Source organism: Castor canadensis, chromosome 7 (genome assembly GCF_047511655.1).
Source record: "Castor canadensis chromosome 7, mCasCan1.hap1v2, whole genome shotgun sequence".
NCBI lineage: Eukaryota > Metazoa > Chordata > Mammalia > Rodentia > Castoridae > Castor > Castor canadensis.
This window is the reverse complement of record NC_133392.1, coordinates 34,154,342-34,226,430: the sequence shown is the minus strand read 5'-3', so window position 1 is coordinate 34,226,430 and position 72,089 is coordinate 34,154,342. Positions and strand designations below refer to the sequence as shown.

Here is a 72,089-nt window from a genome sequence, read left to right as displayed (position 1 = left end):
ATCTGATAAGGGATCATTAACCAAAATACACAGAGAGCCAAAAATTCTAAACACCTAAAACTCAATGACCCTATGAAGGAATGGGTAAATGAACTGAACATATCTTTTTCAAAGGAAGAAGTCTAAATGGCTGCAAAACACATGAAAAAATGCTCACCATTCATGGCCATAAGGGAAATCCATATCAAAACCATTTCAGGATTCCATCTCACTACTGTTAGAATGGCTACCATCAGGAATACAAACAATAAATAAATGTTGTAGAGGATCCAGGGAAAAGAAATCCTCATACACTGCTGGTGGGAATGTAAATTAGTAAAATCACTATGAAAAACAGTATGGAGGCTCTTCAAAAATTAAAAATGAAACTGCCATATGATCCAACAATACCACTTCTAGGGATATACACAAAAGAATGTAAGTCAGGTTACACCAAAGTCACCTGCCACACCCATGTTTATTGCAGTGCTATTCACAATAGCCAAGTTATGGAAACAGCCAAGATGCCCCACTACTGACAAATGGATTAAGTCAATGTGATATTTATACACAATGGAGTTTTACTCAGTCATGAAGAAGAATGAAATCTTATCATTCACAAGTAAATGGGTGGAACTGGAGAACATAATCCTGAGACAGATTAGCCAGGCTCAGAAGACCAAAAATCATATGTTTTCCCTCATATGCAGACTTTAGACTTAGGGCAAAGGCAGCAATGTTTTTGGACTTGGATCACATGCTAAGGAGAAAGCAAATACAGGAAGAATGGGGATAGGCAGGCAACCCAAAACATGAAAGTGTTTGATGTCCCCTCTGCAGAGGAGCTAATACAGTAGCCTTAAATCAACAGAGGTCAATATGGGAAGGTGACCGGGAAGTAGTGAAGAGATCAGGTAGAGGTGTATCAATTCGGGTTGTAATACACTTGTGTATGGAAGCAATGCTAGGAATCTCTCTGGATAGCTGGCCTTATCTCAACTAGCAAAAACACTTTGTTTTTCTTATTGCTTATGTCTTCTTTTCAAAAAAATTGGAGAAAAAGGAAAAGCAGATTCTGCCTGGAAGTGAGGGGGTGAGGGTGAGGAAGGGGGTGAGTGGCAGGGGAGAGAAATGACCCAACCAAGTATGCACACATGAATATATGAATAAAGAAAAAATAAAGAAAATGTTGTATTTTATACAATGGAATTTTACTCAGCCATAAAGAAGAATGAAAATTTGTCATTTGCAGGTAAATGAATGGAACTGGAGAACATCATCATAAGTGAAATTAGCCAGGCTCAAATGGCAAAAAACTGCATGATTTTTCATGTGTAGAATATAAACCTAATAAAAGCACAGCAATATAATGAAAAATAGGTCACACTAAGGGGAGTTCACATATGGGAGGGATAGGGTAAAAGGAGAAAATTAAGAAGGTGAATATGGACAAGGTATTCTATACAACAATGAATATAAAAATTTTAAAACCATTGAAAACACCATCAGAGAGGGAAAAAGGTAGAATGAAGAAAAATAAATGAGATGAAACAATTTGGGTTAAAATACATATGTACATGGAAATAATTCCCTGTGTAGCTATCTTAAACAAGCATAAAAGTCAGGGTTTTTTTTTTCCTGAGAAATTGGAGAGCAGGAGGGTGAACAGGTCCTGCCCAGGTGCTGGGTGATATTGGTACACATGGAAGTAGGGAGGTGGTGGGAAAATAGTATAGGAGGTTAAATATGTTGTAAATACTGTGTACACATGTATGTAGACAGAAAAATGATACCTGTTCAAACCACTCCAAATACTGAGGCAGGATAAAGGATACTGGCGAAGGTGGTGAATTCAAGTATAATATATTGGATACATTGTAAGATCTTTTCTAAATCCCACAATGTCCCCCCATCAGTACATCAATAAAAATGTTTAAAAAGGTACAACTAAATAAAGAAAAAAAGAAAGTGAATGTGAGTGATGTACTTTCCTTTTTCATTTTTTGTTGTTGTTCTGGGTAGGGGTACATTGCAACATTTACAAATGTTCTTAAAATGTATCGAATATATCATATTAGAATTCACCCACTCCAGTGCTCTCCCCATCCTCCCTCACCTGATTCCTGGAACAGTTTCAACAGGTGTCATCTTTGCATTTACAACATGTACATGCATTCTTTGCACTCTATTCATCCACTTACACCTTTCTTTGCTACCTTTCCCTTCATACCTGTGCCAGGTGTCCCCCACTCCCATGCCCCACTCTCAGCAGAACCTGTTCTCTGTCTTCCTGTTCCATGAATTTTTAGATGAAAACACATAATGATAAATTGAGAAACATGACATTTTTGCTAGTTTGAAAAAAAGATAGCTACACAGGAAGTTTCCTTGTGTTGCTTCCATGCATATATGTCTTACAACCCCAATTGATACACCTCTTCCAGTTCTCTTCACTCTTCCAAAGTCCACTTCCCATGGTGGCTCTGGCCAGTTTAAAATTTCTATTTTCATCCCCATACAGTGAAGCAAATCAACCACATTCAAGTTTTTACTTTCCTTCCCTTGCCCTATCCGACCCTTGCATGGCCTTGCCTTAGTGTGACTCATGTTCCATAATACTGCTGCATTTTAGATCCAAAATCTGCATATGTGGGAGAACATGTGGCTTTTGGCGTTTTGCACCTGGTTAACTTCACTTAAGTTGATATTCTCTAATTCCATCCATTTACCTGAGAATGACAATATTTCATCCTTTGTGACTGAGTAAAATTCCCTTATTTAAATACCTCAGTTTCTTAATTTATTAATCAATGGGGCATCTTGCCAAGTGGGGCATCTTGGCTGTTTCTATAACTTAACTATTGTGAGTACTTGTTGCAATAAACATGGGTTTGCAGGTGTCTTTGTTGTAACCTGACTCATATACTTCTTTGTATCTCTAGGTATGGTACCACTGGATCACATGGCAGATCTATTTCTAGTTTTTTATAGAACCTCCATACTGTTTTCCATAGTAGTTGTACTATCTTACAGTCCCACCAACAGTGTTTGAGGGTTCCTTTTACCCACCTCCTCTTCAACATTTGTTGCTGTTGGTGTTCTTGACGGTAGCTATTCTAACAGCAGTGAGATGGAACCATAGTGTGGTTTTGATTTGTATTTTCTTTACAGCCAGGGATGGTAAGCATTTTTTCTTGTGTTTTTAAGCCACTTGGACTTCTTCCTTTGAAAAAGTTTTGTTCAGTTCAATTGCCAATTTTTTTATTAAGTCATTGATTTGTTTGTGAGTATAGACATTTTTATAATGTTGATTCTGCCAATCCATGAACATGGAAGATCATCCCATCTTCTGTAATATTATTTGATCTCTTTCTTCAGTAGCTTGTATTTCTCCTTGTGGAGGTCATTTATATCCTTTGTTAAGGTTATTCCTAGGTATTTGATTTTTTGAAGCTATTGTAAGTGGAATTTCCTATATTCTTTCTCAATCTGTTCATTGTTGGTATATAGAAAGACTACTGATTTTTGTACACTTGATCTTAGCCAAAAGGCCGAGAAACGATGGGAGACTACTGATTTTTGTAAATTGATTTTGTATCCTGATATGTTGCTGAAGCTGTTTATAGTATCTAAGAGTTTTTGATGGAGATTTTCAGATCTTTTAGATATAAGATCATGTCATCTGCAAATAGGGATAGATTAATTTCTTCTTTACCTATTTGTATTCCTTTTATTTCTCCTTTCTGCCTTATTGCTCTGGCTAGAAATCCTAAGACTATGTTGAATATGCATGGGGACAGTAACCAAACTTGTCTCATTCCTGACTTTTGGGGAAATTATTTCAGTTTTTCCCTGTTAAGTATGATGTTGACTACAGGTTTGTCATATATAACCGTTATTACATTGAGGTAGATTCCTTCCATTCCTAGTTTCATCAGCGCTTTTTAATCATGAAATGGTGTGGAATTTTATCAAAAATTTTCTGCATCTGTTGAAATGATTAAATGATTTTTGTCTTTGCTTCTGTTAATATGCTGTATTACATTTAATGATTAGCATATGTTAAACAATCATTGCATCCCTGCATGAAGCAGACTTTGATATGATGAATGATCTTTCTGATATGCTGTTGCATTTGCTTTGCCATTATTTTATTGAGGATTTTTGCATCAACGTTCATTAAGGATATTGGTATGTAGTTCTCTTTTTTGCATGTGTCCTTGTCCAGTTTTGGGATAAGTGTAATACTGGCTTCATAAAATGAGTTAGGCAGTGTTCCTTCCCTTTTATTTCATGAAAGAATTTAAAGAGTGTTGGTATCATGTCTTCTTTAAAGGTCTGGTAGAATTCAGTGGAGAATCCATCAGGTCCTTGACTTTTCTTCTTGAGGAGACTATTTATTGCTGCTTCAATTTCAGTGCATGTTATAGATGTGTTTAGGTAGTTATTATCCTCCTGTTTAAGTTTTTATGGTTAACATGTATATAGAAATTTGTCCATTTCTTCTAGATTTTAATTTATTTTAATATAGGTTTTCAAAGTAATCCCTAATGAGTCCCTGGATTTCCTTGGTGTTTGTTGTTATCTCCCCATTATTGTTTCTGATCTTATTCACTTGGGTTTTTTCTCTCCTCATTTTAGTCAGTTTTTCCAGGGGTTTGTCAATCTTGTTTGTTTTTTCAACAAACCAGCTTTTTGTTTGGTCAATTCTTTTTATGGTTTCTTTGGTATCTATTTCATTGATACCAACACTTATTTTTAATTATTTCTCTCCTTCTATTTGTTTGGGTTTACCTCATTCTTGTTTTCTAGGAGTTTGAGATAGAGCATTAGGTGGTTTATTTGAGATCTTTGTGTGTTTTTAACATATGCACTCATGGCTATGAACTGTCCTCTTAGTACTGCCTTTCCTTCTTAATACTGCCTAGTACACAGCTCTGCCGTGTCCCATAGGTTCTAGTAGGTTGTGTTATTCAGTATTTTCTGCTTCTGCCTTTGTTGTTGAGTTCTAATTTTATTGCATTTTTATCAGATAGTATGCAGGGGGTTTTTTTAGTTTTTTTCTATTTATTGAGACTTGTTTTGTGCCCTAAATCATGATCAACTTGGTAGAATGTCCTATGGACTGCTGGGAATAATGCATATTATGCTATTGAAGGATGGAATACTCTGAAACAACTGTCAGTTCCTTTAAATCTATGGTGTCATTTAGTTCCAGGATTTCTCTGTTGATTTTTTGTCTTGATGAGCTTCTCTTGTTGATATAGGAGTACTGAAGTTTCCCACTATCTCAGTCTTCTGTTCTGTATGTGACTTAAAGTCCTTTAGTGTATGTTTAATGAAGTTGGGTGCACTGTCATTGGCTGCATATATGTTGATAATTGTTATTTCCTCTTAATATATTGCTTCTTTTATTAGTAAGAAGTGACCTTCTTTGTCTCTTTTGACTAGTTTAAGTGTGAAGTCTACTTTATTTGATATCAGTACTGCTACTCTTTCCTGTTTCCAAGGACCATCACCTTGATAAATTTTCTTTCAGTCTTTCACCTCAAACCATTGTTTATTTCTGTCAATAAGGTGTGTCTCTTGTAAACAACAGATTGTGGAGCCTTCCTTTTTAATCCAGTTTTCCAAGAAGTGTCTTTTGATGGGGGAGTTGAGTCCATTTACATTCAGTTAGTATTGATAGGTATGTGGTGGTTCCTGCCATTTAGTTGTTTTTTGTTGTTCAAGGATTTGAGTGTGTGCAGCTGGAGAGTCAATGCTACTCTGTGACAACTTGTATGCTCTGCTCATGAGGTTTAACACTTCCCATTCTTTCATTGTTATGTTTGTTTTCATCTTCTGTGTGTAGAATTCCTTTCTGAATCTTCTGTAGTTGTGGTTTGGTTGTCATATATTGTTTTAGTTTCTGTTTATCATGGAAGACTTTTATTCCTCCATCAATTTTGAAAGATAGTTTGGCTGGGTAGAGTATTCTAGAACTGATGTTGTTTTCTTTCAGTGCTCAAAATACCTCACTCCATGCCCTTCTTACTTTTAGGGTTTCTGTTGAAAAATCTATGATTTTAATGGGTTTACCATTATATGTTATTTGATTTTTTTCTTTCTTAGAGCCTTCAATATCCATTCCTTGCTCCCTTTTTTTAATTCCAATTTTTATTAGGATGTAATTATTGTATGGGGAGAGAATTGTAGTGGCAATTCTGATTAATTCCATATTGTACATTATTTACATTGTTACCATAATATCTCCCTCTCATTCCCCTCTCCACCCCACTAAAAGCAATTGCAAGAGGTTTTTTACTTCTGTTTCATATAGGTATATGAAGTCCATCAACCATATACCCTCACCTTAATCTCTTTTCTTCACCTACCCTCTCCACACTCAAGATCACACACAAATACTGTGCCTATTTTAAATCCTGTTTTTTATACTTAACATATAAGTAGACATTCAAACAGTTGTCTCAATACATACCCTCTTCGGTTTTGCTTTACTCTGGTCTGTTCAATCCCTTTGAATACTCTCACTTATCCCTTTACCTTCCACACCCCATTTTTCAACAGCTTTCAATACACACCCTTATATCCTCTAATTTCCCATCTTATGATATGTGATATACTAATACTCTATCATTCTCATTTCCTTTCTTTCTTTCCTTGAGTTCCATAAAGTAATTCCACTGCTATAAGCATGTTCTACAACTAAGATTTTATATGATCATGCTTGTTTTTGTGTATATGTTTATCTTTGGATCTACCTTCTACGTTGGAGAGAAAACGTGTCTTTTGTGTTTCTGATTCTGGCTAATTCCCTTAACATGATGTCTTCCAATTGTATCCATTTGCCTTCAAACCACATGTCATCATTCCTTGTAGCTGAGTAATACTCCATTGTGTATATACCACAATTTCATGATATATTCATCAGTTGTAGGGCATATGGGTTGTTTCCAGAGCTTAGCTGTTGTGAATAGTGATGTGATGAACATCAGTGGACAGGCGTCTCTACTGTATCCTCTTTTATGTTCTTTCGGGAACATGTGCAAGAGCTGTATCACTGGATGATATGGCAGTTCTATCTCTGTTTTTTCCAGGAATCTCCATACTGTTTTTCATAGTGGTTATACTAATTTACATGCCCACCAGCAGTGTATAAGTGTTCCTGTTTCGCCACATCCTCACCTTATTACCCGTGATTATGGCTATTCTTACTGGGATGAGATGAAATTTAAGTGTTATTTTGATCTGACTTTCTTTTATAACCAGAGAAATTGAACACTTCATGAGTTTTCTGGCCATTTGTACCACTTCCTTTGATATTTCCCTATATAATTCATGTAGTCATTTCTTCATTGGGGTGTAGATTATTTGGTGTTTGAGTTTTTTGATTTCCCTATAGATTATGGATATCAGTCCTTTATTGGATGAGTAGCTACCAAAGATTTTCTCCTATTCTGTGTCCTATCTCTTGAGTCTGGTTGCTGTTTCTTTTGTGTTGCAGAAGCTCTTTAGTTTGATTCAGTCCCATTTGTTCATTCTTTCTTTTAGATGTTGAACATTTTCAGATGTGTTTAGAAAGTTGTTCCCTACATCTACCTGTTCCAGAGTATTTTCTACTGATTCTAGGAGTTGTTTCAAAATTTCAGGACTTATATTAAGGTCTTTGATCCACTTTGAGTTGATTTTGGTACAGGGTGTACAATAGGGATCTAGTTTCAGACTTCTACATGTTGATATCCAGTTCTCCCAGCAGCATTTGTTGAAGAGGCTATCTTTTCTCCATTATGTGTTTAGGGCTCCTTTGTCAAAGCTCAGTTGGCTAGAGATATATGGGTTTATGTCTGGATCTTCTATTTTGATCCATTGGTCTTCCAGACTGTTTTTGTGCCAATACCATCCTATTTTTTTATTTTTATGTCTCTGTAGTATAGTTTGAAGTTGGGTACAGTGATGCCTGCATTAGTGGACCTTTTGCTCAGAATTTCTTTGGATAGTCAAGGCCTTTTGTGTTTCCATACATATTTCAATATTTATTTTTCTATGTCTGCAAAAAATGCCATTGGAAATTTCATGGGATTGTGTTGAACATGTAGATTGCTTTTGGTAGTATGGTCATTTTCTCAGTGTTGTTTCTATCAATCCATGAGCATAGAAAATCTTTCCATCTGCTGATGTCTTCTTCAATTTTTCTTGTCAGTGGTTTATACTTTTCATTAAAAAGGTCTTTGGTTTCTTTTGCTAAATTTATTCCAAGGTACTTTATTATATTTGAGGCTACTGTAAATGGGATTGTTTCCCTGATTTGTTTCTCAGTATTTTTTTGTTAGTATCTCAGAAACCTATTGATTTCTGTATGTTAATTTTGTATCCTGGTACTGTGCTGAAAGAGTTTATGATTTCTAATAGTTTTTTGATAGAGTTTTTAGGATTTCTTAGATATTGGATCATGTAATCTGCAAACTGGGATAGTTTCAGTTCTTACTTACACATTAGAATCCCTATTATTTCTTTTGTCTTATTGCAAAATTCCTAATCTATATTGAATAGCAATGGAGAAAGTGGACAGCCCAATCTTGTTTCTGACTTTAAGGGGAATGGTTCAGTTATTCTTCATTTAGCATGTTGTTGTCTCTAGGTTTGTCATATATAGCCTTTTTTTATTGAGGAACATTCCTTCTATTCCTAGTTCCTTCAGAGCTTTAATCATGAAAGGGTGTTGGACTTTGTCAAAGGCTTTTTCTGTATCTATTGTGAGGATGATGTGGTTTTTATCCTTGCTTTTGTTTATATGTTGTATTACATTATGGATTTAAGTGTGTTGAACCATTCTTGCATCCCTGGAATGAAACTGACTTGTTTGTGTATATGATCTTTATAAAAAGCTGTTGAATTGAGTTTGCCAGTATTTTGTTGAGAATTTTTGCATCTAAATTCATTAGAAATATTGGTCTATAATTCTCTTTTCTGGCTGTGTCTTTATTGGGCTTTTGAAAGAGTATAATTCTTGCTTCATGCAACAAGTTTGGTAGTGTTCCTTCCCTTTCTGTTTCCTGGAAAAGTTTAAGGAAGAGTATTGGTGTTAGGTCTTCTTTAAAGCTTTTGCAAATTTCAGCCATGAATTCATCAGGTCCTGTGCTCTTCTTTGTAAGGAGACTTTTTATTAGTTCTCCATTGCATGTAATAAGAATATTAAGTTGCTTAATATCATCTTAGTTCAATTTTGGTTAGTTATATGTATTTAGTAATGTATCCAGTTCATCTACATTTTCCACCTTACTTGAATATAAATTTTCAAAGTACTTTGTAAAGTTTTTCTGAATTTCATTAGTATTTGTGCTTATGTCCCACTTCTCATCTCTGATTTTATTAATTTGGGTCTTTTTCCTACTCCATTATGTCATGTTGGCTAACAGTTTGAAAATCTTGTTAATCTTTTCAAATAACCAACTTTTCTTGTCATTGATTCTTTGTACAGTTTTTTGTCTCAATCTAATTGATCTCTGCTCTCATCTTTATTATTTGTCTGCATCTGCTGTTTTGGAGTTTAGTTTGTTTTTGCTTTTCTTGAAGCTTTATATGTATTAGGTTGTTTATTTGAGTGGTCTCTTTTGACATGGCATTTATAAATATAAATTTTCCACTTAGAACAGACATTTTTGTGCCCACAGATTCTGGTAGTTTGTATTTTCACTTTCATTGTATTCTAGGAACTTTTTTTATTTCTTCCTTATTTCTTCAGTCACCCACTGGTCTTTCTGCAGAGGGTTGTTCCTTCTCCATGTGTTTGAATCTTTTCTGTGATTATTTTGTTGTTGAGATCTAGGTTTGTTCCATTGTGATCTGACATGATGCATGGGATATTTCTATTTTCTTGAATTTTTTGAGACTTGCATTTTGTCCTAAAATATGATATATTTTGGAGAAAGTTCCATGAGCTTCAGAAAAGAATAAATATTGCCTGTTTGTTGAGTGGAATTCTCTGTAGATATTAAGCACGTCTATTTGGTGTAATGTGTGGGGTAGCTCTAAAGTTTTTTCTTGTTCTTTTCCTGAATGACCTAGCTACAGGTGACAGTGGCATATTCTGGTCACCCACTACCACTGTTTTAGTTTCTATCTATGCTTTTAGATCCATTAGAGTTTTTCTTAATGTAGCTGTTTACCCCTTTGCTTGCTGTATATATGTTAAGTACTGACAGATCTTCTTGATGAATTGTTCATTTCATTAATATGAAGTGACCTTCATTATATCCTCTGATTGAGTTTAGTCTGACGTGTTCTTGGTCAGATATTAGTATAGCTACTCCAGCCTGAATATGGGGTCCATTCACTTGGAAACCATTTTCCACCCTTTGACTTTAAGCCAGTCTTTACTTTTTTATAAGTGAGGTAAGTCTCTTGTAAGCAACATGTGGTTCGGTCTTCTTTTTTAACCTAGTTTGCTCTTCTAATGCTCTTTTGATTGGGACAATGAGGCCATTCACAATCAGTGTTAATATTAAGAGGTGCCTGTTGCTTCCAGTCATTTTTATTCCCTTGTTGTTTAGTTTTGCCTATTCCTTGTTCAGCAGTCTGCTTGCTCAAAAAGGTTAATTCTTTCTTGAATCTTCCTGTCTCACTCTACTTTCTTCTTCTATATGGAAAAGGCCTTTAAGTATCATCCAGGTTTTCACTTTTTAACAAAGAAATGTGGGATCTCCTGTGGTAGGGCATAGTAGGATGTGCTGGGCCTTTTCACACCTTAGTGAAGCAGGTCTCCTGGCCCACACAAAATGGCACATTACCTCTCAGTGGAGGAGCTGGTTTCCCACTCTTTGACAGGGCAGTAGGGAATCTCATGTAAGAGGGCTTTCTGGTGAGCAGACTTGCTCTGTAGGGAGGGAAGCCTCCTGGCACCAGCAAAAATCAAAGTGTGGAGCCTGGAGTTCACTTGCACATGTGGCATCAGCCTCCTGGCACTGAGAAATAAGTTGAGGATGCCCATGGGGCAGCAAATCCAGTGGGATTGAATTTTCTGTTTCCCATAAGGCAGCAGAGGCCCTGGGATCTACTTGTGCTGGGGTCTTGGTTTCCAGGAGACACAGCAGCTGATGCACTCATGGTATAACAAAGCCTGAAGGCAGCAAGAGTTCTAGAGCCTTCTTACTGGGCACAGGATTCCAGGAGTCCAGTACAGGAGTGGTGGAGGCACATAGGAATGAAGCCTGAGGGCAGTGGAGCTCTTGGATCTGCTTGCCTGAAGTGGGCTTCCAGAAGCACAGTACAATAATATTGCAGGCATGGGGGACCAAGCCTATGGACAGTGGGAACCCTGGGGCTTTCTTACTGCATGCAGTCTTCCAGAAGCACAATATACTATTGCTGCAAGCATGGGGGAAACAAGCCTGCTGTCTTGAGCCTTCTATTACCCATGGATCTATGGAGGACCTGGGTTCTGTTTACTCAAGGGTTCATGTGTCACTAGTGTTTCAGGATGAAGAGTAGCAGGTCATGTAGCAGGGGGTGCATGGAACTCCATGTTCCTATGTGTGTCAGGAAGCAAGACTTACCTCTGTTTCTGTGCAGAAACTTCAGGGGTATGGATCGGAAATAGGTAGTTCTTCCCATTCCTCCTGTGGTTTGTTGCTTCTCTATTTAAGGATGTGGGGAGGGCTTTGCTTCCTGGTTGTTATGGGACCATGTGGGTGTCTTCTGGGGTCTTCCTTCTTCCTGATAGTTAGTCACCACTGGAGTTTAGGGATTTCAGCAATCTACCATCTTGCTTGATGTCCATTTTTATCCTTTTCCATCATTTTCTACCTGTGTATTGCCAGATAAAGTCCATAAAAAGATTTAGCTTGTTATTGGTAGATACCAGAGCCCTTCTATGCAGAACACAAACCACATGCCCTACACTTATGTTCTATTGCATGACATCCAGAAATACATTGACATCATTCTCACCCACATGCTTCATTCAGTGACCTGTGATACTAAATTAAAAACCTACCTGATTCTAAAAATAAACTGATAACTTCTTTGATTTTTATCTTCCCAAATTCACAGTGCAATTCCAGTCTTCTACCAACGCAAGAAGAGTGGGGTGCAAAACCTTTGATGTGACATTTTGATAGACTTTGTGTTGCTTCCAGTTTTGGGATATAAATCTTTTTCAAAAGCATCAATATAAATGTGTTTTGACTATTTAAAAATCCTTTTACCATGGATGGAATTGGAGAACATCATTCTGAGTGAGGTTAGCCTGGCCCAAAAGACCAAAAATCGTATGTTCTCCCTCATATGTGGACATTAGATCAAGGGCAAACACAACAATGGGATTAGACTATGAGCACATGATAAAAGTGAGAGCACACAAGGGAGGGGTGAGGATAGGTAAGACACCTAAAAAACTAGCTAGCATTTGTTGCCCTTAATGCAGAGAAACTAAAGCAGATACCTTAAAAGCAACTGAGACCAATAGGAAAAGGGGAACAGGTACTAGAGAAAAGATTAGATCAAAAAGAATTAACCTAGAAGGTAACACCCACGCACAGGAAATCAATGTGAGTCAATGCCCTGTATTGCTATCCTTATCTCAACCAGCAAAAACCCTTGTCCTTTCCTGTTATTGCTTATATTCTCTCTACAACAAAATTAGAAATAAGGGCAAAATAGTTTCTGCTGGGTATTGAGGGGGGGGAGAGGGAGGGGGTGGAGTGGGTGGTAAGGGAGGGGTTGGGGGCAGGGGGGAGAAATGAACCAAGCCTTGTATGCACATATGAATAACAAAAGAAAAAGAAAAAAAATAAAAATAAAAATAAAAATCCTTTTACCAATCTCTAGGGGTTTACAGTTCCCAAAGAAAGTTAAATAGTTAGTTTACTAATTTTCTAAAAGACTTCTGAAATTTTTGTCAGGGTATGAGTAAAAATAAATAATTTTGAAAATAATTGATCTCATGTCCCACTTATTCTTTAAATTCCTGAATATGCCAATGTTCCTAAGTCATTGGGGCTGTTTTATTTTCTATGCAATGTTTTGTTTTCAATATAGTATCTTACATTTTATTAGATTTATTAGTGAACATTTTTGTGGTTATAAAATGCCCCCACCCTTTTTGTACCTGGTGTAAGGTAAGATAGTTTACTTAAGAAATCTGTTGAGGAGATCCAAGATGGTGACCAGAACACAGCCACAGACCTTCTGACCTCTGTGATCCAGGGACTTTGACAAGAAGCTGGAGACTTCCTTGAGTGAGGTAAAACACCAGGGAAAGCTGAAACAGCAGCACTCTGAACCCCTAGCCCCTGGGAGGCCTCTCCACCCCACCATATACTAAAAGAATAGCAGGCACTGCACACCAAGCCCTGCCCCAAAGGCCTGCAGAGAGACTGTCCCATACATCATGGGATCTCCAATCCTCCAGCCCTGCTCTTTTGCCCCACCAGGGCTATGCTACCCCAAACTCCCACCCCTCAGACCTGCATGATCTCCATGGGACAAGCCCTGAAGGCCAGGGATCCAGAGACATTTATGATCTCCCCCAGGCCACACTCCTTCCAGGACTGTACAGCCCTCCGTCTCACTGGGCTGCACTCCCCAGCCCTGCATGATCTCTGCTGTGCTGGCCAGGCTCCCAAGGCCTACACAGCTGTGCAGGAGCTCCGTCTTGCTGGGCCACGCTCCCCAGCCCTGTGTAATCTCTGCTTTGCTGGCCATGCCCCCAAAGCCTGCACAGCACTGCAAAATATTCACTCTACAAGTCTGTGACTCTAAGGCCTGCCAAGCTGGGGACCCACCCACACATGATCTCCATCTTCTCAATCGTGCCCCCTAAGCCTGTCAAGCCAGGGATCCATAGACACACAGGATCTCCACTCTGCTGGCCTGTGTCCTTCAAGCATGCCAAGCCCACACTCCAAAGGCCTGCTACTTCACCTCAGCTAAAGGCCACCACCCAAAGCCCCTTGGAACCCCACCCACTGTCCACTTGCCACAGGAAGTCTCCAAACCTACCTAAAAGACACACAGAAACAGGTGTAGATGCTAAAGAACTAGCATCAGAACAATTAAAACTGCAATTCTACAGCTCCAGAAGTGGTGATTTTTTTAATTTTTAATTTTTATTTTTTTCCCTTCTTTAAGGGATTTGCTGTCTGGTTTACTGTTTGATCATCCACCATCTCTACCACTTTTTTTCTCTTGTCCTCTCTACTCTATTCCTTTTATATTTCCATCTCTCTCTCTTTTTTATCCTTCTCTCTTGGTTTTGTTAGTATTAATATTGCTACCCAGCTAATACTAAACTACCCATAGTTCAGGGATAGAAATGTTACCTAGTGGAAATATGGGAAGAAGAAAAAGGGGAGGAAACTATTCCCCCCCCCAAAAAAAAGTACTGCAAGATTTAGAGCAAAATGAAGAAAATGGATACCCAGACCCAGACTCCAACAAAACAAAGATAAACTACACCAAGGAACCCAACGAAGCCCACAAGAACATCCTGAAAGAAGAATTCCTACAAGTAATTAATGAGAATTTCATAAAGATGTTACTAGACATGGTAAACCAAAACATACAGGAGGTACTCAAGAAATTCCAAGAGGACAAAAATAAAGAATATGAGAAAACACAAAAACAAATGAAATCATAGAAGCCCTAAATAAATGCCAAACTGAAACTGAGACCAGCACAGAGAGATAAACAAATTAAGGTCAAAATATGACAATATTAAAGAGGAAGTAACCTAAGATATGGAAAACCTCAGAAAAAAGAATGAAACAGAAATACAAAGTAAAATGGAAGGCCATTCCAGCAGAATAGAACAAACAGAAGACAGAATCTCAGAACTTGAAGATGAAATGGCAATTAAAGGAAAAACTGAAGAACTATTAGTTAATCAACTCAAGACCTGTGAAAAGAAAATGCAAGAACTCACTGACTCCATCAAAAGACAAAATCTGAGAATCATGGGCATTGAAGAAGGAGAAGAGGTGTGAGCAAATGGAATGTGTAATATATTCAACAAAATAATAACAGAAAACTTCCCAAATCTAGAAAAAACTATGCCCATTCAGGTACAGGAAGCCTCCAGAACACTGAACAGACTTGAACAAAATAGAACTACCCCATGACATATTATCACTAAAACAATAGGTACAGAGATTAGAGAAAGAATATTGAAGGCTGTAAGGGAGAAAAAACAAATAACATACAAAGGCAAACCCATCAAAATCACAGCAGACTTCTCAACAGAAACATTAAAAGCAAGAAGAGCACAGAGTGAAGTCTTCCAAGCACTGAATGAAAATAACTTCAACCCTAGGATACTCTACCCAGCAAAACTATCATTCAAAATAGATGGAACAATAAAAGTCTTCCATTATAAACAGAAACTAAAACAATATATGACCACCAAGCCACCACTACAAAAGATTCTTCAAGGAATTCTGCAAACAGAAAATGAAAGCAAACAAACCATGAAAGGGCAGGAAAAACTAAGCCAAGGAGAAGAAAAGGAAAGAAAGAAAAGAGTAACACTGATTCAGCTACACACAATATAACTCTTAATAAACAAAGACAACTACATGGCAGGGATCACCATGTATTTATCAATACTAACACTGAATGTTAACAGACTAAATTCTTCCATCAAAAGAAAACGATTGGCAAACTGAATTAAAAAGGAAGATCCAACATTCTGCTGCCTACAGGATACCCACCTCATCGACAGAAATAAGCTGAGAGTGAAAGGCTAGAAGAAGATTTGCCAAGCCAATGGTCCCCAAAAGCACACAGAGGTAGCAATAATTATGTTGGACAAAGTAAACTTTAAACCTACTTTGATTAAATGATATAAAGAAGGACACTCTATACTAATAAAAGGGGAAATACACCAAAAGGAAATAAAAATTTTCAACCTATATGCACCCAATGTCAATGCAAATAAATTCACCAATCATACTCTTAAGGGCTTAAAAGTATATACAGACCTCAACACAGTGGTAGTGGGAGATTTTAATACCCCCCTATCACCAATAGATATGTCATCCAAACAAAAAAGTCAATAAAGAAATCCTAGAAGGAAATCACACCATAGACCAAATGGACATAGCTGATGTCTACAGAATATTTCATCCAACTTCTGCACAATATGCATTCTTCTCAGCAGCCCACGGAACCTTTTCCAAAATTGATCATATCTTAGAGCACAAAGCAAGCCTAACCAAACATAAGAAAATAGAAATAGTCCCATGCATTCTGCCTGACCACAATGCATTAAAACTGGAAATGAACAACTAAAACAGCAGTAAAACACACACACAACTGGAAACTGAACAACACATTACTCAATGATGAATGGGTCACTAATGAAATAAAAAAGGAAATTAAAAGGCTCTTGGAAGTTAATGAAAATGAAAATACAACCTACTAGAACCTATGGGACACAGCAAAGGCAGTCCTAAGAGGAAAGTTTATAGCCACAAGTACATATATCAAAAGGACAAAAAGACCTCAAAGCAATGACCTAACACTACAGCTGAAACTCTTAGAAAAACAAGAACAAACAAACCACAAAACAAGCAGAAGGAAAGAAATAATTACGATAAGGGCTGAAATCAATGATATAGAAACAAAAAAAAGCCATACAAAGAATAATGAAACAAAAAGCTGGTTCTTTGAAAAAATAAATAAGATTGACAGACCCCTGGCAAACCTAACTAAAATGAGGAGAGAAAAAACCTGAATCAGTAAAATGAAAAATTCAAAAGAAGAGATAACAACAAACACCACGGAAATCCAGGAAATCACCAGAGACTACTTTGAGAGCCTATACTCTAATAAATTTGAAAATCTTGAAGAAATGGACAGATTTCTAGAAACTTACAACCATCCAAAACTGAACCAAGAGGACATTAATCACCTGAATAGATCTATAACACAAAAAGAAATTGAAGCTGCAATCAATAGCCTCTCAAAAAAGAAATGTCCAGGACCTGATGGACTCACTGCTGAATTCTATTAGACATTTAAAGAAGAACTAATATCAACCATCCTTAACTGTTCCATGAAATAGAATGGGAAGGAACACTGCCTAACTCATTTTATGAAGCCAATATTACTCTCATCTCAAAACCAGACAAACATACCTCCAAAAAAGAGAACTACAGGCTAATACCCTAATGAACATCTATGCAAAAATCCTCAGTAAAATAATGGCAAACCACATCCAACTACACATCAGAAAGATCATTCACCACGACCAAGTTGGCTTCATCTCAGAGATGCAGGGGTGGTTCAACATACGCAAAACTATAAATGTAATACAGTACATCAATAGAAGCAAAGACAAAAACCACTTGATCATCTCAATAGATGCAAAAAAAGCCTTTGACAAGACCCAACACCACTTCATGATAAAAGCTCTAAGAAAAATAGGAATAGAAGGAATGTACCTCAACACTGTAAAGGCTATATATGACAAATCTACAGCCAACATCATACTTAATGGTGAAAAACTGAAACCATTCTCCCTAAAATCAGGAACAAGACAAGGATACACACTCTCTCCACTCCTATTCAACATAGTACTGGAATTTCTAGACAGTGAAATTAGGCAAGAAGAAGAAATAAAAGGAATACAAATAGGTAAGGAAACTATCAAAATATCCCTATTTGCAGACAATATGACCCTATACCTTAAAGACCCAAAAAACTCTACCCAAAAACTCTTAGACACCATAAACAGTTACAGTAAGGTGGCAGGATACAAAATCAACCTACAAAAATCATTAGCTTTTCTGTACACCAACAATGAACAAACTGAGAAGGAACACATGGAAACAATTCCATTCACAATAGCCTCAAAAAAAATCAAATACTAAGGAGTAAATTTAACAAAGATGTGAATGACCTCTACAAGGAGAATTACAAACACCTGAAGAAAGAGATTGAGGAACACTACAGAAGATGGAAAGACCTCCAGTGTTCATGGATTGGTAGAATCAACATAGTAAAAATGGCTATACTACTGAAAGCAATCCACATGTTTAATGCAATTCCCATCAAAACCCCAAAGACTTTCATCACAGAGATTGAAAATTCTACCTGAAAGTTCATTTGGAAACACAAGACACCATGAATAGCCAAGGCAATCCTCAGCAAAAAGAGCAATGCTGAAGGTATGACAATACCTGACTTCAAAATATATTACAAAGAAATAGCAATAAAAATAGCACGGTAGTGGCACAAAAACAGACATGAAGACCAGTGGAATAGAATAGAGGACCCAGATATGAACCCACACAACTATACCTACCTCATTTTTGACAAAGGTGCCAAAAATATATGATGGAGAAAAGACAGCCTCTTCAACAAATGTTGCTGGGAAAAGTGGTTATCCATCTGCAAAAAACTGAAAGTAGATCCATGTCTATCACCCTGTACTAATACCAACTCAAAATGGATCAAGGACCTCTGAAGTTACTACAGGAAGGAGCAGAAAACACTCTGGAATAAATATGTACAGGCAAAGACTTCTTCAATTTAGCCCCAGCAGCCCAGCAACTAAGAGAAAGGATGAATAAATGGGACTTCATAAAATTAAAAACTTTCTGCACAACAAAAGATATGGTCTCTAAACTGAAAAGACCCCACACACACTGGGAGAAAGTATTTGCCAGCTACACATCAGACAAGGGACTGATAACCAGACTATACAGGGAATTTAAGAAACTACACTCTCCTAAAATCAATGAACCAATTAAGAAATGGGCAACTGAACTAAACAGAACTTTTTCAAAAGAAGAAATTCAAATGGCCAAAAAACACATGAAAAAATGCTCACCATCTCTGACCACAAAGGAAATGCAAATGAAAACCATACTAAGATTCCACCTCACCCCTGTTAAAATAACCATCATCAAAAACACTACCAAGAATTGTTGATGAGGATCTGGGACAAAAGGGACCCTAATCCACTGCTGGTCAGATTGCAAGCTGGTGCAACCACTCTGGAAAAAATTTTGGGGACTTCTTAAAAATCTAAACTTACACCTGCTATATGATCCAGCAATCCCACTTCTGGGGATATACCCAAAGGAATGCAACACAGATTACTCCAGAGGCACCTGCACACCCATGTTTATTGCAGCACTATTCACAAGAGCCAAGTTATGGAAAAAACCAAGATGCCCCACTACTGATGAATGGATTAAGAAAATGTGGTAGTTGTACACAATGGAATTTTACTCAGCCATGAAGAAAAATGAAATCTTATCATTTGCAGGTAAATGAGTGGAACTGGAGAACATCATTCTGAACGAGGTCAGCTAGGCTCAGAAGACCAAAAATCGTATGTTCTCCCTCATGCAGACTTTAGATCTAGGTCAAATGCAGCAATGTTGTTGGACTTGGATCACAAGAAAAGGGGAGATCACATATGGGAGATATAGGAATAAGTAGAAAACCCAAAACATGAAAGTGTTTGATGTCCCCACTCCAGAGGAACTAATACAGAAACCTTAAAATGACAGGTTATCACTAGCAGGGGATCAGGAACAAATGTAAAGATCAGTTAAAGTTGAATCAACATGAGTAGTAACACATGGGTACATGAGAGCAATAGTAGGAATTTTTCTGTATAGCTATCCTTAACTCAACTAGCAAAAACACTTTGTCTTTCTTATGCTTATGTCTTTTCTTCAACAAAATCGGTCACAAGGGCAGAATGGGACCAGCCTGAAACTGAGGGAGGGGGGAAGGGAGGAAGGGGGAGAAATGACCCAAACAATGTATGCACATGTGAATAAATGAACAAAAAAAAAAGAAAAAAATTAAAAGGCACATGACACACTGGGGAAAATATAATAAACATGTATTTTACAAAAGGTTGATGCATGTGAAGAGCTCAGAAGTCAAAAAGGGAAAGATAAGCATGCTCAGAAAAATAGGCAATTGACAACAAATAGGCAATTCACTGAAGAAAAATTGCAAATAGACAATAAACATGAGGAAACACTCAGTTTCACTGGAAAAAAAAGAATTCTGTTGAACTTAAATTTACACCCTTTAGAAATTTTCTACATATTGTTAATGGTGTATCTGTAGACTTATTTGGAAATTCAAGGTGCATTATCCTCCAGACTGGATTGAAAGGTTTTTTTTTATTATTGTCTATTCTCTCTGTCCTTAATTTCCTGTTATTACCGTATTTCACTTTTTAGGATTCCCAAGATAGTATTGAAAAGAATTTGTAATAGTAAGCATTATTATTTCACTTGTGATCTACAGGAAGTAATGGAGGTTTACTCACTAAGTGTCAAGAATGATGTCTTACGTGGTTTAGGTAAATGGCCTTTATCCAATTAGGTCAGTTCAACCTCTTGTCTTATTTTTAAAAAACACATGAAAAAATGCTCCCTGTCTCTAGCCATAAAGGAAATGCAAATCAAAACCACTCTCAGATTCCACCTCACCCCTGTTAGAATAGCCATCATCAAAAACACCACCCACAACAAGTGTTGCCAAGGATGTAGGAATAAGGAACCCTTGTACACTGGTGGTGGGAATGAAAGGTAGTGCATCTACTCTGGAAAAAATATGGAGGCTTTTTAAAAATCTAAACCTAGATCTGCCATATGATCCAGCAATCCCACTCCTGGGGATATACCCAAAGGTATGTGACACAGGTTGCTCCAGAGGCACCTGCACACCCATGTTTATTGCAGCACTATTCACAATCGTCAAGTTATGGCAACAGCCAAGATGCCCCAGTACAGATGAATGGATTAAGAAAATGTGGTACTTATACACAATAGAGTTTTACTCAGTCATGAAGAAGAATGAAACCTTATTATTTGCAAGTAAATGGATGGAACTGGAGAACATTATCCTGAGTGAGGTTACTCAGGCTCAGAAGACCAAGAATCGTATGTTCTCTTTCATATGCAGACTTTAGATCTAGGGCAAATACAGCAATGTTGTAGGTCTTGGGTCACGTGCTAAGGGGAGAGCACATACAGGAGGTATAGGAATAGGTAGGAAACCCAGAACATGAAAGTGTTTAATGTCCCCACTGCAGAGGAACTAATACAGAACCCTTAAACTGACAGAGATCAATATGGGAAAGGGATTGGGAAGTAGTGAAAAGGTCAGATAGAGATGAATCAACTTGGGATGTTCACATTTGTACATGGAAGCAATGCTAAGAATCTCTCTGTATAGCTATCCTTATCTGAACTAGCAAAAATGCTTTGTCTTTCTTATTATTGCTTATGTCTTCTCTTCAACAAAATTGGAGAAAAGGGCAGGAAAATTTCTGCCTGGAAGCGAGTATATAAAATGGATATTCTAATTACATGGAAACATTCACAAAAGAACATTTAACATTGCAAACGTATATCTCACAAATGTCTCAGCATCATTTGTCTTCATAGAAAAGCCAAGTATGCCTACAATGATATATGATTAGGTGCCATCTGGAAATTTAAAACCAAAATACAAAACTGGTTCCTCTATGTGTTATTATGGAAGTAATTTATTTAACATTCTTATACTAAAATTATAAATTGGCTCAACCATTCAATAATTTTTTCAGTATTTGCAAAATTAAATGTATATGTGTATAGGAATTTCATTTCTATGTATGTATGTACTATGCAAATGTAATTTATTGAGATGCAAAAAGTTGCATATAGGAATGTTAATAATAGGATTGTCCATAAAAGTCCTGAAATGGGAGCAAAATATGCCCACAAAAACAAATTATGGAATATTCATAAAAATAACTCTTCAGAAATTGTATCTGTTGTTATCTGCAAAAATATAAATGAATCTTACAAACATAAAGCAAAGCACTAAACAGGTATGTGTGTATGCATATATACATGTGTGTGTACTTAGATACATACGTGCGCTTAGGTATATATGTCATTTCACTTGTATGAAGATCACAACAGGCATACTACCTTTGGTATGATCCTAGTAAGATTTAGGGACAGAGTAGAGTAGGTGAGTAGAAGGAGTCAGAAAGGAACTTATGGATTTCATTTGATACTATTTTATTGAGCATTTTTTAATCATGTTCATCAGATATATTCACCTGTAGTTCTTCAGTTGTTTTGACATGTTATTAATTTATTTTGTAACCAGGATAATGGTGAGGTGTACAATAAGTTTGGAAATGTTCCACATTTTCAATCATTGGAAATTTGTTGAGACAAATTTTTTATTTTAAATTTTTATTATAATTGTATTGTATTGGGGGTTACATCGTGACATTTACAAAAGTGCTTAGCGTATATTCAGTTAAATTGATCTCCATCATTCTCCTTTATCCTCAAGTAATTTCAACAGGTCTCATTTTTCCATATTCATGCATTAGTACATAATATTCCCCACTATATTCACCATCCTGCATCCTTATATCCTCCTTCCTCCCACTGGTACCAACCCCCAGACAGGAGCTGTTTTACCTTTCAGTCCTCCATTATTGAAAAATATGTTTTTATTTCTTTAAGATATCTACACAGAGACTTTCATTATGACATTTCCATGTGTATATGTACTATATTCTGAATTGGTGCATCCCCTCCATGTTTTTCTCCTTTTCACCTTAGTGCCCCTCTTATAGTGATTTCGCCAAGTTTAAAAATTCTATGTTCATTCTTGTATAAAGAGTACATAAACCATATTTACCTTCCTTCTTTACTTGCTTCTTTCACCCTTCTCCTCCTGGTAGTGCCCTCCCTTAGCATGACCTGTTTTTCATTCTTGTCCTTCATTCCTCAGGCAAGTGGTCAAGAGATTTTTTTCCATGGTATTATACCTATATATATGCATTGTGCTTAAGTCAATGTAACCTCCCTAAACTACACTTCCTTCCTCCTTTCACCCTAGCCTGTGTTCTTTAACAGTTTTCAGAGAGTTTCCTTGTGTCTTGTTCCTAAAGAGATATGATGTATTTCATTATTATTTGCTATTTTTTTTCTTCTTTTCTTCCTTCCTTGGTCTTCCAATCCCACTGTTGGTACATGCTCTGTGTATATTTCTATGGATATATAATATTGCTTGTATTTGTACTGGGTTTATATTACACATATGAGAGAAAACTTGCAGCCTTTGTCTCTCTGAACCTGACTAACTTCACTTAAGATGATATTCTCCAGTATTCTCTGTTTACCTGCAAGTGACAAAATTTTTATTCTTTACAACTGAATAAAATATCATTGCATATTCATCTATTGTGGGACATCTTGGTAGTTTCCATGGCTTAGCTACTGTGAATAATGCTGCAATAAACATAAGAATACAGGTGTTTTCCTGTATTCCTTCAGGTATATCCCTAAGTGCGGTATTGCTGGATAATGGCAGTTCTATTTTTAGCTTTTTGAGGAGCCTCCATACTGTTTTCCATATCAGTTGTACTAACTTAAATTCCCATCAAAAGTGTATAAAGGTTTTATTTCCCCACATACTCACCACCATTTGTTATTGTTCATGTTCTTTTATTATTATTATTCATTTATTCACATATGCATACATTGTTTGGGTCATTTCTCCCCCCTGTCCCACAACCCACACTCTCCCCCTCTCCCCCCTTACTTCCAGGCAGAACCTATTCTGCGCTATTCTCCAGTTCCATTGAAGAGTAGAAATAAAGCAATAATAAGATTGCTAGTTGAGATAAGGACAGCTATACAGAGAGATTCCTGGCATTGCTTTCATGTACAAATGTGTTACAACCTAGGTTGATTCATCTCTAACTGATCATTACACTTGTTCCTGATCACCTTCTCATGTTGACCTCTGTCGCTATAAGGTTTCTGTATTAATTCCTCTGGAGTGGGGACATCAAATGCTTTCATATTTTGGGTTTTTTAACTAACCTCATACCTCCCATTGTCATGTAACCCAAGTCCTATAACATTGCTGTATTTGCACTAGATCTAAAGACCACATATGAGGGAGAACATGCAATTTTGGGTCTTCTGAGTCTGGCTAACCTCTCTCAGAATGATGTTCTCCAGTTCCATCCATTTACTTGCAAATGATAAGATTTCATTCTTCTTCATGGCTGAGTAAAATTCCATTGTGTATAAATACCTCACTTTCTTGATCCATTCATCAGTAGTGGAGAATTTTGGTTGTTTCCATAACTTGGCTATTGTGAATATCGTTGCAGTAAACATGGGTGTGCAGGTGCCTCTGAAGTAACCTGAGCCACATTCTTCGGGGTAAATTCTTAGGAGTGGGATTGCTGGATCATATGGCAGACCTGTTTCAATTTTTAAGAAGCCTCCAAATTTTTTCTAGAATGGTTGCACCAGCTTGCATTCCCACCAGCAGTGTATGAGTGTCCCTTTTTCCACACATCCTCACCAACACCTCTTGTTGGTGGTGTTTTTGATGATGGCTATTCTAACTGGGGTGAGGTGGAATCTTAACAGTGGTTTTGATTTGCATTTCCTTTATGGCTAGAGACAGGGAGCATTTTTTCATGTGTTTTTGGCAATTTGAATTTATTCTTTTGAGAAAGTTCTGTTTAGTTCAGTTGCCCATATCTTAACTGGTTCACTGATTTTGGGAGAGTTTAATTTCTAATGCTCCCTGTATATTCTGGTTATCAGGCCTTTGTCTGATGTATACCTGGCAAATATTTTCTCCCACTCTGTGGGTGGTCTCTTTAGTTTAGAGACTATTTCTTTGGTTGTGCAAAAGATTTTTAGTTTCATGAAGTTCCATTTGTCCATTATTTCTCTTAGTTGCTGAGCTGCTGGGGTTCTATTGAGGAAGTCCTTGCTTATACCTATTAGTTCCAGAGTGTTTCCTGATCCTTCCTGTACTAACTTCAGAGTTTTGGGTCTGATATTAAGGCCTTGATCCATTTTGAGTTGATACTAGTACAGGGTGATAGACATGGATCTAGTTTTAGTTTCTTGCAAAAGAATAACCACTTTTCGCAGCAACATTTGTTGAAAAGGCTGTCTTTTCTCCATCATATAATTTTGACCCCTTTGTCAAAAACAAGGTGGGTATAGTTGTGTGGATTCATATCTGGGTCCTCTATTCTGTTCCACTGGTCTTCCTGTCTGTTTTTGTGCCAGTACCATGCTGTTTTTATTGCTATTGCTTTGTAATATGGTTAGAAGTCGAGTATTGTGACACAGCCAGCATTGCTCTTTTTTGCTGAGTATTGTCTTGGCTATTCGTGGTCTCTTGTGTTTCTAAATGAACTTTAGAAACACAAATGTCTGTGGTGAAAGTCATTTGTATTTTGTTGGGAATTGCACTAAACATGCAGATTGCTATTGGTAGTATAGTCATTTTTACTATGTTAATTCTACCAATCCATGAGCATGGGAGATCTTTCCAGCTCTGTAGTCTTCCTCTGTCTCTTTCTTCAGGGGTTTGCAATTCTCCTTGTAGAGGTCATTCACATCTTTTGTTAAGTTTACTCCTAGGTATTTGATTTTTTGAGGCTCTTGTAAATGGAATTATTTCCACATATACCTTCTCAGTTTGTTCGTTGTTGGTGTATAGAAAAGCTAATGATTTTTGTAAGTTGATTTTGTACCCTGCCACCTTGCTATACCTGTTTTTGGTGTCTAAGAATTTTAGGGTTGAGTGCTTTGGGTCTTTAAGGTATAGTATCATATCATCTGCAACTAGAGATATTTTGACAGTTTCTTTACCTATTTGTATTCCTTTTATTTCTTCTTCTTGCCTAATTTCACTGGCTAGAAATTCCAGTACCACTTTTGTAGTGGTGGCTTGGTGGTCATATATTGTTTTAGTTTCTGCTTATCACGGAAGACTTTTATTGCTCCATCTATTTTGAATGATAGTTTTTCTAGGTAGAGTATCTTAGGGTTGAAGTTATTTTCATTTACTGCCCAGAAGACCTCACTCCATGCTCTTCTTGCTTTTAAGTTTTCCATGGAGATAACTGCTATGATTTTGATGGGTTTACCTTTGTATGTTATTTGTTTTTTCTTTCTTATAGCCTTCAATATTCTCTGTGCTTGTTGTTTTAACAATAATATGTCATGGGGTAGTTCTTTTTTGGTCAAGTTTGTTTGGTGTTCTGGTGGCTTCCTGTACCTGGATGGGCATAGTTTTCTCTAGATTTGGGAAATTTTCTGTTATTATTTTATTTTCACTTGCACCTCTTCTCCTTCTTCATTGCCCATGATCACAGGTTTGGTCTTTTGATGGAGTCAGTGAGTTCTTGCATATTCCTTTTACAGGTCTTGAGTTGTTTGACTAATAGTTCTTCAGTTTTTCCTTTAATTACCATTTCATCTTCAAGTTCTGAGATTCTGTCTTCTGTTTGTCATATTCTGCTGGAATGGCCTTCCATTTTGTTTTGTATTTCTGTTTCATTCTTTTTTCTGAGGTTTTCCATATCATGGGTCACTTCTTCTTTTTTTTATGTTTTAGAAAACCTGTGTATTTTTTTATTTATTTATTTTTCTTCTTTAATGTTGATAATTTTCATCCTTAATTCATTTATCTCTCTATTTATGGTGTTTTCTGTTTCATTTTCATGTTTATTAAGGGCTCCTATGAGTTCATTTATTTGTTTTTGAGTTTTCTCATATTCTTTATTTTTGTCCTCTTGGAATATCTTGAGTGCCTCTTATATGTTTTGGTTGACTATATCTAGTAACATCTCCATGAAATTCTCAGTGATTACTTGCAGGATTTCTTCTTTCAGTGTGTTCTTCTGGGCTTAGTTGGGTTCTTTGGCATAGTTTATCTTTGTTTTGTTGGAGTCTGGATCTGAGTATCTGTTTTCTTCTTTTCCCTCTGAATCCTGTACTAATTTATTTTGGGGGGAAGAATGATTTCCATCCCTTTTTCATCTTCCCATATTTCCACTTGGCAATGTTTCTGTCCCTGGACTATGTGTAATTTAGTGTTAGCTGAGTTACAATACTGAAACCAACAAAACCAAGGAAGAAGGGGGAAAAGGCAAAGAAAGAGAAATAGAAGAAAAAAAAGAAAAAAGAGAGAGAGAGAAAGAGAACCAAGGAAAACAGCATGGAGAGATGGTGGATGATCAAAGATCAAACCAGACAGCCAAACCTTTAAAGGAAGGCAAAAAAAAAAAAATCACCAGCTCAGGAACAGTTGAATTTCAGTCTTAGTAGTTCTGCTGTTACTTCTTTAGCATCTAGACCTGTCTGTGTCTCCTAGGCAGCATTGGAGACCTCTTGTGACCTGTGGCAGGTAGGTGGGCCCCACAGGCCTGTGGGAGGCCTGTCCTTGAGGAGATCTAGCGGGCCTTTGGAGTGTGGGCCTAGCATGCCTGAGGGTGTGGGCCCCACAGAGCAGCAATCATGCTGGCCTGTGGAGTGTGGGCCTGGCAGGTCTGAGGGGCATGGCCCTGGCAAAGTTTGTGCAGGCCTGTGGATCACTACCTTGGCTTGTCTGAGGGGTGCAGCAAGGCAGAGATTGTATGGCCCTGGGGAGTGCACGTCTGGCAGGCCTGAAGGGTGCAGTCCCAGCAGAGATCATGCAGGCTTGTGAAGCACAGGTCTGGTGGGTCTGAGCAGCATGGACCTGGAGGAGATCCAGTGGGTTTGTGGTGCACAGGCCTGGCAGGCCTGAGGAGTGTGGGCCCGCAGATATCATGTGGGCCTGTGGATTGCAGTCCTGGTGGGTCTGAGGAGCAGGGGGCCAGAGGAGCAGAGATCCTGCAGCCTATGGAGCAGTAGCTCCACGGGGCTATGGTGTGAGGCTTGTTGGGCAGCACTGGCTGTTCTGTTAATAAATCATGGTGTAAGAAGCCTTCCACAAGTTAAGGGTTCAGAGTGCCGAAGTTTTGGCTCTCCCTTGTGCTTTACCTCAGCCAAGCAAGTCTCCAGCAGCTCAGCAAAGTCCCTGGTTCATGGAGCTCATGCAGTCTGTGGCTGTGTCCCAGTCTCCATTTTGGATCTCTCCTCTTCATGTTCTTGATGGTAGTCATTCTAAAAGGAATGGGGTGAAATCTTAACATGGTTTGAATTTCCATTTCCTTTATGGCCAGGGATGGTGAGCCATCCCTTCATGTGTTTTTTGGCTATTTGGACTTCTTTCTTCTTCATTGTGTTATTGATTTAGGGGCAGTTTAGTTTTTGTGAGCTCCCTATATATCTTGGTTGTGAATTTCTTGTCAGATAGATTACTAGTAAAGATTTTCTCCCATTGTTTTCTTCTTTTTGTGCTGGGAGCATACACCACAGTTCTTACAATATATCATACTTGAATTCACCACCTCCATCATTCTCCTTACCTCTCCCCCCATTTCTGGAATAGTTTCAACTGGTCTATTTTCCTCCTACAAACATGGTATACAGTATTTGCATCATACTAACCCTCCTATACCCTTTCCCCACATCCTCCCCATTCCCAATGGTACCACCAACCCCACCCCCCCTCCCCCAGGCAGGACCTGTTCTGTCCTCCTGTTCTCTGAGGTTTTAAAGCATAAAAAAGGACATTTTTGTTTAAAATAGCTATACAGGGAGTCTCCTTATGACATTTCCATGTATATATGCATTATAACCCAAACTGATTCATTTCCTCTATTTTTCTCCTTTCTATCTTAATCCCATACTTATGGTGATTTCAACATGTTTAAAATTCAATATCCCTTCTTATATAGGAAGTATGTCAACCATATTCATCTTAATTTCCTTCTTTTGTCATACCTCTCTCATAGGAGACCTTCCATAATATTGCTTGTATTTGTATTGTGTATATATTTCATGAACTAGAGAAAACATGACTAACTAAAATTTCATTGTATGTAAATAACACAGTTTCATAGTCCATTCATAAGAAATGGGAAATCTTGTCTATTTCCATAGCTTAGCTATTGCGAATAATGCTGCAATAAACATGGGCATGTAGGTGACTTTATTGTAACCTGACTCATATTCCTTTGGGTATATCCATAGGAGTGGTATTGCTGTATCATATGGCATTTCTATTTTTAGGTATTTGAGGAAAACACAGTTTTCCATTGTGATTGTACTAATTGACATTCCTATCAACAGCAAATATATGAGGGTTACTTTTTCCCACATCCTCTCCACCATTTGTTTTTGTTTGTGTTCTTAATTATAGCCATTCTAACAGGAGTGAAATACAATCTTCACATGGTTTGGATTTGCATTTCTTTTATATCCATGGATGTTGAGCATTTCTTCATGAGTTTTTTGGCCATTTGGACTTCTTCCTTTGAAAAAGCTCTGTTCATTTTGTTGCACCATTTCTTCATTGGGTCAATGATTTGGGGGGAGTTTTGTTTTTTGAGCTCCCTATATATTCTCATTGCTAATCCCTAGCTGCCAATGGTTTTCTCACCATCCTGTGGGCTGCCTCTTCAATCTGGTGACCATTTCTTTTGTTGTGTAGAAGCTTTTTAGTTTCATTAATCTCACTTGTCAGTCATTTCTCTTATTTCCGAGCCATTGGTATCCTGTTTAGGAAGTTATTGCCTATACCTATAAATTCCAGTGTACTCCCTACTCTTTCTTGCACTAGCTTCAAAGCTTCTGTTCTTTTAATAAAGTCCTTAATCCACTTTGAGTTGGTATTTGTACAGAGTGAAAGACAGGGATATAGTTTCAGTTTTCTGTATGCATATGTCCTGTTTTCCTGGCAACATTTACTGAAAAGGCTGTCTTTTCTCCACTGTATGTTTTGGAACATCTGTCAAAAATCAGATGGGCATAGTTGCATGAATTCATATCTGGGTCTTATATTCTGTTCCATTGGTTTTCATGTCTGTTTTTGTGCTAGTAGTATGCTGTTTTTATTACTATGGCTCTATAGTATTGTTTGAAGTTGGGAATTGTGATTCCTCCAAACAAATTATTATTACTTCTTCATTAAATTTTTTCAGATTTCAACAAATAACCCATTTGGTCATGGATTTTTATTTCTTAGATGTTTTATTACAATCTAAGAAATTTTGCAACTCCTTTTTGGCCTACTTTTTTATGTCTTCAAAGTTCAGTTTTCATGGTTATATGTTCAGAAATAGATCCAATTGCTCTCCAAAGATCATTTGCATTTCTGTCATACATGTTGCCATGTCATATTTTTCTACCTGTACTTTCATTTTTTTGGGCATTATAGTATTCTCTCTTTTTCCTTAGTTTACCTAATAGTTTGTTTTTTAATTTTTAGTTTTTATTAGCACATATTAATGGTACAAAGTAATGAATTTCATTTTGACATTTCCATACATGCATATGATGTACTTTTATCACTTCACTTATTACCCTTTCTTATCTGACCTCCCAACAGCCCCTTTATTCTTATACAACCCTAAATGCCAATTTTATTTGCATGTGTTTTATCCACTAAATTTCATATGATAGAGTAAAGGAATACTTGTCTTTGTGAGACATCGAGGGTTTTTTGTTGTTGTTGTTTAACATAATGATATCAAGTTGCATCATTTTCCTACAAATGACATGATTTTGTTCTGCTCTGTGGCTGAATAAAAACCATTCTGTGCGTATGTCAAATTTTCCTTATCCCTCATCAGCTTATGGGCATTTATACTAATTTAATGACTTGGATTTTGTGAGCACTCCAGCAAAAATACTCTGTATGATGGTATTTCTATAGCAACTAACATCAATTCTTTGTGGGGGAACCCAGAAATGATATAGCTGGATTATATTAAAGTTCTATTTTTAATTTTTGAGGAAGCTCCATACTATTTCTGTAACAGGTACACTAAATGACATACCCACCAACAGTGTGTAAGGGTTCCTTTCTGCCACACCCAAGCAACCTCCCAACTTTTGTTGTTTTTTTCTTTATTTATCATATCCATTCTGGGATGAGATGGAATCTGAATGTAGTTTTGATTTGCATTTCTCTGATGGATAAAGATGTGAAATTTTTCATGTATTTTCTGGTCAATTATTCATCATTTTAAAACTTTCTGTTTCATTCATTTCACCTTTTATTGATGGATTCACTCATTCTTTCATGTCTGATAATTGAATTCTCTCTGGATTCTGAATATTCATTTTCCCAAAAAAGTCATATGAGTAGTCAGCAAATGTATTCTTCCATTCCTTAGCTCATCTCTTCACTCTGTAAGTTGTTTCTTTGGCTGTGCAGAAATTTTTAAATTTGATACAATCCCATTTGCTATTAACTCTGAGCTACTGAAGGCACCTTATGTTGACTTATAGCAATTTTGAAGATTCAGATATTATGTTAACATCTTGATGCAAGGTTTTTGTGTTTCACTTTTCAAAAGTAACTCTTGTTTCATTGAGCATTTGAATACTCAAGCTCTATTATCATTTATTTCTGATCTGATATTGCTATTTCTTTACTTCTCTTAATTTTGGGTTCAATTTGCTCTGTCTTTACTAAGCCCTTAGGGTGAATTGTTATTTATTGCAAATCTTTTGCTATTGTTGTAGATGTTTAAAGCTATAAACATTTAAGCACTACATTTGCCATTCACTTAGGTTTTGCTATGCTGCCATTCTCTACTTCTGTATAAAAGAAAGGACAAGGCATGAGCTTCATGTGATGAAAAGAGAGAGTAGAACATTCATCTCATCAGAAATAAAGTGACTGATCTAAAGAAAGCCATCAAGTTGATTTTATCCAAATTAATACACTGAGGTTCTATACTCTTTAGAGTTTCACTGCGTTAGTTTAGAGTTCAGACCTGTGGGAATCATGAAGAACCCTACTCTTTCTTTTTGTTGCTAAATGACATCTCAGAGCCTTTTAGCCTCTCAGATCCTGATTTCAAATCAGCAGTCACTTCAAGGGTAAAACTACATCAAACATCAGGCTTTCAAATATGAATTTACCTATTATTCTACTACATTTTTCTTCACAAAGCCTTATATTTGACACTTATAGATGATCACAATGCACAATCGAGTGCAAGAACATGTGTGTGTGCGTATGTGTAGTAAGTGCTAGAAATAGGGACAGAGAGACAAGAAAGGTAAAGACACAGGTATAGAAGATATTTGTAGAAATTTCTGGTCATTTCACTTACATACTAATTTTAGATGATAATTTCTACATGAAAATCTATGAAAGGAAATGAAAACTAGTAAATCTATAAAATAATTCAATCTTCAGTGTTTATAAGGATTGGCTAAATAGTCCTTAAAATTACTTACAACAGAAAAGTAAACACATATTTAATGCACTATTTGTCACTATTTCTGAAAAATGAAACTTCTTATACACTACAATACAGTTACTCCACAACTAGGAGACCATCCTGAACAAGATGACTGAAACATATATGCACATAGTAGCATTTATATTTTAACAGTTCAAAAATAATCTAATTATCATTGAATAGGGAAATATATATAAATATATAAATGCAAAAATAATTTTGAAAAGCATAGAATACTTTAAAAGGCTTATAAAATATCTATGGAAAATTATTATACAAAGATCACCTCCAAATCACCTTGTACACACACATACATAGACTTCTATTCTGTGTATGTGTGATAAAAAATAAGCATACATACATACATATTTCCCTCTCTTTTTCTTAATATGTCTATGTCTGTGTATGTCTGCAAGTGTGGGTGTATTTCAACACTGAATTGGAAAAAGAAGGATAAGTTATTCCTGCAAAAACTTACCAATTACTATATCTCTGTAGTATAGTTTGTACACATGTATGTAAATGGAAAAATGATATCTGTTGAACCTATTACAAGAATGGTGGGGGAGGGGAGGATAAAGAAGAATTCTTGATGAGGTGAATTCAAGTAGATATATTGTAAGAACTTTAGTAAATGTCACAATGTACTCCCACTCAGCACAACAAGAAAAAAAAATTTACCAATTCTGATTTACTTCATTAATCTCTCTGGCTATTATAATCGTCCCTTGTATGTGTGCTTTTTTGCATAAGATGAGTTACATAGGAATAAGATGAGTCAATTTCACATCACATTTTAAGCATACTTTTTAAAAACAGAATAATTTCTGATTGATAATTTTTGCTCATCAAAATATTAAATTTATAATGTGCTTGCACTTTGTTATATGTTACACATGAAGATACAGCTTATGATCTCAGAATGGTATTTTTAAAGCAACTTTATTGAAGATGAAGCAGTAAGATTTTAGTCAAGAAGGCAAATCTGCACTAGATCTTAAAAGATGGGGAAAATTAGAAGAGGCAGAGCCCAGGGATGGCATTTCTGCTTCTCAGGAAAGGGTGCAGAATGGCTGGCACACAGGCCAGAGACTATCTGCTTGCTCAGTTGAGGCTGCAGGGTCTCATTCAGCAGTCTGAGACCCTACCATTTTTTTAGACTGGAATAAAAGAGATCTCAAAGAAGGGGGGTATAGTGCCAAAAACAGTTAGAGATGGGGTGATGTCAAGGTCCTTTGGATCAACCAGAGGCTTCAACATAAAATGCTGCAAAATATTGGTCAGGACTAGAAACAGCTCCATTCGGGCCAAGCCCTCTCCAATACAAACTCTTTTTCCTAAAAATGACATACAAACTGATTAGTCATTTAATTCTGATTATAAGTTAGCACACATAGAGATTTAAATAAATATAGAATTAATAAATATATTAATGAATGACTAACTAACCACTTTGCCTCTGTGTTTGCACATAGCTAGTTTCTTTCCTTTCCTCAGAATAAATTTCAGTGTGCATGCTATATGAAAAAATCTTTTCTGTCCAATGACATTTACACTGCTGTACTGAAGCTTTATAGGAACAAATTTCTGTAAACACACACATACACACACACACACACACACACACACACAAGCACACACATGCACGTGCTCACCCCTTCCAACGGACATGACTCACAAAGTGACACAGATCTCATTAGATTATTTTTCCTAACCAGTATCCAAAGGGATCAATCTCAATCTTCTCACACATCTGTTTAAAAATTATTCCAGAGCCTACCATATAAAATATATGTTATAAACTTGGCCACAAAGAATTCTTAAAACTTAATTTCTTCTTGCTTCTTCTATCTAGTTCCCCCACACGCATCACATTACCAATTATTCACCAATCCCCAAACAAGTTGGAACCTTCAAGCTTTATCTCAGATTTCAGGCACTACTCTAAATAGAATAGTCCTCTTCTCTACTCTGCCTGTTATTCTCCTTATCCTTTCATATTCAGCTCAGATGCAACTTATTCTATGTATAATTTTTTTATATGCTCAGGTATAAAATTCACTTCCTGCTAATAAAGTACATTTCACATGAAGTTTAAATTATTCTTCAGCTTCATTACTGGAATGTAACTTCTGTAGGTAAGGCCTTAGCTCTTGTAATGAGATTTACATTGCTAGGACAAAGCAGGCCTGCATGACATGTAAAATGATTAGAAATCTCATGTGATAGTAGACTCCAAAACAGAGAAACAATGTTGAGTAGGATGACACAAGAGACATTGACACTATCCCTGAGCATTGCACATAATTTTGAAACCACAACACCAAAGTCTGTTCCGTTGTCTTAGATATTCCAGAACAAATCTCTTTTTTCTGTCCCTTTTTCAGTTACTGCTGCAGAAGAGAACTTTTGCCCTCCACTCTTTGCCCTGTTTTTTCCTTTAAAGCCTGCCAAATATTCTTTATCTCTCTCTTCAGACACAACCTGGTTTTATTTGTACCTTAAGCCTACCTATTCCTAGCAAACAGACTTCTGTGAGCTTCACTGACTGCAGAGCTAGTGCCTTTCAGGCTTCTGAATGAACTCAGAGAATTAGGTAATAGAAAAATAGAGTATTTATTGCTTCAATTCATTATGTCAGGTCACAGCTTGGGCACTGGCTGTATACCTCCACTGATGCTGGCATTTCCAGTTGAGGCATCCAGTGTCCCTCAGCTAAGGTTTATTGGGATTCCAGTATCACTCCTCTTCCCCTGCACCTTCAATCCCAGAGTGGTTACATTTTCTCGCTGATACTTTTCCCCAGTAATTTTCCACATGTCTTTACTTCCCTTGTCCTTTGCTCACCCCTGAAAACAGTCTGTTCATTTAAGTCTTCATTAACCTTTTTGAGGGTGAAACCTATTTTTTCCAATACCCTTAAAACTGAAGAAAGATACTTTCTGCAATAAAATTTCCTTTATCTTCTAATTAAACTGTCCCTACCCCAAAAAGACCAGACATAAGATTTTGTCTCTCTGAACTGCGGCATCAGCCTACAGCTTGGTATTCATAACACTTCAGTCTCATTGTCTTTTAATTTGTCTTTCTATCTCTCAGAAGGAAATTTTGCTTCATACCATGTTTGTATCTTGTAATCTGACATGGATTTTTAAAATGCCAAATGAGATGCTCAATAAGTTTAAGTGAACCAACTTTTCAAAGTATCAAGATAGTTGAGAAAACCCTTGGTTCTAGGAGAAACTCATGAGAATCTTAGTTCAATATCAAGAAGCAGAATTAAGAGGTGGAACATACAATCTAAAAAGAAATACCTGGACTTGACGTTGTGGTTGTGCATCTGTCCACAGAAATGGCAATTTACCCAACACAGTAAAATCTCCAAACAAAACTCCTACCATCTCATTTGATCCCTAGTGCCCAGGTGCAAACAAAGCCTGCTTGCCTGCTGAAAAAGGCATGAAGTAGTCACTCTTCTTAAAGTTGCCATTCGCATCCAGAAAGTGGCTGGGGTCAAACTTCTCAGGGTTGGGAAACTCTTTTTCATCATATAGGACAGAAGTCAGAGATGTTAATATATTTGTGCCCTGAAAGAAATGAAACAGATAAACCAGATTATAAAGGAGTTCATAGAATTGAAAAAAAAATTAAGCATACTTCAGCAATTACTTTTTTATGTAGATGAGGAGCTGAGGCACAAAAAGGAGAATTTATTTGCTCAGTGTCATACAGAACATACTAATGCCCATCTAACAAGCCTTAACTCACATGAAACCCAGTTCAGGGCATTGTTCATTGAAAGCAAGGGTTTGTTCACCCTGTTTGAAGTCTGACACTAGCACTTACTTTGTATGTAATCAAGGAAGCTCCCTGTAGTGCATTGCTGTTAACTAATAAAATATCATTTTAGTGTTGTCTAAGAGTTCTGGTGTCACTGAATACCCAGTTCATTCCTTTTAATAGTAGGAGGCATTTTAAATTATTCAACAGCTCATAGGTCATATCCTGAAAAACCCATCTCTTACCATGAAAAGATGGGGTAAAGGTCCCCTTTTATTGTACTTCAAGTGAATTACAGAATTCTGGTGAAAAGGAGAGAACATTTCCAAATTTAGGTTTTTCCTAAACTCAGAGGTATAATGTAATATAGGGAGTAAGTTAAGAATCAATGAAATCTTCCTCTCTGTTAAATAAAGCTCAGGGAAGTTAAATACATTTCAGAGTTTCATTTTCATCATTATGATAATGTAAACATATTTGCATTAGATTATTATAAATTTTAAATGAAATAATACAAGAAATACATTTTTTGATGCTAGGGATTTAAGCCAGGAACTTGTGCATGGGAAATACCAGCCCTACAACCAAGCTATAGCTTCACACATTTTGCACAGACATTATCTACATGCTAATGTTCTCAGTGGAGAGTGGCTTGTTACTATTCTGATGGTAATGAAATCATTAACAATACTTTAGAATCTACATTGTCTTCACACTTTTACTATTTGGCAAAGACAAACTTAAAATTCAGATCTTCCTGGATGCTTGCTGAAACAATGGATGGCCCTCCAATTCTATGATGTAGTTATCATCACACAAAATCCATAGGTCAAGTCCAACAAATGCCATTTCCTTGTGCACATATGAACGAGAAACTGAGGTTTCAGTTCCCCCTGAGCCTCTCCCTTTGTAGCACAGTTACACCTGAGATTCATTAGCTGACCTGGGTGAACTCAGAGCATGCCTACTGTGAGGTACAGGAAGACACTATGGTCAGCCCCACAGCAGCTTCCATATAAAGTTAATTTCTACCAAAACACTTCTCCAGGCTGGTCTACCAAAGATTCTGGCTGTGGTAGTGCAATTATTTTGGAGATATCTTAACAACTAAACAAATATAAACCTGGTAACAAGAATAAGCAAAATCCTGAATTGTGACACTTTATGGCACAGAAATTAGACCTTATTTTTACCTTGGATTTCTCGTATTTTCCTCTCACAATGAAAAGTAACATTCATTTTCAGCTTAGGAATGAGACATCAATATTTAGAACCTACAATTGTGAGAGAAGGTGTAGGAGCATAAGAACCTAAAGTTGGGCATATCTTAGAAGTGTACAAGAGTGCTCTCTCCAAGCCCATGGCTATGGTTGGGTAGCATGCATGTTGAAGGAAACCCCATGAGACCCATTACAACAAACGGGAGTTGGGAACTAAAGATACATAGGGAAGCTGTGCTATGACACTGGGTACTGAAGATCCAACTCACCCAGGGCAGAGAAAACTTTCAGCACCTCAGATATTATTTGTTGACCCCAAAATTCCCAGAGGGTTGAACTAAACAAACCTCCCTAAACTAAGTATCATGCCAAACACTGAATGCAAGATTGAATCTAAGGTGGAATAAAAATGAATACAACAACACTAACAAAATGAAAAACATCTGTCATTAGTTTAACTGCTTGCCCAAATAAAAGTAAATACCCTTAAAGAAAGCAGCAGAACAGATTCCCCATAAGGCATCATTCAAAATGTTCACCATACAAAAAATAACAGTAGACACAGGATAGAAGGAAATGTAACCAATAAACAAAATGGAAACAGTCCATATGATAAACTACTTGCTAGCATTAAGGATACATAACTATTATTAATATAATCAAGTACTTAAAAGAATAATTTAAATACATATAAACTATAAAAACAGAACTCTTAAAAGTGAAAAAACCATAAAATAAAATTAATAAATTGAATTAATAGCCTTAGGGACTACAAAAGAAATGTTTAATAAGATTAGTAAACTGGAGACATATTAATGGGGCAATAGCTGAAACTCCAAAAAGGAGACCTCAGATATGAACATTCATACAGGTTTGGGGATATAGCTCAAGGGTAGAGCACTTGCCTAGCATATGCAAGGCCTTGGGTTTTATCCACAGCACTGCAAGGAAACAAAAAATTTTAACAAAAGAAACAAAGACAGCAAAATATATATGCATATACAATTAATGGACTGTGGCTGAAAACATAAAGGTCTACAATACAGAAGACTCTTAAGATAAGATACTGGTATTAAGTGAATTTTTCATGGCTTCATCTTGAGAGCAGGCATCAGACAGAAAACCACTGACTGAATAGATTATGACTATAAACCTCAGTCTCCCTGGCTTGAAAAACAAGCGCAAAGATTCCTTATACTGCCCACATAGAAGCAGAAAAGAAACAGTATAAATTTCACAAAAGAAAGGGCCAGAGAAGGAGAGCCTTGATTTCTCCATATGAGCGCTACAATATCTCTGGACAGCTCTTGAATTAGACCACTGTAAACCAAATGCAAAGAGAGAGAAAAAATTTACAGTCAAGTAGGTAATATAAAGAAATTTTCAGAGAAAGAAAAGCTTTACCTATGTCTCAAGCAAATTTAAATGCAACAAATCCAAGACAAAATTATTGTTTTAGAGAGACACTTTTAAAGGTGAGATGAAAGGGACCCATGCCAAGTAAAACCATTTACTAATGATAAAAGGAGAGTTCATTTTTCCACAATAAGAGGCATTAAAATGAGTTGTGTGGATATTGCTACGTAATTTATAGGAAGGGAATTGAGGAGTTTCCTTCTAATGTTCTGATTATCTCTACCAGGCAGAAGGCCAGGGCACCTGAGAGAAAGAAGATGGTGGAGAACAGGAACTTTGAAGAGGGTTCAGGACTAGAATAATCATTGTGGCACACAAGGTAGCAGGTTGAGTTGGGTTTAAAAGAAGAAATATTGTGCAACATTTAGAACACATTTGGGCTTGGTAGAAATGATGCCAAAATATTGAGTCTTGGCAAATATAATTAAAACCTCCTGCTGAGATTATTGGTCTTTCTGGAAGGGATCAGTAGCCCAAGGCAAGCAAGAGATAGGAGACTATTGGTTAGGACTGTTAGAGGGAGGCTTCAAGATAGCAAGGAGATAGGAATATAGGATACTGGCTAATTGCTAAGAGTAAAAGCACATAACATGGAAAGAAGAGAAGAGGACATCAGATTGTACCAGTGAATAGGCAGAGTATAAAGCTATCAGTGCTCTGAAAAGTCTGTGGAAGACTAAGTACTATTATTTGTTGAGTCAACAAACAAGAAAGTATGTAAGATTGGCTAGAAAGTGAGATGCCTAGAGGCCTAAGTTATGATTGTGCCATATCTATAGGTAAAGATTCCTAAAGATGAGTATAGATGAAATACTCCTCACCTTTGGAATAAAATATCCTCTGAACCAAATGTCCTTAGTCACTGCATGGGGCAAATTTGTTGGAACCAGGTCAACAAATCTCTGGATCTCATGCACCACAGCGTCCGTGTAGGGCATGCGGCTCCTGTCCTGCATGCAAGGCCTCCGGTTTTTGCCAATCACACGTTCAATCTCCTCCTGGATTCTAGCTGACAAGGCAGAAATGAGAATTTATGTGAAATGAATAAGAAGTATCTTTTACACAATGTCTTAATCATCATCACATTGTAATGCTACACGGGGAAATTGGAAAATTATTTGTTGCTTTCTGCATAAGGGTGAAAAAAGATAGGCCTCCCTTATGTCTGCTCTTCAGACACTTAAGTTATATGTACTTGTAAAATACAAGTACTTTGTATACTTTTTATACTATGAAATCCATTTCTAAAGTTTAATTTTCTACTTTGTGAATTTTTGCTTCATAGATTCAAAGATCTAGAATCTTGAAAAATCACTGAAGAACATGTGAATTTACTATTTCCTTTATGATGGTTTGTGCTATAAATATGTAAATCCTGAGAAGATAAGAAGTACTCAGTGAAGTGTATGACTAATAAACAAAACAATGGAATAGATATTTAGTTGATTCGCTACAGGGTAAAAAGTGGAAGGTAACATTTTTGTACTTGATATGCTACATAATTCATTATATTGCTTTATAATTCCTCTAAATTATTCTAGGTGTTTGGTTTTATTTTGTGTTGTTTACAAAGAAACCAGTGAAAGAAGTGAATATATTTCCTAAGGACACTAAGATAAAGCAGTTACTTTCCCATATTATTCCCCTGGAAGAGAAATGGGAGCAAAACAATGGAGAGCTAGTCGAGGAGGGTGAGGTCACAGAGCTACTTACTGCTTAAGTAAGAATTTAAAGCCAATACTATTTGAATCTATCACCCATTTTCCAAAAAAAAAGGATGCCTTGTTATCTAGTTAGTACACAATGAGAGCTAGGAATGGAGCACAGGAAAATTCTGTAACTTCACAGTATAAGAAGAAACAAGAGCTGAGTATAAGTGCACACTGTGGTAATCCCAGCACACAGGATACTGAGGTAGAAGGATCAGAAGTTGAGTTCAGTCCATGCTACATAGGAGATGCTGTAAAGGAGGAAGTCAAGGACCAGGAGGAGAAGGGGAAAGAGAAAATAAGAAGAATTTCTCATGTTGAAGCTGAGCTTCTTCTAAAAGAGAATGATCATAAAAAGTGATCAAGCACTGTAAACAGCTTTAGCAAAGTAGCAGGATACAAAATTAATTTACAAAATCAGAAGCTTTTCTATATACCAACAATGAACAGATTGAGAAAGAGTATAGGAAAACAATTCCCTTTACAATAGCCTCTAAATCAAACACCTAGGAAAAAAAAACAAAGGATGTGAAGACCTCTACAAGGAAAACTACAAACCATTTAAGAAAGAAATCAAAGAAGACTATAGAAGATGGAAAGATCTCCCATGCCCATGGATTGGTAGAATTAACATAGTAAAAATGGCTATATTACCAAAAGCAATCTACATGTTCAATGCAATTCTTATCAAAATCCCAGTGACATTCATCACAGAGATTGAAGAATCTACCCTAAAGTTCATTTGGAAACACAACAAAACACGAATATCTAAGACAATACTGAGCAAAAAAGAGCAAAGCTGGAGGTATCACAATACCTAACTTCAAACTATACTACAGGGACATAGCAATAAAAATAGCATGTTATTGACACAAAAACAGGTAAGAATTTTGGTGGAACAGACTAGAGGACCCAAATATGAATCCAAGCAGCGACATCCACCTAATTTTTGATAAAGGCACCCAAAACATAGGATGGAGAAAAGACAGCCTCTTTAACAAATGTTGCTGGAAAAACTGGATATGTGCCTGCAGAAAACTGAAACTAGATCCATGTTTGTCACCCTGTACAAGTATGAACTCAATGTCTATTAAGGACCTTAATATTAGACTTGAAACCTTGAAGCTAGTACAGGAAAATGCAGGGAATACACTGGAAGCAATAGGAATAAGCAATGACTTCTTCAGTAGAACTCAAGAGGCTCAGCAACTAAGAGAAAGGATGGACAAATGGGACTACAGGAAATTAAGAAGCTTCTGCACAACAAAAGAAATGGTTCTTAAATTGAAGAGGCTGCCCACAGAATAAGAGAAAGTGTTTGCCAGCTATAAATCAGACAAGGGACTGATAACCAAGATATACATGGAGCTCAAAACATTAAACTCCCGAAATATCAATGACCCAGTGAAGAAACAGGCAAATGAACTGAACAGAGATTTTCCAAAGGAAGATGTCCAAATTGCTAAAAAACACAAGAAAAATTGCTCACCATCCCTGGCCAGAAAGGAATTGCAAATCAAATCCATACTAAGATTCTACTTCACTCCTGTTAGAATAGCTACCATCAAGAACACAAAACACAACAAACGGTGGTGAGGATGTGGGAAAAAGGAACCCTCAAATACTGCTGGTAGGAATGTAAGCTAGGACAACCACTATGGAAAATGGTATTGAGACTCCTTAAAAAACTAAAATTAGATCTTCCATATGATCCAGCAATACCATTCCTAGGGATATACCTGAAGGAATGTGAGTCAGCTTGCATCTGCATGGGTAAGCTTTGCAGGGTATGCAAAGCCCCTGCATACCCATGTTTATTGCAGCACTATTCACAATAGCTAAGTTATGGAAACTACCAAGATGCCCCACCACTGACAAATGGATTAAGAAAATGTGGTATTTATACACAATTGAATCCTACTCACCTACTCAGGCACAAACTAGAATGAAATTTTCTCATTTGCAGGTAAATGGCTGGAATTGGAGATCATCATCTTAAGTGAAATTAGCCAGTCTCAGAAGGCCAAAAGCTGCATGTTCTCTCTCATATGTGGAGAACACATATACCCAAAACAAATGTAGTAATACTATGAGATGAAGGTCACACTAAGGGGAGGTCATGTGCAGGAGGGATAGAGCAAGGGAAGGAAACTAAAGTTGAATGTGGTTGATATGCTGTCTGTACTGGAATGAATATAGAAATCTTAAATTAGCTGGGGCCATCATGGAAAGGGGACTAGGGAGGAGTGAAGAAGACTAGAAGAGGTGAACAAAATGGGGTTGTAATACATGTATGCATGGAAACATCACAAAGAAACTCCCTGTGCAACTATCTTTATCTCAAACTAGCAAAAAGTCACATCTTTTTCTTTTTTATCTTTTATCTTTTTTCTTCCACAAAATTGGAGAACAGGAGGGAAGAACAAGTCCTGCAAGGGAGACAGGATGGCATCAAAAAGAGGGAGGAAGTGATGGGGAAAGGAGATAGGAGGATGAATATGGAGCAGATAATGTGTACACATGTATGTAAATGTGTAAGTGATACCTGCTGTTAACTGTCCCAGGACTCAGTGGAAGGGATGAATTCAAATGTAATGTATTTATAAATGTGACAATGTCCTCCCACTCAACACAACAATAAAGAAAAAAGTGATCAGGAACTACTTATTAAGTCAGAATATTTAGTAAAATGGCACAGTATATGATGACATGGGAAAGAAGAATAGTATAATGAATACAGATGCAGTGCAAAAAAATACAGAAAGAAAATTATAGTGAAAGTAGTGAGATATGACACCAGAAAAGTTTGTGAAATGTTTAAAGATTGTAAAATATTATATAAAGTTTGTGCTCATAATCAATATGGACTTATAAGAGTTAATGATGTTATTTTGCTAAGTGTGTGTCAAACATTTCACAATGTGTATTATCAAAAGCACTTAAAAGCTATGTTGTTAAGTAATACTGTTCACAGGAATCTTCCAACTATAGTCAGATGGCAGAAAGACCTTAAAGTAGAAATTTTGCAGTTTATATCATAGATATTAGTCTTAGGAAGTATACCCTTTGAAAATGTATTAAAATGCCTCAAATTACAAAACATGATTTAAAAGTGAAAGTAATGACCTCAGAAGAAGACTACGATTTTAGAAAATGGTGGGAAAAAATGTTGCATTTACATGAGATATTATGTTGGGCAGAAATTTAGGTACTGCAAACTTGCATTCAGCATCAAGAGGCTGAGTCAGGATGATTGTGAGTTTCAGGACAGCCCAGCCTACATAGTAAATTAATTACTAGCCTGAGCTACAAAGAAAGACCCTGTCTCACAACTAGGGACTAAGAATGCAGCTAATGGTAGAACACTTGCTATCAGGCACAAGATCCTGGGTTTAATCCCTAGCAACAACAACAAAGTGGACGTAATAGAAAAAGATTTTATGTGTGGGATATAATTCTTTTCTGTTGGAGACCTAGTCATTTTAATACAGGAATATAAGTTTCTCAATTACATCCTCACATTGCTAATGCAACTGAATAGAAACAGATTTGAGAAGAAAAGGAAGTATAGCTCAGTAATAGAGTATCTGCTTAGCATTCATGAAGCCCTGGGTTCAAGCCTCATCTCCACAAAAAAAAACCTAAAAACCTTTTGACAGTTATGTATTTATCTGGACAGAGAAGGTACATAGAGAAAGAAGGAGCATATTTCTGTTCACATCCTAAAACAAGTGTTACTGCATCTGTCCCAACTCAAAATAAGGATATTTTACTATGGCAGGGAACATAATGACCACTGCCTTTACAACCGCTGCTGTTCTTCAAATATTTCATTCTCTTATTTTTATTTTTACTTTGAGCTAATTTAAGAAGAATTCATCCAATGGTAGGCAAATGTAATAATGATGGAAAAAGAATTTTCTATGTTGTCTGGGCAGGTAATGTGTAGAATTATTATTTGTGTTTTGTGCCAATTTCTACATGGACTTTTCACCTATCCATCATCATGATCATACCAGAGATCTCTGGGTGCTTCAACAAGAGCAAAAGTCCATATCTTAGTGTGGTACTTGTTGTCTCTATTCCAGCATTTAATATATCAAAAATGGTAATGGCCATGTTTTCCATAGTAAATTCAGACTGTTTAATGTGTTTTTCCTGGAAACAGTGGGTGAGAAATACTTGATTTTAAAAAAGCCTCACAGATACCTAAAAGAAATAAATATAGTAACAGAATTTGGTAAAAATGCCAAACATTGCAGAATACTGTAGCAGAATGTAAAGTAGATGACTATTAGAGTCCTTCACAATGAAAACATACACTAAGAGTTAAAGTATCCAAGTTCTTTCTGATTCCATACCTTCTCACACACTGGAACAAGTCAGATCCTCTGTAGTGTTTTGCAAACATAAATTATATTTAGTTATTATAAATTATATATTATACATTATATTATAAATGAAGTAATATATTTACTTTAATATAGTAAATTGCATTATGTATTTATTATTAATTATATTGTGATACTCACTGTCAACCTAGGATTGATCAAATTTCTCATTTGATCATCCATTATGACACATCCCCAAACTGCTTCACTATTCTCTTTTTTTTTAACATCCAATATAATTTATTCTAGTAATAAATTAACAGTTATAAAAATGTTAGGTGTACTATTCTCAACCTCATCAGTCATAACACTCACCACTGTACCTCAAATAAAATGAAGATCAAAATTTCTACACATTTAATCACCATATTCCCCAAAACCAATTTATCCTGCTTTTAATCACAGCCAGAATTTCCTCAAAACAAACCTCAACTGTGAAAGCATCCTAGATCCTCCACAAAGTGAGCCTCTGCAGATTATTATCCATTCCCGTGCCCACTAACTTACTATATCTTCCATTCACGGAGGTTATTTTATGTGCAATGACATATTATCTTCAGTCTTGAAAGGGTGTGTATGTGCTTCAATTTGCCCCAAATAAAGAACAATCTTTAACATGATAAATGCAAAACCTCTTGCTCAGGAAGAAGAATTTGGATGGATTGAGTTCCAGACCAGCCCAGGCTAAAAATTAGTGAAATTCCTTATCAACTTATAAAAGCCAAATATGATTGCACAAATTTATCATCCCAGCTATGGAGAAAGCATAAATAGGAGGATCTAAGCTCAGGCTGGCAAACATAAATGCAAGACTGTATTCAAAAAATACCCAAAGCGAAAAAACACTGCGGTATGCTTTATGTGGCAAAATACCAAATTCTGTGGCAAACACAAGGTACTGAATTCAAATTGCAACACTGACAGAAAATTATACACATATACATATATATATAATAAACAAGGTACTGAATTCAAATTTGAATTCAAATTGCAACACTGACAGAAAATTATACACATATACATATATATATAATATATACTTGCTCATATTAGACCACTAATTACTTAATAATATCTCAGACATTCACTATATATTTATGCAAACAATGAATATACACATGAATGTAAAGGCAAAAATGATACCTATTGAAACTACTCCTGGAACTGGGGGAGGAGAGATAAAGAACAGTAGAGGGGGTAAATTCACATAAGATATATTTCATACATTGTAAGAACCTGTGAAATGCCACTGTACCCCCACCAGGCACAACAATAAAGGAAGAAAACAATTAGAAGAATTTTAAAAAGCAATGACTATATTGTAAGAAAAAAACATGTGTAAATAACCTGGTTTCACCATGAAAAACAATCTATGACTAACATTATCCACAACATACAGTAGTAAGTCAGGGTCTAGCTATACCTTTTCCATTCTAATCAGGAAATGGTCAATAAAGTCTCTAGGGTTATTGGGGTCCAGAGATTCTTGATGTTCTTTTATTTTCTCCAAAATAAACTTTTGTTGGTCAGCAGTGTTTTTAAACAACACATTATGACTTCCTGGGAGATAATGTAAAACAGGAAATACATTGCAGAGCTGAAAGAGGAAAGAATTTTTATGAACTTATTTGCCAAACATTTAAAAACACTTTGTAGGTATCAGAAACTTTGCTATATGCTGAGTAAAGATGGAAAAGTCACCTCCTGAGCTAATACTTACTTAGAGTTTGAAGGCCAGGGCACTGCTGAAATGATCTGAGTCACCATTTGTACAGTTAATAAAGCAACTTCAGGGCCACTTACACTGGTTCCCCGAACACAGCTCTCTAAAGAAATTATCCTACTGTTACCTGTTTTCTAATGAGAACATTGCAGTTCAGAACAGCTAGTCTACTATTTTAATAGTGATACCAATGCTACAGCCAGTGTTCTGGCCACTTTCCCTAGACATGTATCTCCAGGGAATCAACTAAAAAAGTTCTCAGGGCTGCTACTCTTACCGTCTTAAAGAAACAGTACATCATTATGTATAAGGAAGTTCAAGCAACTTATCATAATGTGTCAAAGAATTTGCTGCCCTGAGGGATATACACATTGACCTGACTCACTGGTCTTGTAGGTCCTAGTGTTCAATAACCTTGCTTCAGACAGAACACCAAACAAGATACTTGTGCCAGTGGCTTGAATAAAATTAGATACAGAATCAGGAACCTTTATTCTAGTCTAACTAACTGTCTTGCTAAACTACTTTGGAAAACTGTGTTTAATACCTCTGAGGCTCAGTATCGTGTTCCCTAAAAAGAGGGAAAATTTGCTTTTTCTCCAGAGTCCTTCCCAGGTTGAACACATCATGACCTCACAACATACACTGTTAGTTGTCAGTGATTTACAACATGAGTTAATAACATCTATCTATCTATCTTAACTATCATTTCACAACCCTCCTTCCTCCACATAAAACTTCTTACATACACACTGATTCCCTAAAATCATCTCTTTTTGTTTTTCAAGGATGATAGCTTCTAGCCATTTTCTCCTGGTGCCAGCACTTGAATAAACTTAATTTCGAGATGAGACCAACTCTTATCTTCCAAGTGCTAGCTTTAGAGCAGTGAGTAGATAGAGTTGTGTCCTGAAACAATTTCACATTTAAGTAGAACTGGCCTTACCTGTATCCAAGGAGTGCTTACAATTCTGGCATTTTCATGAATGTACGCAATCAATCTGTGGAATTTCTTATCATCATAGTCAAAACGATTCTGGAAAATGATTGATGAGATAATATTGCAGGGAACACAGGCCAAAAGGAAGCTAGGATCACAGGGAGATCCTACAGAACAATGGAAGTTTGAAGTTAATACACAATTCTCACACAAATCTTAAATTTACTATTTACAATAATTAGGAAGGTGAGGTATTAGCAATGTCTTTATATCTATAAACACTACAAGGCTTAAAAGTTTGCTATATTTTTCCAAACAAAAGTATCTAATTTACTGTAGGTCACTTGTTCATTTTCCTTTGAATTATGTGCTATGTGAATTATATTTCAAATCTACTAATTCACAAGAGGAAACATGAATAGAGGCATTTAAACATGTTTTATTGTGTGCAATTTAACTCTCAGAATAGACAATTCTTCATAGAAATCTTAGCAACCTAATTTTTAAAAAATGAAAAAAACTGAGGAAACCAGAAAATGCATTTATCAGAACACAGTTGAAATGATCAATTTCATTTTTCTAATAGAAGAGAAGGATAGTAAGAGAAAGTGAAGTCATGCTCAGATATTTGAAAAATATACTGTGGTTTTAGGAGTTGTCTTCGTTTGTGAAATAAAGAACACTAGTCTACGTTTGGATGCTTGGATACTTGCAGCTTTTCAGCTTTACTCTTTGTTCTTCCCCTTCTATCCACCTGTGGGAAAGAAGTAAAAACCCAAGTGCTAAACTGAGCACTGTGGATTAGTAATCCTATCTACTTGGGAGGCACTGATCTGGAGGATCCTGACTTAAGGCCACCTGATTCACAACAGCTCAGCTCAACCAATTAAGCCTGACCTTGATGGTGTGCATCTGTCATCCCAGATCCTCAGGAAGCATAAATGGGAGGATCCTGCTCCAGGCTGTCCCAGACATAAATGTGAGACCATATTCAAAAATACCTCAACAAAAAGGGCTGTGGGTATGGATTAAGTGGTAGAGCTCCAAACTATAAAGTGCAAGTCCCTGAGTTCAAACCCTAGTACCACCAAAAATAAATATATAATTAAAAATTTCAAAAGTACAAATATACTCCTTTGTTTGTCACAAGCAGGAAGTTTACTCACGCAATCCCTGGACTGCACAGGAGACCCTTATCCTGGCCCAACCCACTTACCACCACAAGAACCTCAAGACAAAACGTTGCCCTGCTTTTCCACCCCATTTTTGGACTGGTTTGGGAGTCAGCCTACTTTACAGTAAGTATCATTGCATGAGTTAAAACTTTTCACATCCTAGTAGTTTGTGTGGAATCATTATTCTTGACCTTTGCACCCTTATTTTTAGTGGTAACAGCAAAACTATTGAATTAACAGCCAAGGCAATATTGAGCAAAAACAGCAATTCTAGAGGTGTCCCAATACTCAACTTCAAACTACACTACAGAGTCAAAGCAATAAAAAACAGAATGGACTGGCACAAAAACAGACATGAAGACCTGTGGAATAAAATATGAATCCACACAGCTATGCCTAACCTGATTTTTTACAAAGGCACTCCATACATACAATGGAGAAAAGACAGCCTCTTCAAAATTTGGCCAGAAAACTGGACGTCTGCATGCAGAAAAGTGTAACTAGATGCATGTCTTTAAGCCTGATAAGTATCAATTAAAAATGGATTAAGGACCTTAACATAAGACCTAAAATGTTGAAGCTAGTGCAGGAAAGGCCAAAGAACACACTGGAACAAATAGGCACAGGCAGTAACTTATAAATAGAATTACAGAGGCTCAGCAACTAAGAGAAAGGATTAACAAATAGGACTAGATGAAAATGAAAAGCTTCTACACAACAAAAGAAACGGTCACCAGATTGAAGAGGCATTCCACAGTATGGCAGGAAAATCTTTGTCAACTGTGCATCTGACAAGGGATTAATAACCAGAATATTCAAGGAGCTCAAAAACTAAACTCCCCAAAAATCAATGAGCCAAATGAAGAAATCATCTGACTAACTGAAAAAATATTTTCAAAGGAAGAAGTCCAAATGGCCAAAAAAACATATGAATAAATGTTCAACATCTCTGGCCATAAAGGAAATGCAAATAAAAAACCAAGTTAAGACTCCATCTCATTCCTGTTGGAATACCTATCATCAAGAACACAACATCAAAAAATGTTGGAGCGAATATGGGGAAAAAGGAACCCTCATATACTGTTGTTAGAAATGCAAATTAGTACAACCACTGTGGATAACATTATGGAGGCTCCTAACCAAACTAAAAAATATAAATGCCATATGGTCCAGAAATACCACTCCCAGGGATATACCCCAAAAAATGTAAGTCAGGTTATAGGCAAGGCACCTACCCACCCATTTTTATTGCAGCATTATTCCCAATAACTAAGCTATGGAAACAGACAAGATACTCCACTACTGATAAATGGATTAAGAAAATGTGGTATTTATATGCAATGGAATTTTATTCCGTCATAAAGAAGAATGAAATTTTGTTGATTGCAGGTAAATGGGTAAAACAGGAGAACTACATCTTAAGTAAAGTTAACCAGGTTCAGAAAGTCAAAGGTTCCATGTATTCTCTCATATGTGAAATACAGGCCAAATACAAAGCAAGTAATATTATACAAAACAGATCATGCTAAGGGGGTGTCACTAACAAGAGAGAGGGTAAAAGAAGGGAGTTAAGAAAGTGAATATGGTTGATGTGTTTTCTATACAGGAATGAATATAGAATTTTTAACCCTGATAAAATTGAAAAGAGAAAAACAGAGGAGATGAAACAATTTGGGTTATAATGTCACAAGGAAACTCCCTGAATAGATACCTTAAGTAAACAAAGATGTAATTTTTTCACAAACTCACAGAACAGGAAGACAGACTGGGTCCTCCTGTTTGTACTAGTGGAGGGGGGAGGAAGTGGGGAAAGGGTGTAGGAGGGTGAATATGGTGCAAATACTGTGTATATATGTATGTAAATGGAAAAATGAGACCAGTTGAAGCTCTTCCAGGAACAAGGGTAGGAGGGGATAAAGGAAAATGAAGGAGGGGGTGAGTTCAACCATGATATATTGTAAGAACTTCGGTAAATGTGATAATGCACCCCCAATACAACAATAATGTTACAAAATGAAATTAAAAAGCAACAGTAAAATAATTCTGTCAATGTGTAATAGACAATGAAATGGGCATTCCTAACTATGTGAGGACCTCACAGCAAGGAGGAATGAAGCAGAGTGCCAGTGAAAACAGGTTAGGAACCTGAGAGAAGGTCATAGTCCTTATGTGTAAGTTGAGCAAGGTAACCACAAGGTCTGCTTATATAAATTAAGTTTACAAAGTCACTTACACATAATATGTTTGATCCCCAACAGACATCCCTTTACAAATTTTTTCCAGAATTTTGTTCTAAGAAAGTAATCTGAGATATGTCATGATTTGATGGGTTTCATTTTTATATTAATGCCATTAAAGATTGAAAATACACCCATCTGGTCAAACACAGAGCACTAGTTATGGTCTATGTTACATCAAAAATAATGGAATGTAATACTCTTCTGTTAATACAGTTCTTGAAAAACTTTCAAAAGTTAAATACATGAAGATAATATGTTATATTTAAAAATAAGTTTGCAGAACAATATAGAGAAAAATTTATCTCTATATCTGCCAAATCTTGGACCTATATTCCTTTGCAATATGGACAGGCCAAATAATGTTCTGTAATATTCTTGCTCCATGTCTAGAATTCATTCATTCTAAGGAAGAAAACAGATTAAGCAAACATTTGTAATAATTGCATTTTATGTTAATAGCTAAAATATGGAAAACGCTATATGGATAACTAAATAATATTTGCTACAAAAACACAATGGCAATTCACCATAGAGAATAAAGTAATACTAATAATTTTCTTTAAATATTTAAACATTGATGTTCTGAAACTACACATATCTTACAATTCTGATCTTAGGCCCTTCTAACTGATCTCCTGTCCAATCTTTCTCCTACCCCACCATCAGGCTACATGTGCACACAAACATCCACACATTGAAAATTATGTTTGTTAGCTCCCCACCTTCACACCACACTTTTCCATATGAAGCAAATTACACCCTACACATTGGAAGAATTTTGTGGCTTCTTTATTGATTCTCAACAATTTGTTTCTTTTCCAAGTCTTAGTTTTGCCTAAGACTGGCTGAATACTAACATCTAAGTCTTCTTTTCTTCCTATGTACCAACTAGTAACATTTTCTGGCTCCTCTTGCAATTAGGTGTTGCCATGTTACAGAGGCAGGTCCAAAGGAATATGAGAGAAGTTTTCTTCATCTCTTCTTTCCCTGATCTTTTCTCCATCCACTACCACAGATTATGGTTCATCTCTTGCATGATACTGACAGGCAAATGGTGAAGACATAAAACACCTGTCAACCTGGCTCCTGAAAAGACTGTTATGCAACCACTTCACACTTTTACAAATATTATGGGAACAAAAATAAATATCTGTTGTACTTTGGACTCCATAGCCTGTCTTTAAATCTATTTGTAGTGTCATTTAGTACACCATAAATATTACTATTACTTATGCAAGTAAAATGCACCATTGGTTTTTTTTAATGCATCCACCAAACACAAGGCTTCCTCTTGAATCCGGTCTTCTATAGTTTTCTTCCCCATCCCCAAGTTTCTCAAAACCATGAGACAGAAACGCCGGATTTGCTTCCATCTTTCTCCACTGCTAAAAACAACACCTATAAGGACAAGAAAAAACAAAGGAATATCCTCTATTGTCATGATTTCAGCTGAACACATTCAAGGAGAAATGACCCAAACAATGTATGCACATGCAAATAAATGAATAATAAAAAAAAATTTTTTAAGCTCAAAAACAAAAGAAGTGATACTAACATTTAATCAGGGACATAAAAATATAATTGTTTCAGTTTTAGGATTTCCCACTGAGCCCCACCTCTATTTACTACTGATACTCTTGAATTTCTTTATTACAAAGCTTTAAATAACCAATTAGCTCCACAAAACCTCAGAGTAATTCTGTGAAACTAGTGCCATCCAACCCATTTCACTTACAAGGTTGTTGAAGATCATCCTTGGAGTGATGATCATCAAGTGATCGTCATTTGAATCAAAATGCTAGCTCTATTATCACACAGTTAATATACAGGTGAGTCCAAGCCATAATTTAATTTTTTATGTTTCACTTTCCTGATTATTTCAAATTTTAGAATGATCATCAGAGGGAGGCAATTCTCATGAGAAAGTAGGGGTGGTGATATAGGTAAGTGCTAGAAAGATAGCTTATTATGTACAAAGCCCTAGGTTCAAAACTCAGCACCACAAAAACTAAAGGGGAGGAGAAAAAGAGAGAGACAGGGAGTCTGAGAGGGAGGAATCCTGGAGAGAAACAGTAGAGTGGGGAGAGAGGATAAAGAGGGGAGAAATAAAGAGGGGGAGAGAGTATAAATAGGAAAAGGAGGGAGGAAGAGAGTGAGAGGGAGAGAAGAGGAGCGGGGAAGAGATAAGTTCTACATTGGAAAAAATCTTATGACAATATATTCTTCAAGTAAAGGATATATTTATTCTGTTATTGAAAAATAGCTCATCATATTTTTATACCTACCTCTTCCATGAAACATAGGAAGGCATTACTTGGAAGTCTACTTTCTAGAATTTAGTGATCTGCCAGAAAAATGGAGCTCTTAAAGCCAGCTGCAAAATAAACAGTTCATATACAATGGTCCTCAACTTAAAAAGTAGTTCAACTTCTGAAGATTTTGTTTCTTTGCAACAGTGCAAAAGGGTTACATATTCAATAGAACCATAAGACAAAGTTTGAATTTTCATCCTTTCCTAGGCTGACCAATAATGCAATCTTCTCTCCTAATCCTGGGCAGCTCCTGTGAGTCAAGGCTCTCAGTCACCCAAGAAATCATGAGGTAAGTAATCAGCATTTTATTTATTTTTTTTTTTATTATTTATATGTGCATACAAGGCTTGGGTCATTTCTCCCCCCCTGCCCCCACCCCCTCCCTCACCACCCACTCCGCCCCCTCCCTCCCCCCCCCACCCCCTCCATACCCAGCAGAAACTATTTTGCCCTTATTTCTACTTTAGTTGTAGAAAGACTATAAGCCATAATAGGAAGGAACAAGTGTTTTTGCTGGTTGAGATAAGGATAGCTATACAGGGCATTGACTCACATTGATTTCCCGTACATGTGAGTAATCAGCATTTTAAAATGTGCTGTTTTTCTAGGTTATTAATTTTGTTTGGTTACATGTATTATATTCATTTTTGATTTAGGATATTTTCAGTTTTGCTGTTGTAATGGGGATGTAAATCAAGGAGCACCTGCACTTAATTCTAAAAATCTTTTCTAACATCATTCAATGTATAATCACTGTGTTTCTCCTTGATCCTCTTTTCAGATGATACCTGTACTTTATGTTTTATATTCTGTTGGCTTCTAGTATTTCTTAGGCATGTGTAAAGAAATAGAAGATTGAAGGCAAGTCTGGAAATATTCCAAATATATATTGGTTCCCATACTACACAAGCTTCTTATATAGTCTCTTGGATCCAAGTTACAGGCCACCAGGCAAATTATTAAATAAATAATTTAATAAATACTTTATTCTCCCTTTGCTGTTTTCTCAGTCTCTTCCTTATTATCTTAACAAGATATAATTTAATTTTTAATGCCTTATTTTTGGTGGTATTGGGGTTTGAACTTAGGGTGGCATGCTTGCTAAACATGTGCACTGCCACTTGAGCCACAAGTCCAGCTCTTCCATGCTATAGTTATTTTCCAGGTAGAGTCTCACGTTTTTACCCTCAGCAGGCCTAATACCTCAATCTTACACCTATACTTCCTACAAAGCTGGGATGACACTGTGCACCCGCACACCCAGCTTATTGAGTGGGATGATGTCTCTGTAACTGCTTCCTGAGTAGGTAGGAGTGAGCCATCATGCACATCCTCTAAAATGAAAGTGTAGTAATCACAGATTCACAGAGCATTAGTGATTTCAAAGTCTACTTTCACTGTATTTAATGTTTCATGGAGGCAGGGGGTCATAATCACATTCATATATCTTAAATACAGGTAAATGATTGATCCCTATAGAAGAAGTATTCACTAGTGATTACTAGAGGTTAGGAATGGACGAGGGAAGGGTAGAAAAAGAAAGTCTCCATCTGTCCAGTGCACACTTTATGTGTGCATTGAAATATACTAAGTCCATTAATATGCATAACTAATGCATGTTAATTAAAATTTAACACAATTTTAAAAATTATTTTTGAGTTCATTTTGGAATTGTGAAAAGTGTTTTATAAGCATCTTTCTAAATGTTGCAATTTCTCAACTCTTTGCTTATTGGAGTCTTTGTAATTTAAAATTTCATGGACATTCCCCCAACAAGAACCATACCTAGTCCTTGGCAGATTTTATCAATCACTGGGAAACTCCCTCTACCAGAAAACTCCTCTGCTTGGTCTATCAGGGCTTCCTTCACTGCTTCATATCCATGCAACACCACAGTGGGCTTCATGCCAAAATACAGAGTGAACACAGGACCATACTCTTGTGCTAGCTGGACAAGGAACAGGAGATTCAAGAAAAGAGAGGGCTTCAAAACCAAAATGTTCATAAGTAAGGGAAATGTGTTTTAATTTAATCTTCCTGGAGAGACATTTTCATATTCATTCACCCATTATAAAAGAATTGAACTTTTAGACTCCAAAATTTAATAAGGAAATACATAAAATGGATAATTCTCATTATATTATTTGTTATGTTGCTATTATTGTTATTCATATGCAGATCCTACTATGTGACAATCACTATATTATGCTGTTATCCATACTATTTCATTAACATTTCTGGTCAAGCATATAATTTCTTCAACTTTTTCTTCCTGCCTGCTCTTACAATAAATGATGTATTTCTCTTTCTCTTTAAGCGAAGTCCCTCCCAGTTACCCTATGTGTGGACTAATAATCATCCTTCATTACCCTCCTCATCATCTTTTCAACACTAACATGCTCTAAGTATTAATAATATATGAGAACATGGCAACCTGGTCATATATACCTGTTCCCCAGATTGTAAGTTCTATATCCCAAGGGTCCTTTTAAATTTTCCCTCACTATTAAAATACCCTACAAGCACCTAACAGAGTGCTTAATGCAAACTAACCATTTAATTACTGTTGAGTGCATTATGTACTCAAGTAACCTTTGAAATAATATTATTATTTACATCTTAAAGAACTGGAAATTATAGCTTCGAGATATTGACAGCATGTCCAAAGCTATAAATAGGCAAATGGATAACCTGAGCTGCTGACACCATCTCTTTTACCTATAGTTCAAGGCACAGGAAGCAGAAACTTCCAGGGGCAGTACTCTGGCAACTAGCTGGTTCAGGGAGAAGGCAGATTTCTGATCATTCTACAGGCTTCAGAGAGCTACCACTGTATAAATACTTTGGTGTACAGAAGTTATCTAATTCAGTATATCTGTATAATAGAAAATGTCAAAATTACTGAAACATTAGCTATGTCTTCTTTTTGTGAGTGTGGTTTTGTGATGGAATCCAGGGTCTTTTACATGCTAGGCAAGAGCTCTAACTCTGAGTTACATGTCCAGCCTAGTCATGTAATTGACTTGAAATCAGCAGGTGTTTTAGAAAAATTTGCTACTGAGGCTCAGTCAGTAGCTTGTTTAAAACGAAGAACGGTTTCATTTCCAAGATAGTTCATCAAAGAATAATTACTAAAAGAAAGGGACCTACATCAAAATGTGAACAAAGAAGTCTTGTTTTGACAATTGTTTTGACAAAAATTGTATATCTCATGGATTTCATCTCCTTATAGCTCTCTGTATAACAAGGACTTAGGGTTAGGATTGCTAAAAATATACAAATAAAATCTCTTCAATCTTCACTTGGGCCTGCAGATTCGAATAGATTAAAAAAGGATAAAATTTGATATCTCTGCCTTTAATTTCTGTCTCCTTTACCTTAAACTTGGAGTGAGATTCCTGCTCAACTCTGCACATCAGCATGGTGAAAAACAAAGGTAACCAAGGTGTTCTCAAGATTTACAGACACATTCACACCTTCCTATTCCATACCCTCTAGAGTAGCAATTAGATATATTTAATCATTGTCCTATACCTTCCAGGAGCAGTGGTGCCTTGTAAGTATGATGAAGACAGCCTTTAAACAGGAGCAACAATCTCATAGGAACCAAATCACCCCCTTTCCAGGATATAGGACTGATAGACAAGACACGTGTGAAGCAAACAGAAACTACACCTGAGCAGTAGCAACCTCATGGGTAACAACTCCAGGCAATTTCCTTCTCACCACATGAAGATTTACCTCCTGCTCACAAGCAGTAATCACCTCCTTGCCACTAAGAAGACTCTGTGTTCTAGTCAAACGCCTTCAAATCTTGCCCTTGCCTTTCCCCCTCTATAAACTTCTAGACTGCCACTGTCACCCAAACACAACCCTTAGATCTCTTTTTCCTTGAAAACACTGAAATTAAAATACATTTTCCTGTTTCCCATTGACTTTGCCTGTTTTTCCTTTGGGATTAGTGGACAAACCTAGCCAGTTAAGACCCCAAATTCAGGCTTCTGCTCTCAAATTCTAATATATTCTAAAATCACTTCTGAGTGGCCATTAAATCCATCTGGAGCCAGTTATTGCATACAACTGAAAGAAATTTATCATACTTACCATGCTTAGGGATTTGTTGATATTCTTAGAATTTAACTGTAGAATATTTCCAACAATTGGGAAAGGAGTTGGGCCAGGTGGGAGCTGCCCTTTGACATAGCTTTGGTTCCACAGAGAAAGAAGAATCAAACAAGAAAGACCAATCCCCAGGAAGATAAAGAGATCCATTGATACACTTTGTGTAAGTGCAATTGAAAGCTTTGACTTCAAGGATTCTATAAATACTGTGCCCTCTGATCACCAAACAAGTACAAAGTCTTTGAACTTTGGTTAAACTCTGTTTATCTTTGATACACTTTGGTCTGTTGGTAGATATTAAAAGAAATAGAATACCTTTGCTTCTGATAAGTTCCTATTAAACTTAACCATAAAGGTGATATTTTAACAGTAAAGTTGAGAAGTATCAAATATTCAGAGGACTAGCAGCAGCTCATGTACCTGATAAATGATGAAAAAGAATATCCCTTCTTCCAAAATCCATCATGACATAAGTGGACAAGGAAGCATTCTCTTAGTTACTTTTCCCATAAGATGCCAGGGATGATTCCACGCATCTTCTCACCTTAGGGGAGAAAAAAACAGCCTTTTCTTACAGAATTTGGAGATACCTTAATTCTCTAGGCAGAGCCCTATTCTATTAGGTATAAACAATAATACTCCCAAGGGGATGAAGTGTTAGTAGACAATTGATGGAATCTACCACATCAAGGAAATAAACTGCTTAAACACAACAGAAGAAAGATCCTTGCCTGTGCAGCCTTGTTAGCTACCTTATAATCAGTTCCAAATTAGTGTCCTATATATAGCTCCAGCATGCATTTATTTTCTCCTGTGGGGAGAAAATACTCGTACATTAGATATGAAAATTATTTGAAAGTGTTACAAACTCACAGACATGGATAATATTTAAAGACTAAAATTATTTTAATATTTTATTTTTCATTAATATGTATTAATTGAACATATTAATGGGATTCAGGATAATATTTCAACACATGCATATAGCAGTCACTGATCAAATCTAACCTCCCTTTATCCACTACCTACTCCCATCCCTTTCCAAACTCTAGTAATTGCTCTTTTACAATCAAGTCAACTTTTTGTTGTTGTTTACTTCCACATAGGAGGGAAAAAATGTGATAATCATCTTTCTTCATCTGCCTTACTCCACTGAGGATAATGTCCTCCAAATCTATCCACTTTGCTACACAGGTTGGAATTTCATTGTATATTATGAATAATATTCCATTGTGTATTTTGACCACATTTTCTTTATCTACTCATCTTTGATTAACAGTTAAGCTGATATTACATCTTAGCTGTTATGAATAGTGTTACAATAAACAAAGAATGCAGGCATCCTTTTAATTTGTTTATTCTATTTCATTTTGATATATAAGCGGAGGTGGGTTAGCTATAGCATATGATATATTTTTATTATTATTTTTGGTGAAGCTAATACTGCTTTCCATTGTGACTATACTAATTTACATCCCCAACAAAGAACTATAAAGGCTTATTTTATTTCATACCATCACAAGCATTTTAAGGAAATATAATGGTAAAACAAAAATCTACCTTAAGACTGAAAAACTTAGCTAAGCACAGTGGTTCATTTTAGAAATCCCAGCAATGTGGGAGGTAGAGTTCAGGAGGATAATGGTTCAAGGCCAGCCTAAGCAAAAACTTAATGAGACCTTGTCTCAACCAATAAGCCTGGCCTGCTAGTACACACTTATCATTGCAGCTATGTGGACACCTATAGGAAGGCATATTTGGTGGAGGCTGACTCAGTGATAGAGAACCTACAAAGTAAGTGTGAGGTTCTTAGTTAAACTCTAGAATCACCAAAAGTTTAATAATTATAATGATGATGATAGTAAATATTATAATAATAGTAGAGCATAGAAATAAGGAAAAAAAACTTTCCTAAACTGATGAAAACTCCAAAGGACTTTGCAAAGTTGTAAAGAATATTAAAGTAAAAAAAAACACATTCCTACATTTTTGAGAATCTTTTTAAATTATAAAACATCCAAAAGAGAATGAAATCACAAACAGTGAATTAGAATCTGATTAAAATAAAGCTTCACATATTCAATGTTTTTAAAGAGAGACTACAGGGAATAGAGATTTTATTAGTTCACTGAATAATGATTTTCCACAAAATACATAAGAAAACTAGAATTCAGAAATGAAGTAGAAGTATAGGCTTTTTAGACATGTGAAAAATCAAACTTTTATAACTTGTAAACAATTTCTGAAATATTTACTTGGGGAAAAGAACAACAAAATAAAAACATATCCAATAACAGGCAGACTGTGGAGCACAAAAATAATGTGCAAAAGACATAACCTTGTGAGTTTAAAAAATATAACATTGTAACAATATAATTTAAGTAATTTTTCATGAGAAAAAGAATTAAAATTCCAGATGTATTCAACAAAATGCATAAGCTGGGAAAACTGATGTCAGAATTATAAGAGCTTCATTTCAAACTCTCATACTAAAGCTGTAGATACTTGTTTTCACTTTGATTTTATATTTTTAACATTTTGATTAGCTCACATTACTAGAACAAATTGGTTTCATTGTAACATTTCCATGTATATTTACAATATACCTCAGTTATGTTCACCCCAACTATGGTCCTCCCTTTTTTCTCCCTTCTACTGAAAATGACTTGATTTTATAGACAGACACAAATGATTACAATATAGAACTTTTTAGCCTAAATCATAAGGTATACAACATAAATACCTATGCCCTTTAGTGGAGGATGGAAAAAATGAAATTAAGGAAATCTGACCAATCCAGCTTGGAACAATATGAAATATGAGTTCTATTAATTACCAGATAAAGGTCATCACTTTCATGATTAAAATGTTTCATTTCCTGCAAATATTGTACAGACATTTTAGAGAGTACTTCCTGAATATACTGCCCAAGACTCAGGATATACCAAGTAAATACAAAGAGTAAAAGTGAGTTCTGGGTATCAACAACTAAACTCAAAAACAGTGACAAAAATTACAACATTATTGGACATGGACAAAATTCTAGACCTTACTATGGAGATAGCAAGCATACTAACTGTGTATAAATCAAAGTAAACTTTGGAAATATTTCAGTAGCTTAATTCACAACATAGTTACAACTATATGCCAAAATATGTAAATAATGCCACAAGATTGAATGAAGAAATATCGTATTGGGTCTTCTGGGCAAGTTTTTTTTATTCATTTACTCACATGTGCATACAATGTTTGGGCCATTTCTCCCCTCTAATCCTGCCACCTCCCTTTCCACCCCAAAGCCGCTGGCTTCCAGGAAAAACCTTTTCTGCCCTTTTCTCCAATTTTGTTGAAGACATAAGCAATAATAAGAAAGACAAAGTATTTTTGCTAGTTGAATAAGGATGGCTAAACAGAGAGATTCCTAACATTGCTTCCATGCACAAGTGTGTTACAACCCAAATTCATTCATCTCTACCTGACCTTTTCACTAGTTCCTGATCCCCCTCCCATATTGACCTCTGTCGCTTTAAGGTTTCTGTATTAGCTCCTCTGCAGGGAGGACATCAAACACTTTCATGTTTTGGGTTTCCTACCTATCCCTGTACCTCCCATATGTGCTCTCCCCTTAGCATGTGACCCAAGTCCTACAACATTGCTGTATTTGCCCTAGATCTAAAGTCTGCAAATGAGGGAGAACATACGATTTTTGGTCTTCTGAGCCTAACTAACCTCTCTCAGGATGATGTTCTCCAGTTCCATCCATTTACTTGACAATGATGAGATTGCATTCTTCTTCATGGCTGACTAAAACACCGTTGTGCACAAGTATCACATTTTCTTAACTCATTAGTCAGTAGTGGGGCATCTTGGCTGTTTCCATAACTTGGCTATTGTGAATAGTGCTGCAATAAACATGGGTGTGCAGGTGCCTCTGAAGTAACCTGTGTCTCATTCCTTTGGGTATATTCCCAGGAGTGGGATTTCTGGATCACATGGCAGATCTATGTTTAGATTTTTAAGAAGCCTCCACATTTTTTTCCAGAGTGGCTGCACTAGCTTGAATTCCCACCAGCAGTGTACAAGGGTTCCTTTTCCTCCACATCCTCACTAACTCCTCTTGTAGATGGTGTTTTTGATGATAGCTATTTTAACAGGGATGAGGTGGAATCTTAGTGTGGTTTTGATTTCCATTTCCTTTATGGCTAGAGATGGCGAGCATTTTTTCATGTGTTTTTGGCCATTTGAATTTCTTCTTTCGAGAAAGTTCTGTTTAGTTCAGTTGCTCATTTCTTTATTGTTTCATTGACTTTGGGAGAGTTTAGTTTTTTGAGTTCCCTGTATATCCTGGTTATCAGTCTTTTGTCTGATGTATAGCTGGCAAATGTTTTCTGCCATTCTGTGGGTGATCTCTTCAGTTTAGAGACCATTTCTTTTGTTTGCAGAGCTTTTTAATTTTATGAAGTCCCGTTTGTCCATCCTTTCTCTTAGTTGCCGAACTGCTAAGGAAGTCCTTGCCTATACCTATTACTTTCAGAGTATTTCCTGCTCTTTCCTATACTAACTTCAGAGTTTTGGGTCTGATATTAAGGTACTTGATCAATTTTGAGTTGACACTAGTATAGGGTGATAAACAAGGATCTAGTTTCAGTTTTTTGCAGACAGATAACCACTTTTCCCAGAAACATTTGTTGAAGGGGCTGTCTCTTCTCCATTGTATGTTTTTGGCACCTTTGTCTAAAATAAGGTGGGCATAGCTGTGTGGATTCATATCGGGGTCTTCTACTCTGTTCCACTGTTCTTTATGTCTGTTTTTGTGCCAGTACCATGCCTGTTTTTATTGCTATTACTTCGTAATAAGGTTTGAAGTTGGGTATTGTTACACCTCCAGCACTGCCCTTTTTGCTGAGCATTGCCATGGCTATTCTCAGTCTCTTGTGCTTCCCAATGAACTTTAGGGTAGATTTTTCAGTCTCTGTGATGAATGTCATTGGGATTTTGATGGGAATTGCATTAAAGATGTAGATTGTTTTTGGTAGTATAGCCATTTTTATTATGTTTATTCTACTAACCCATGTGCATGGGAGATCTTTCTATCTTCTGTAGTCTTCCTTAATCTCTTTCTTCAAGGGTTTGTAGTTCTCCTTTTAGAGTTCATTTCACATCCTTTGTTAAATTTACTCCTAGGTATTTGATTTATTTTTGAGGCTATTGTGAATGGAATTTTTTGCATATATTCCTTCTCAGTTTGTTCATTGTTGGTGTATAGAAAAGCTAATGATTTTTGTAAGTTGATTTTGTATCCTGCCACCTTCCTATCTGTTTATGGTATCTAGGAGTTTTTGGGTAGAGTTTTTTTGGGTCTTTAAGGTATAGGATCATGTCATATGCAAATAGGGATTATTGACAGTTTCTTTACCTATTTGTATTCCTTTTATTTCATCTTCTTACCTAATTGCTCTGCCTAGGAATTCCAGTAGTATGTTGAATAGAAGTGGGGAGAGTGGGCATTCTTGTCTCATTCCTGATTTTAGGAGAAGTGGTTTCAGTTTTTCACCATTAAGTATGATGTTGACTGTAGTTTGTCATATATAGCCTTTACAATGTTGAGGAACTTTCCTTCTATTCCTAGTTTTCTTACAGTTTTTATCATGAAGTGGTGTTGGATCGTGTCGAAAGCTTTTTCTGCATCTATTGAGATGCTCAAGTGGTTTTTGTCTTTGCTTCTATTGATGTACTGTATTACATTTATAGATTTGTGTATGTTGAACCATCCCTCCATCCCTGGGATGAAGCCGACTTGATCATGGTAGATGATCTTTCTGATGTATTGGTGGATTAGGTTTGCCATTATTTTATTTAGGACTTTTGCATCAATATTCTTTAAGGAAATTGGCCTGTAGTTCTCCTTTTGGAGGTGTCTTTGTCTGGTTTTGGGATGAGAGTAATATTGGCTTCATAAAATTAGTTAGGAGGTTTGGTATTAGCTCTTCTTTAAATGTGGATGGAATTTAGCAGAGAATCCGTTAGGTCCTGGACTTCTCTTTTTTAGGAGATTCTTAATTGCTGCTACTTTTCGTTTTGTGTTATAGATCTAGTCAGGTGATTAATATCGTGTTGGTTCAGTTTTGGATTGTCCTAAGTATCTAGAATTCTGTCTATTTCTTCAAAATTTTCAAATTTATTAGAATATAGGCTCTCAAAGTAGTCTCGATGATTTCTGAATTTCTGTGGTGTTTGTTGTTATCTGCCCTTTTGTATTTCTGATTTTACTGATTTGAGTTTTTTTTCCTCCTCATTTTAATGAGGTTTACAAGGGGTTTCTTCTCTTACTTATTTTTTCAAACAACCAGGTTTTTGTTTCACTGATTGTTTGTATGTTTTTTTTTTTAATCTATTTCATTGATTTCGGCCCTTTTAAAAATCATTTCTCTACTTCTGCTTGTTTGGGGATTTGCTTGTTCTTGTTTTTCTAAGAGTTTGAGATGTAGCATTAGATCATTGGTTTGAGATCTTTATGACTTTTCAATACATGCTGTCATGGCTATAAACTTTCCTCTTAATACTGCCTTTGCTGTGTCCCATAGGTTCCGGTAGGTCATGTTTTCATTTTCATTAACTTCCATGAACCTTTTAATTTCCTCTTTTATTTATCAATGACCCATTGATCATTGAACATTGTGTTGTTCAGCTTCCAATTGTTTAAATGTCTTTTACTGCTGTTTTTGTTGTTGATTTCTAGTTTTAATACATTGTGGTCAGATAGAATGAATGGGATTATTTCTGTTTTCTTATATTTGCTGAGTCTTGCTTTTGCCCAAGAAATGAGCAGTTTTGGAGATGGTCCATGGGCTGCTAAGAAGAATGTATATTGTGCAGAAGTTGGATGAAATATTCTGGAGACATTAGCTAGGTCCATTTGATCTATGGTGTGACTTAGTTCTAGGATTTCTTTATTGATTTTTTGTTTGGATGACCTGTCTATTGATATAAGGGAGTATTAAAGTCCAAGTTCCACTGTGTTAGAATTTATATCTGTTTTTAGGTCCTTCACAGTATGTGTGATGAAATTGGCTGTATTGACATTAGGTGCATATAGGTTGATCATTGTTATTTCCTTTGGTGTATTTCCCCTTCTATTAGTATGGAGTGTCCTTCTTTATCTCGTTTGATCAATGTAAGTTTGAAGTCTACTTTATCTGAAATAAGTATTGCTACCCTGCCTGTTTTGGGGGGCCATTAGCTTGGTAAATCTTCTTCCAGCCTTTCACTCTCAGCCAGTGCTCATTTCTGTCGATGAGGTAGGCAACAGATTGTTGAATCTTCCTTTTAATCCAGTGTGCCAAATGGTGTCTTTTGATGGGGAAATTCAGTCTATTAACATTCAGTGTTAGTACTAATAAGTATATGGTGATTCCTGTCATGTAGTTGTCTTTGTTTTTTAAGGGTTTGATTGTGTGCAACTCAATCAATGTAACTTTCTACTGTCTTGCCATTTCTTCTCCTGTGGTTTGGTACTGCCTGTCCTTTCATGGTTTTGTTTGCTTTTACTTTCTCTGTGCAGAATTCCTTGGAGAATCTTTTGTAATGGTGGTCATTTATTTATTTTTGATGGTCACTTATTGTTTTAGTCTCTGCTTAGCATGGAAGACTTTTATTGCTCCATCTATTTTGAATGATAGTTTTTCTGGGTAGAGTACCCTAGGTTTGAAGTTATTTTCATTCAGTGCATGGACTACCTCACTCCATGCTCTTCTTGCTTTTAAGGTTTCTGCTGAAAAATGTGCTGTGATTTTGATGTATTTACCTTTGTATGTTCATTTGTTTTTTCTCTTTTACAATCTTCAATATTCTCTCTCTATTCTTGTGCTTATTGTTTTAATGATAATATGTCATTGGCTAGTTTCATTTTGGTCAAGTCTTTTGGGTGTCCTGGAGACTTCCTGTACCTGAATGGGCATAGTTTTCTCTAAATTTGGGAATTTTTCTGTTATTATTTTGTGGAATATATTATGAATTCTTGTTGCTTGCACCGCTTCTCCTTCTTCAATGCCTATGATTCTCAGGTTTTGTCTTTTGATGGAGTCAGTGAGTTATTGCATATTCCTTTCACAGATCTTGAGTTGTTTGACTAGTAGTTGTTCAGTTTTTCCTTTAATTAGAATTTCATCTTCAAGTTCTGAGATTCTGTTTTCTGTTTGTTCTATTCTGCTGGAATGGCTTTCCATTTTGTTTTTTATTTCTGTTTCATTCTTTTTTATGAAGTTTTCCATATTGTGGGTCACTTCCTCTTTAATATTGTCAATTTTTGACCTTGATTCCATTATCTCTGTGTTTATGGTGTTCTCTGTTTCACTTTGGTGTTTATTTAGGGCTCCTATAATTTCATTTATTTGTTTTTTGTGTTTTCTCATATTTTTTACTTTTGTTGTCTTGGAATTTCTTGAGTGCCTCCTGTACATTTTGGTTGACCATGTTTAATAGCATCTCTATGAAATTCCCATTGATTACTTGTATGATTTCTTCTTTCAGAGTGTTCTTGTGGGTTTTGTTGGTTCCTTGGTATAATTTATCTTTGTTTTGTTGGAATCTCAATCTGGGTATCCATTTTCTTCATTTCCCTCTGAATCCTGTACTAATTTATTTTGGGGGGGAGAATGGTTTCCATCCCTTTTTCGTTTTCCTATCATTCCACTTGGTACCATTTATGTCCTTGGACTATATGTAATATATTATTAGCTGAGTTACAATAGTAAAACTAACAAAACCAAGAAAGAAGGAGAAAAAAGAAAAAGAAAAAAATAGAGAATCAAGAAATCAACAGGGAGAGATGGTGGACAATCAAACAGTGAACAAGACAGCCAAACCCTTAAAGAAAGGATAAGAAAAAAAATCACTGGTTCAGGAGCAGTAAAATTACAGTCTTAGTTCTGGTGTAACTCCTTTAGCATCCAGTCCTCTTTGTCTGTGTGTCCTAGGCAGGTTTGGAGCCGGATCTGGTGGTGTTGGAGTCTCCTTTGGCAGGCAGGGGGCTGGCAGTGCCCTGGCAGACCTGCTAGGCAGTGGTCTGCTGGGTCTGAGGGGTGGAGGCTTGGTGGGCTGGCAGATGGCATTCTGGTGGGGTGGCAGCCTGCTGGGCTGATGGGCAGCATCGTGGCTGGTCTGTGGGGCAGTGGCCTGGCAGGCCTGAGGAGTGATGGCCTGGCAGGTCATGGGCCTGGCAGGCTTGTGGGGTGGTGGCCTGGTGGAGCGGTGACTCAGCAGATCTGCAGGGTGGGGACCTGGCTGACCGGTGGGGCGGAGGTCCGGTGGGGTGGCGGGCAGCTACCTGGTGGGGCAGTGGCCTGACAAGACAGTGGACAGTGGCCTCATGGGCCTACAGGGTGGTGGCCTGGTGTTGTGGGGGCATGGTTGGCCTGTCATGTGGAGGCCTGGTGAAGCAGCAGCCCAGCAGGCCTGTGGAGCTATTTTTGGTTTTTTAAGAAGCCTCCTTATTGTTTTCCAAAGTGTTTGTACTAATTACATTCCTACCAACAGTGTATGAGGGTTCCTTTTTCCCTGCATCCTCACCAACATTTGGTGGTGGTGGTGTTCTTGATGCTAGCTATTCTAACAGGAGTGAGGTGAAATCTTAGTGTGGTTTTGATTTGCATTTCCTTTATGGCCAAGGATGGTGAACATTTTTTATGTGATTTTTGGCCATTTGGACTTCTTCCTTTGAAAAAGTTCTGTTTAGTTTTGCCCACTTCTTTATTGGTTCATTGATTTGGGGGTGTTAATTATTTTAGCTCAGTGTATATTCCAATTATAAGTCCATTGTCTGATATATAGCTAGCAAATATTTTCTCCCATTCTGTGTGTGGTCTCTTCAATTTAGATATCATTTCTTTTGCTGTGCAAAAGCTTTTTAATTTCATGTAGTCCCATTTGTCTATCCTTTCTCTTAGTTACTGGGCTGCTGGAGTTCTAATGAGGAAGTCTTTGCCTATACTTATTGCTTCCAGAGTATTCCCTGCTCTTTTGTGTACTAACTGTAGGTTTTGGGTCTGATATTAAGGTCTTTAATCCACTTTGAGTTGATACTAGTACAGGGAGAGAGGCAAGGATCTAGTTTCAGTTTTCAGCAAGCAGATAACCACTATTCCCAGCAACATTTGTTGAAGAGGTTTTCTATTCTTCATCATAAGTATTTGGTACTTTGTCAAAAATAAGGTAGGCATAGCTGTGTGGATCCATGTCCAGTTTGTCTATTCTGTTCCACTGGTCTTCATATCAGGTTTTGCACTAGTTCCATGCTATTTTTATTGCTATGACTCTGTAGTATAGATTGAAATTGAGTATTGTAATACTTCCAGCAATGATCTTTTTGCAAAGTATTGCTTTAGCTATTCACAGTCTTTTGTGCTTCCACATGAAATTTTGGTTAGATTTTTCACACTCTGTTATGAATGTCATTGGAATTTTGATGGGAATTGCATTAAACATGTAGATTGGTTTTGGTAGTATAGCCATTTTTACTATGTTGATTCTGCCAATCCATGAGCACAGGAAATCTTTCCACCTTGTGTAGTCTTCCTCAATCTCTTTCTTCAGTGGTTTGTAGTTCTCCTTATAGAGGTCATTTACATCCTTTGTTAAGGTTATTCCTAGGAATTTTATTTTTTAAGCTATTGTAAAGAAAATTATTTTCTATATTCTTTCTCAACCTGCTCATTGTTGCTGCATAGAAAGGTTACTGATTTTTGTAAGCTGATTTTGTATCCAGCTACATTGCTAAAGCTTTTTATGGTGTATTGGAGTTTTTGGGTGGATTTTTTGGGTCTTTAAGGTATAGAATCATATTGTCTGCAAATAGGGATATTTTGACTGTTTCTTTTCCTTTTAGAATTCCTTTTATTTTTTCTACTTGCCTTATTGCTCTGGCAAGAAATTCCAGGATTATGTTGACTAGGAGTGTGGAGAGTGGGCAACCTTATCTCATTTCTGACTTTAGGGGAAATGGGTTCAGTTTTTTCCCATTTAGTATGATGTTGGCTCTTGGTTTGTCAGAAATAGCTTTCATAATGTTGAGATACATTCTTTGTATTCCTAGATTTGTAGAGCTTTTATCATGAAGTGGTGTTGAATCTTGTCAAAGGCTTTTTCTGCATCTATTAATGTGCTGTATTGCATTTATTGTTTTGCATATGTTGAACCATCCCTGCATCCCTAGGATAAAGCCAACGTGGTCATGGTGAATGATCTTTCTGATATATTGTTGGATTCAGTTTACCATTATTTTGTTGAGGATTTTTGCATCGATGTTCATTAAGTAGATTGGCCTGTGGTTATACTTTTTGAATGTGTCCTTGTCTTGTTTTGGGATGAGTGTAATGATGGCTTTATATAATGAGTTAGGCATTGTTCCTTCACTTTCTTTTTCATAGAAAAGTTTAAGGAGTGCTGGTATTAGTTCTTCTTTAAAGGTCTGGTAGAATTCAGCTGAGAATCTGTCATGTCCTGGACTTTTCAGTTTTGGATGACTCTTTATTGCTGCTTCAATTTCATTATGTGTTACAGATCTGTTTAGGTGGTTAACATCCTCTTGGTACAGTTTTGGATGGTCATAAGTATCTAGAAATTTGTCCATTTCTTGAAAATTTTTCAGTTTATTGGAATATAGGTTCTCAAAGTAGTCTCTGATGGTTCCCTGGATTTCCTTGCTGTTTGTTGTCATCTCTCCTTTTTTGTTTCTGATTTTACTAATTTGGTTCTTTTCTCTCCTCATTTTAGTCAGATTTGCCAGGTGCTTGTCAGTCTTGTTTATTTTTTTCAAAGAAGCAGCTTTTTGTTTCGTTGACTGTTTGTATGGTGTTTTGGTCTCTAGTTCATTAATTTTGGCCCTTATTTTTATTAATTCTCTCCTTCTGCTTGTTTTGGGTTTTGTTTGTTCTTGTTTTTCTAGGAGTTTCAGATGTAGCATTAGGTCATTTATTTGAGATCTTTCTGTCCTTTTAATATATGCTCACATGACTATAAACTTTCCTTTCAGGACTGCCTTTGCCATGCCCCATAAATTCTGGTAGGTGGTGTTTTCATTTTCATTAGCTTCCAGGAACCCTCTGATTTCCTCTTTTCTTTCTTCTATGACCCACTAGTCTTTGAAAATGTGTTATTCAACCTCCATTTGTGTATTTTCTGCCGTTGCTTTTGTTGTTGTGTTCTAGTTTTAATGCATTGTGATCATATAGAATGCAAGGGGTTATTTCTATTTTCTTTTATTTTCTGAGACTTGCTTTGTGCCCTAAGATATGATCTATTTTGTAGAAAATTCCATGGGGTCCTGAGAAGAATGTGTATTGTGTTGCTGTGGGGTGCAATATTCTGTAGACATCAGTTAGGTCCATTTGATTTATGGTGTCATTTAGTTCTAGGATTTCTTTGTTGATTTTTTGTTTGGATGACCTATCTATTGGTAATACAAGGGTATTAAAGTCTCCCACTACCACTTTGTTGGTGTCTATATGTGCTTTTAAGTCCATCAGTGTATTTTGGTGTAATTGGGTGCACTGACGTTGGGTGCGTATATGTTGATAATTGTTTTTTCCTTTTGATATATTGTCCCTTTTATTAATATGAAGTGTCCTTCTTTATCTCATTTGACCAAAGTGGGTTTGAAGTCTACATTGTCTCATATAAGTATTGCTACTCTTGTCTGTTTTCAGGGTCCTTTCATTTGGTAAATCTTCCTCCAGACTTTAACCTTAGGCTAGTGTTTATTTCTGTAAATAATATGGGTCTCAAAGACGTCTATTCCTTCATCAATTTTGAATGATAGTTTTGCTGGGTAGAGTATCCTAAGGTTGAAGTTACTTTCATTCAGTGTGTAAAATACCTCACTCCATGCCTTTCTTGTTTTTAAGGTTTCCTTTGAGAAACCTGCTATCATTTTGATGGTTATACCTTTATACATTATTTGTTTTCTCTCTCTTACAACCTTCAATATTCTTTCTTTGTTCTCTGTGCTTGTTGTTTTAGTGATAATATGCTGTGGAGTTTCTATTTTGATTAAGTCTGTTTGGTGTCCTTGAGGCTTCCTGTACCTGAATAGAAAAACTTTCTGAAGATTTGTGAAAATTTCTGTTACAATTTTATTGAATATATTTTGTTTCCTTTTGGCTTGCACTTCTTCTCCTTCCATACCCATGATTCTCAGGTTTGGTCTTTTGACAGAGTTGTTGAGTTCTTGCCTATTCTTTTCACAGCTCTTGAGTTGTCTGATTAAGATTTCTTCTGGTTCTTTTTGTTGTTGTTACTTTCTATTTCATCTTCAAGCTCTGAGATTCTGTCTTCCACTTGTTCTAGTCTGCTTGAGTTGCCTTCCATTGTGTTTTTTTGTTTGACTAAAGGGACTTTTTGGTTCCAAGATTTCTGTTTGATTCTTTTTTCTGAGGTTTTCCATATCTTTGTTCAACTCCTCCTTTATATTTTGTGTTATAATCTTTAATTCATGTATCTCTCTTTTTACAGTGTCCTTTGTTTCATTTTGGTGTTTTTGAAATCCTCTCTGAGTTCCTTTATTTGTTTCTGTGTCTTCTCATGTTCTTTATTTTTGGTGTCTTGAAACTCTTTGAGTGCAACTTGTACATTCTGGTTAACCATGTCTCATATATTCTCCATGAATTTTTCAATGAAATCTTCCAAAATTTCTTCTTTGAGTGTTTTTATGTAGGTGTGACTGGGCTCCTTGGTGACATTTATCATTTTTGTTGAAGTCAGAAACTGGGTATCCATTTTCTTCATTTCCCACTGAATCTTGTACTGAATTTTTTTTTTTTGAGGAGAGTTGTTTCCATCCCTTCTTCTTCTTCTCATCACTCCACTTGGTACTGTGCAACTATGTTTCTGACAGGCTAATTGGTAGTTTTGATTGTCTGGTTTCTTTCCCTGATTTAATTTTTGTGTTGTGACTGACTTGGTTGTTAGCTAGGTTGATGTGCTCTTTCCTTCCCTGGCCTGTTTGTTCTGTAGTTTCACACAAGTAACTTTGGAAGCAGCTGATGAGGAGAAATGGCTTGCTTTTTTTCAATCTGGCATGGTGTAGGGAGGCTTTCCATGGGCTAGTGATCCAGGATGTCTCAGAGTTTGATTCTGACAGATGCCCTCTTTTCTGCTTGTTGGGAGAAGAAAAAAGAACAGAAAAAGAGAAATGGCTGGGGGTCTTTATTCCCTTGCTGGCTGTGCTGCACTGGATTTCTGTGGCTGTTAGGTGCAATTAAAGGCTGATTTAAGGGTCACTCTTTGAATTAGATCTGTTACTAAGGTGATGGTGGTTATTATTTTGGCTAGGAGCAATCAGAATTACCCATGTGTAGCTCCAATGTCTCAAGGAGATTTCTGGGGTCACAGAGCTGAGGATTTCTGATTCCCCACCCTAGCAACCAATTTGTATCTTCCTTTCAATTGTTTTCTTTATAATTTTTTATTAGAATAGATTCATCATATGGGTGGGGATATTCATAGTGAAGATTCAAATGAGACTAATATTGTACATTAGTTACACCATCCTCATTGTCCTCCCCTTCAACACCCTCTCCACTCCACTTAAAGCAATTGCAAGAGGTTTCTTTGTTCTATTTTATATAGGCATATGAAGTCCATCAACCATATGCCCTCACCTTAGTCACCTTCATTTGCTTTCCCCCCTCCTACTAGTACCCCACCCACTGTCACTATTTTATAGTCCTGTGTTTCATTCTTAATGTTTAAGTTGATGTTTGAAGGAGTTTCTCAATGTATTCCTCCTGTGGATATACTTTACTTTGGTCCATTCAATCCCTCCCATTACTCTCCCTTACCTCTTTACCTCCCACACAACATTTATTAACAGCTTTTAGTACATATCCTTATATTCTCTGCCTTCACATCTTATGTTTTACAATATTACT

At 36.4% G+C, this 72,089-nt stretch overlaps 1 protein-coding gene across 3 annotated transcripts; it reads right to left on the bottom strand.

Moving 5' to 3' along the window:
* Positions 1 to 33,060: 33,060 nt before the first annotated feature.
* LOC109701910 (cytochrome P450 2C3-like) lies at positions 33,061 to 57,357 on the bottom strand. 3 transcript variants are annotated; one of them, XM_020187352.2, is made up of 9 exons: positions 57,148 to 57,355; positions 54,829 to 54,991; positions 51,980 to 52,129; positions 47,323 to 47,483; positions 46,077 to 46,250; positions 44,279 to 44,420; positions 39,375 to 39,562; positions 35,583 to 35,724; positions 33,061 to 33,474 (listed from the first exon to the last, which is right to left on the bottom strand). In XM_020187352.2, the coding sequence occupies exons 1-9, from the start codon at positions 57,313 to 57,315 to the stop codon at positions 33,293 to 33,295; spliced, it is 1,470 nt and encodes a 489-aa protein (XP_020042941.2). In that variant the 5' UTR covers positions 57,316 to 57,355; the 3' UTR covers positions 33,061 to 33,292. The 3 variants fall into 3 exon arrangements, with proteins under 3 accessions (XP_020042941.2, XP_073934799.1, XP_073934800.1); XM_074078698.1 differs by lacking the exons at positions 33,061 to 33,474; positions 35,583 to 35,724; positions 44,279 to 44,420 and having other exon boundaries at positions 39,393 to 39,562; positions 57,148 to 57,357; XM_074078699.1 differs by lacking the exons at positions 33,061 to 33,474; positions 35,583 to 35,724; positions 39,375 to 39,562 and having other exon boundaries at positions 44,279 to 44,471; positions 57,148 to 57,357.
* Positions 57,358 to 72,089: the final 14,732 nt, after the last annotated feature.

Bases quoted from the DNA above. Each gene is read 5' to 3' on its own strand.
- LOC109701910 (XM_020187352.2), bottom strand. From the start codon at position 57,315: ATGGATCTCTTTATCTTCCTGGGGATTGGTCTTTCTTGTTTGATTCTT. The intron at 54,992-57,147 runs GTAAGTATGATA...TTCCTTGTCCAG, and splicing joins TCAACAAATCCCTAAGCATG to CTAGCACAAGAGTATGGTCC. The intron at 39,563-44,278 runs GTATGATCATGA...CTGCCTTGTCAG, and splicing joins GAAGCACCCAGAGATCTCTG to CTAGAATCCAGGAGGAGATT.